The sequence below is a fragment of the Neolamprologus brichardi genome, chromosome 15 (genome assembly GCF_056152115.1).
Source record: "Neolamprologus brichardi isolate AB-2024 chromosome 15, ASM5615211v1, whole genome shotgun sequence".
Classification (NCBI taxonomy): domain Eukaryota; kingdom Metazoa; phylum Chordata; class Actinopteri; order Cichliformes; family Cichlidae; genus Neolamprologus; species Neolamprologus brichardi.
In genome coordinates, this window is record NC_142118.1 from 6925287 (window position 1) to 6996276 (window position 70990).

The 70990-nt window shown below is 40.4% G+C and overlaps 5 protein-coding genes across 7 annotated transcripts; 1 reads left to right on the top strand and 4 right to left on the bottom strand.

Annotated features, from left to right (window-relative positions):
• Positions 1–564: 564 nt before the first annotated feature.
• Positions 565–1763, bottom strand: cenpw (centromere protein W). The gene is made up of 3 exons (XM_006797240.3): positions 1580–1763; positions 1386–1499; positions 565–747 (listed from the first exon to the last, which is right to left on the bottom strand). Exons 1-3 carry the CDS (start codon positions 1664–1666, stop codon positions 721–723), a joined length of 228 nt encoding a protein of 75 aa, XP_006797303.1. The 5' UTR covers positions 1667–1763; the 3' UTR covers positions 565–720.
• A 2825-nt stretch (positions 1764–4588) lies between these two features.
• On the top strand, positions 4589–7862 carry LOC102793290 (E3 ubiquitin-protein ligase rnf146-like). The gene is made up of 2 exons (XM_006797239.3): positions 4589–4773; positions 5345–7862. The coding sequence occupies exon 2, from the start codon at positions 5346–5348 to the stop codon at positions 6414–6416; it is 1071 nt and encodes a 356-aa protein (XP_006797302.2). The 5' UTR covers positions 4589–4773; position 5345; the 3' UTR covers positions 6417–7862.
• An 8752-nt stretch (positions 7863–16614) lies between these two features.
• On the bottom strand, positions 16615–20731 carry LOC102792991 (uncharacterized). Its single transcript, XM_087852385.1, has 5 exons — positions 20588–20731; positions 18940–19269; positions 18458–18537; positions 17466–18366; positions 16615–17365 (listed from the first exon to the last, which is right to left on the bottom strand). The coding sequence occupies exons 1-5, from the start codon at positions 20729–20731 to the stop codon at positions 17108–17110; spliced, it is 1713 nt and encodes a 570-aa protein (XP_087708511.1). The 3' UTR covers positions 16615–17107.
• A 3140-nt stretch (positions 20732–23871) lies between these two features.
• LOC102777256 (microtubule cross-linking factor 3-like) lies at positions 23872–30343 on the bottom strand. 3 transcript variants are annotated; one of them, XM_087852383.1, is made up of 8 exons: positions 29585–30343; positions 28779–29003; positions 28448–28606; positions 28064–28132; positions 27214–27483; positions 26755–27138; positions 24326–24988; positions 23935–24190 (listed from the first exon to the last, which is right to left on the bottom strand). In XM_087852383.1, the coding sequence occupies exons 1-8, from the start codon at positions 30326–30328 to the stop codon at positions 24080–24082; spliced, it is 2625 nt and encodes an 874-aa protein (XP_087708509.1). In that variant the 5' UTR covers positions 30329–30343; the 3' UTR covers positions 23935–24079. The 3 variants fall into 3 exon arrangements, with proteins under 3 accessions (XP_087708510.1, XP_087708509.1, XP_087708508.1); XM_087852384.1 differs by having other exon boundaries at positions 23872–23988; positions 26755–27483; XM_087852382.1 differs by having other exon boundaries at positions 26755–27483.
• Positions 30344–33722: 3379 nt separating this feature from the next.
• On the bottom strand, positions 33723–41869 carry elovl4b (ELOVL fatty acid elongase 4b). Its single transcript, XM_087852386.1, has 7 exons — positions 41607–41869; positions 40206–40297; positions 39418–39605; positions 38166–38246; positions 36900–37071; positions 36649–36776; positions 33723–35130 (listed from the first exon to the last, which is right to left on the bottom strand). The coding sequence occupies exons 2-7, from the start codon at positions 40270–40272 to the stop codon at positions 34834–34836; spliced, it is 933 nt and encodes a 310-aa protein (XP_087708512.1). The 5' UTR covers positions 40273–40297; positions 41607–41869; the 3' UTR covers positions 33723–34833.
• Positions 41870–70990: the final 29121 nt, after the last annotated feature.

The following is a 70990-nucleotide window of genomic DNA, read 5'->3' on the forward strand; positions in this document are numbered from 1 at the left end:
AGGGTGCCGGTTGAGCAAACATGACACTCTTTTCATTAATAACTTAGCAGATACTGTAAAAGAACAATCAGGCACTTTTACGACTTTTGGCTCACTATGAGGAACCCTGTGGTGACCTGGAACCAGCAGGATATCACTTCATCACACTAATACATGTAGTGTGAAGAAGTGAGGAATTTGAAGAGGCTGTGAATCATGGGATATGATGGGAGAACAAAACAGCATCTTAAGAGACTTGAGAGAGCTCATCTGTACACATACAGCTTTTTAAAACCTTATTTTGGGGTCAAGTCAGCAAACTTAATCAGGTCTGATCAGGATTGACTGGTGATTATGTATATGCAGGTTTGATGAATCACTGGCCACTGAAATTTAACTACATTTAAGTAGGGAGTTATTTAATTTGGCTTCCAAATGAATGCCCAAATAACTGCCTGCAGGCATTTCAATGTGGACTTTCTAAAGGAATTTGCTCCCAAATGTTTTCAGACAAGAATAAAAAATTGTGTTCTATATTTTAAGTTGTCATACATAAATTAGGCAGTGTAAAATTCATGAATGTTTAATACAGAACAATTAAAGGACAGTGTTTACTTGCACGGAAATATAATTTAAAAAACTCAAAAAAGGGATTTCAGCTCAAAACAAGACATTAAAAATATGAAAGAATATTGCTACTGCCTTCCAAAATAATGTGTATGATGCTCTTCACCGTCTTCATCATCCTCTCGCCTTTTTCAATACTTTCTGTAAAGAAAGAACGGGAAAATTTTAGAGTGAGCTCAATTTGACACAACACTGAAATTTCTAACTTCTGTACAGTACGTTTAAAATATCTTTAATAACATGAAGAAGTGCCAGCATACTGAGGGAATAAAATTATGGCTGTTTTATGTAGTTTCAATTACAATGATTAAAAGAAAAACTTCATAATGTAACAAGATGATAGCTGTTATTATTTTACAGTAACAGAAACTACCTAGCGTCGAGCAATTCTTTAAAAGTCTTTGAAATGCTAACATATGATTTGATTGTGTGTGCAGAGAAATAATATGTTTGTTTATTTTAATATTAAATAATATGTATTTTCTGCTGTAAGGGCTGATTTATATATCAGTTATTCAATCAAGACCCCTCCAAAAAGGGGAAAAAAAAACGTAGTTTACTTTTACATTTAGTGCTTTACAGTTATATACAGTGATGGAAATATTTAAAATAATTAGATCTCTAATTTTAAGGTTGTTTCGTTAAACGGAGAGACAGAACCAAACGATTAATCTGGAATCAATAGATTAACTAATGGTTTACTAATGAATAGTAAATCTCTAATCACTGGTTGATTACATGATTGTGTTGTTAATGCAGTGCTGTGAACATAAACCGACCTTGGAGACTGCCCTGACGTGCTGAGCTCTGATCGTCGCAGATTTCTCCTCAAACGCTTTGGCCTTCGCCTCTTCAGCCAGGCTGTTCAGGAACAGCAGTGTCAGCAGTTCGATCTGAGCACACAGGAGCAAAAACCAGCTGTTATTTAGCGTCGCTCATCTACCGGTCAGCTGCGGACAAAGCGATAGCCTACCATCGCCTCTGACGCCGGCCTCACGTTTATGTTGCCCTTCGCCTTCGTCTTAATTGTACTTTTCAGTCTGGGCGCTTTGTTCAACATGTCGATGAAGTTTCTCTGTGAAACAAAAAAGACACACCCCACGAAAAACGTTTGTTTACGTTTTCTAATCTCCCGCTTTGTTAACTTCCGGTTTAGATTCTTCTTCGTGGTCTTATAAGCCGTTTGCCTCCTTGTTTGTTACATCCGCGCCATCTAGAGTTTCATATTCATTACTGTGCAAAGCAGTAAATGCTTTCTCACCTTGTATTTTAACATACCAACACATAAATAAATAGATAAATAAATAAAAAGGGTAGAAGATTTAAGGCAAACATGACAAAATACTAGGGTTGAGACTTTGACTGTTTAGATAGATAAAAGTAAAAGTAACATGCCCATGGTGGAGATCTTATAATTTGATGTAGAGAAATTTATAAATTCAACAATAATAAAATAACATAATAAAAGCGAAGTTAAATAATTTTTAAGTAAGTGAAAATATTGGCATAAAAATAATATGTACAGTACAGGAAACAGCAGCAAGAAGATATAATACATACATTTGTAAATGTATGTAGAAAAGTATGTCCTGATAGGTGTGTTCACCTGTCACAAAAAAATCTGTTTGGTTTGTTTGTTTTTTTATATTACAGTTTTTCTGTTTTTCTATTAATTTTAACTTTTTTTTTTCTTTTTACCTCTACAAATGAGGCATCTTCTGTGTAAAAATGCACAAATGTGCATACATTTCCAATAAAGAAGTAAGCAAGCAAGTAAACAAACAATTACAAGATACCATAAGAAATGAATCACTTTTCCACCATTTTGGGATAGAAATGTTCTATTAATCAGCCCTTAAAGTATAAATAACACAAATAACACACAGTAAATAAGCAAACAAACAAAAGCTGGAAAGGGTAGAGAAAAACAAACTAAGTGATAGCACCATGAAAGTTCATCAATGTATTTCCTTTTTAAATGTTCTGCATAGATTTGCACATGGGGCAGATCTGGTGTGGCTGCACACCGTACACAAACAAAAGAGTGTTTCACAGAAAAAGAGGGCTTCATTGAACCTGTATATTATTTTGGTTTGGTATGTTGTACACAATTTTACAAGCAAAATGTTCAAAAAATGCCTGTATATGGTAACCCCTGCTCACACTTGTCAGAGATCAGGAAGTGCGCCATCAGAAAGAGACTCAGGAGCAGCCTGTAATGAGTTAAAAGAAGCCTCTTCTAAACCATTTGATCTCATCCTTCTTTTGGCTGCCTTTCAGGGGTCACCACAGTGGATCAACTCACCTCTTTTTTAGCATCCTCCTCTATCATACCAGCCCTCTGAATGTCAATTCAATTTTATTTTATTTATATAGTGCCAAATCACAACAACAGTCGCCTCAAGCTGCTTGAAGGTCCTCCTTCACTACATCGTTGAATCTCCCGTGTCTTCCTTTTTTTCCCCTCCTGCCTTGCAGCTCCATCTTTAGCATCCGTTGTTGAATTTATGCACTAATGTGCTCTTTCATCTAAAAGAAGCCAGATTTTTCTATACAGTCCACAGTTATGACTGAAGTGGATGGATATGACTAACTTTATTAAAGTGCTTGTGTACATCTTCATCTGGACATGCTTGTATGTTAGCTATTAATTTCCAAGGTTCATCTGTGCTTCAGTTTATGCCTCACTAGAACACTACTCTTTTGGGGACTAAAATCAGCACAAGAGCCTGGGGCAAGTATGGGGCAAATTATACTTTCACATTTAATGATGAAAACTTTGCGTTTGTGCTTGTTAGAAGCTCAAAATGGCTGAGAAACGCAAAATGTTTAATGCATACAAAAGATGCACCAGTGCTGTGGATTCCCTAAACACTTCAAAGTTCTCCATGCACTGAGATAAGCCACAAAACCGACACCAACTCCCACCCACCATGGATCTCCCTGAAAACAAAAGTGCCTCAAACATGACCCTAAGGATCTTCTATTATGCCAGTGGTTTTAATCCTAACGTTGCTGCTGATTGGTTTATATTTACAGTTTGTAATTTTGTCATCCTGTGTGTCTATCTCTCATTCGTGTGCAATAATTTCACCGTTTTCCTACTGAACTGTTAACACAGATAATAAAGTTCAGATAATTTGATTATATTTGCAATATTATTTAGCAAATACAATCACCAGATGTAGCAACTGCATGAAAATGTTATAGAATCACTGCCATTCTACGGCTGCAGGACATTTTCTGTGCCACTGATGAATGTGAAACTAATCCCTGCACAAAATATTAAAACATGCATTTGTTGTATAAATGACATTTGACCTCAGACAAAATGTGAACCATGTTAAACTTTTTTCTAAACATATTTTAATCCCTTGATGCCAAGCTAGTGCATTATATTTGAGACATGACTTTTTGAGGCTTCATTAGTGTGATTTTTTTTCTTTGCCTGGTAAACCTAAATAAAGACATTTTTAAGACAAAAGCTAGATGTCGCAAATATTATGCAAATTTAAAGGCATATATGCAAATTACTTTTTGATTATTTCTTTAAAAATGTGTTTGAGCTGGGTGTTAACACCATAGGGAATGAGTATTCAGTATGTATATCTTTGACTTGATGAGTAAGAATTTATCAAACAATAGTTTTTTAACTCTGGGTTCAGTTTTTTAGAGTTCTGGTAACAGGGTTGCGCCAAGCACAACACACAGTAACTACAATGTCTAATTAAAAGTGAAAATCTTATACCTGAGTAGGACAAATGGTTTTTTTTAGGTTTATTATTTGTTTTTCTTAAGTAAATCGCAGTTATTTAAAAAAAAAAAATTAAATAAAGTTAGTTCTTTTTTAAGGTGTACAACATACTAAACCATAACTCTTTACAGGTTTAATGAAGCCCTCTTTTACTGTGAAATACACTCCTTTTTTTACCTACTTTGTGCAGCCACACACACCAGATCTACACAACATATGTATCACCGCTGGAAAGTGTTTGCAGCACATCCAGCAGTACTGAAGTTAGCTGGGCAGGGCACAGAGCTCAACTAACGTAGCAACACAGTCATTTCCTGTCATACATAACTTCATAACCAAATATAAATGCAGCTGTGGAAATATCTCAACCTGGCCTTCAGCTGAGGACGCTTCTCGAGGTATCCCAAGTTCAGGTGAGTATATTTATAGGCAACTTTAGCAGCCCGGAGACACACTGACAGCTAGCAGGCTAGCTACATGCACTGCTGGAGCTAGCAGGCTAACTTTGGCTGAATGAATGATTTAACTTATCCGACTGTAAATTGGTTACAGTCACAAAAGCAATGCCAGAGTTTAACATTATGACAAGTAGTTTTATATCTGTTTATGCAACTTGGGGCTGAAAAGCTGACGTTAGCACAACAGTAGCCTAGCTGGGTGGCTACATTAGCTCTGCCAAACAGAGAGGCCTTTGTTGTTCGATTTGCAGACCGATAAAGTCACGAGAAGTATGCTGGCCTGTCTGTTGTTTGTAATATTTAGGCTTTCAAAGCTACAGTTATTTGGGAAGTAATGTTCAAAGGGGGATATTTGCCCTGAAAACAGTCTTGTGCTATATGCGAACGAGGGCGTTCCCAGAAGTGTCAGCAGAGCAGCGCATGCTAACTTGGGCTGCATTCCCATGTTTTTGTCAGTGAGTCACTAAATCTGTTTAGCTTGCAGCATGCATGTCCCATCAGCTGTGCTGTGACTCTCTCCCTGCAGCATGGCAGGCTGTGGAGAAGTGGACCTCTCAGCAAACGCCCTGCGACCTTCCAAGCTCATTGAGGAAGTGGGAGATGCTGCCTCCACCAGCACCAGCACTACCCCAGAGTGTGCCATCTGCCTGCAGAGCTGCGTCCATCCTGTACGCCTCCCCTGCTGCCATGTCTTCTGCTTCCTGTGCGTGAAAGGTGCCTCCTGGCATAGCAAGCGCTGTGCTCTCTGCCGACAGGAAATCCCTGAGGACTTCCTGGAGCGGCCCGTTCTCCTGTCACCTGAAGAACTGAAGGCAGCGGCTTCTGGGTTGAGCCGAAGCGGGGGAGTAGGAGGTGAATCCTGCGGAGACTATGCATGGTACTATGAAGGACGCAACGGTTGGTGGCAGTACGATGAGAGGACAAGCCGAGAGCTAGAGGAGGCCTTCGCCAAGGGCAGAAAGAGCACAGAGATGCTGATTGCGGGGTTTCTTTATGTGGCTGATCTGGAAAACATGGTCCAGTACCGCAGAAATGAGCATGGTCGCAGGCGCAAGATAAAGAGGGACATTCTAGATATTCCTAAAAAGGGGGTGGCGGGATTAAGGTTAGACCCTGAACCTACCCCTGTTCCTGCTTTACCTGTCATTGCTCCGGCAGCAACAGAGCGTGTCAGCTCAGCTGATGGATCGGACTCTGCTGGCCAATCGCCGTCTTCCTTTCCTGTTATTGTGTCTTGCCCCCCTGTTAGACCTCAAACACTCCTGGGGCGTCATCATCTCACCAGTCCTATGTCTCTGTCACCTTCGACCCTGGAGGCATCTTTTTCTCAGCTTCTAATCAGCCAGCCTGAGGGTGAAGAGGTGGAAGGCGATGACGAGCTTCAGATGTATGAATCTGCATCTGGCAACAGTGAGAGTGAGGACGAGAAGGAGTGCGAGAGAGATCGAGAAGAATCAGTGGCACGAAGAAGACATAGGCAGAGGCCGCTAAGAGAGATCCAGCCAACCAGAGTCCCTCCAAGGGGCAGGCCTTCTAGCTCTACACTCAGTCTCCGCTCACGTAGTCCTGATGGGCAGTGCACTGTGACAGAAGTGTGACTGGGACATTTGAAAAGTTCTCAAACTCTCCTCAGTTCAGCAAAAAAGTTTAAAAACCAGTATGCATCTTTAAAAGATCCCATGGATGGAGCAATACCTTTTGAATGTGCTGTTACCTGTGTCACTGGGTGATTAACCTGTTGACTGATGTGCCAAACATTATCCTGAAATTATTGTTGGAATAATTAAAATTCTCCCTCCACTTTAATGTAAACTTCATTCTGTCGGTGGCCCTGTGTCTGTTGAGCTGTGTTCAGACCAAATTCATGAAAATATAGAGAGTAGTAAAAGCGAGAAGAAGGATGCAGGCAGTAGCTGGAATCAGGTCCTCCAGTTTTGAGAGAGTTTAGAGAATCCATTTTATGACTCTTAGCAAAATTTCCACTGAAGTTGTAATGCAAGTAATTCAGCTTGCAGACTTGCATACTTTCCCCAGTTCATGTCACCTGAAGCAAATTAACATTTTTACATAGATATTATATGAAATTGCTACGTGTGGGATAATGTAATAGCTAACATCATCATAACACCTCTGATATGGGTTGATCTCTCATGTTACCTTTGTTGTAGTCCTCTCTCATGAGCAGAAACAACTAAAACCTTAGAAAGGAATATAATTTTTTTTTATGGTCGTTGTTATAGTCGTACACAGTTTGCAGTTCATGGCTCGGTGGTTATGCAACAGCAGGCTTGTTCCTAAAACAAAAAAGTGAGGTGCTTTAGAAAGCTATCCAGTCTATAATCTACCATAAGCTCACTGCCTTATCATAAGATGTGACAGCGTAATACAGCCCTTTTGAAATTCAATGATTCTCTATTTAGCAATTTTGAGCTCATTGTTAATGTGGCTGATTTATGTATATCTAAATGTTTTTTCCTCTTTTCTCCATTTTTAGAGTGATGGTTTAAAAAATCAAGCCTAAAATGTAGCAAAAGTTACAGAGGATTGAAACTGCTTACTTGCTGTGATGATTAGGTTTTTTTTTAAGCTTAATCGGGATCTAATTATTAGCTATTTAAATTTGAGTTTCTGTGTGTGTGCGTGCACGTGTGTGTATTAGAGGAGGGAGGCCATGTTTCCCCCTGGTTTAGTGTGATAGTCTTATTTGATAATGATGTGTTTTTTCTTTTGTTGTGAGCACTGTTGGGTGTTGAAAAGCTATTGGCAGAACCACTGGAAAGTGTTGGGTTATATATGTAGAGAGACACATTTGGATTTCTATTTCTTGTCACAGGGCTACTATCAAAGCTTTGGCATTGACGTGTACTTGAATGAGCTCACACTGTCCTCACAAGCTCTGTCACCCTCACGACGCCTTCCCTCCCCATGTTCTTACTTCAGCTTTTACGTTTTTGCTGTACCTGTCTTACTGAAGTCTGAATGTTTCCCTTGTGGTGTTTTTGTCAAGTTATTAAAATTGTTTATCTGTGATTTAAAGTCACATGATGGGGTGTTCGTTTTCTTTTATGATGGATGAATATGTAATTCAGTGCATTAGAGGATTGTGGGATGACTGGAAGCTCTGATCCATGGACTTGTTTGTAAGGAGTGTCCTGAATTTAATCTGTTTCAAGTGTCCACAAGATGGAGGTGTTGCTCAGATTTCTGAAACCTTTAAGCAGCTCCATACCCATACCCACCCATACAGACTGGGTGGTTGAAACCTTGCCCGTGATGCAACTAAGAGTATTTTTGTGCCTATTGTGAATAATAACATTTTTAACATTGGAATTACTAACTCAAGCATACATTGTACTGGAAAGTTCCTGAATTCAGCTGCAGTTTGCGTCAAAAGTAAATACTTGAGTTTTTATTTAACATTTATTTGTTCTTAAATGATTAAGAATCTTAAGTGGACAGAAATATTCATTTGTGTGTTTAAAATCATTACTGCCTTTTCTATAATCCATGAGCAACATGTAAATTTATTTGTATAAATTCTGGGTTCCCTGCACATTTTTCAGTAAAATTGAGCTGATCCAATCCAAAACATCAACTTATTCACAGCCTTTAAAAGGTACAAACAGACTAACGGTTAACACCACTGCACTCCCACTGTATCTCCATCAAAGTCTTGCTCACATTTGCTTTGATGCATTAGTCTGTATGCATCACTAAAGGCTGTGACTTAAACACTGGGCTCCGGACCCTTCTGCCCTTTGGATTTATTTATATGATGCTCTGAAACCCCACCAAAGCCGCTGAGCTGCAGCATTTGCCAAGTGAAGAAAACCGCAGGCTTGATGCGTGCAGTTGGACTGTGACTTGAATTAGAAACATGGCTCTGTGGGCCAGACTTTGTCTGTGTCTTTTCAGAGCTTTCTCAGAGATGTGTGCACTTTTTAGTCAGTGGCGATGGTGGCCAGATGTCGTGTTTCTGTTCCTGGGTAAAATCATTTTCATCTGCAGCCTGGAAAATAAGTGAATGCATTTTTTTTTTTTTTTTTTTTTGAAAAAAAGCACATCTTCATTCTTTCAGCCGTTTTGGAAAGCATTCAAACACAATTTTGTATACTTTATCAAGTTGTAAATGGGTAAAAACTTAACACTCAGTTTGTAGTTTTTAGTCATGTTAACAGTTAAACAAAAAAAACTTCTGACCATGATAAGTGACTATGTAAGGTGTGTTATGTTTCAGGAGTTGAGCAAGAACTAGCTGTCACTCTAAAAGGGCTTCAGGAGTCCTCTGCAGAGACAGGAAAACCTGCTCATAGATACCCACCATCATACAGGCCTTTATGGCAAATAAGCCAGATAGAGGATACCCTGATTGGAATACAAATGACTTGCTATTCATATGTGTTGGCAGGCTCCATTCTGTTTCTGGCAATGGTTAGCACTAAAGAAATACAAGGAAAATATGGAATCACCACACTTAGAGGATGCTCATTTAGCTGTTTGACTTTATGAAATACACAAAGTCAATATGACAAAAACATTTTTGTATTCAAATGCTGGACATTCTGACTTCATGAAACATCAGCGTTTTGACAGAACTGTAAGAAATGTGATCAAATGAAAACCAGAAAACAATGAAAATGAAGCATGGCCTGTGAATGTTCAGAAGTTAATCATAAATTCGTATTGGCTGAAGAGTTTAATCTGATAAAAAAAAAAAAAAAACATCCATTCTGGCTCCAAGTTTATCCATCAACTGCTCTTTGAGAAAGTTGGACTCAGTTTGATTGAGAAAATTGCTTTTATTAGTAAAGTCCATACATTAATCAGGGGTGTCAGGCTTTGATGTTTTTCTGTTTTTGTTGATAATGGTTTAACTTTGGATCTGGACAGAAATATTCCATTAATTAAAAATAATTATATATAATAGTTGTTCACAGATCATCTACCTCCATGTCACGCCATTCCTAGCTTCCTATTCTGTCACACCGACCTTCTGCGTGTCCTCCTTCACTGCATCCATGAATCTTTTCATCATTCTTTGCCCAGTATATCCAGCTAAAGTACTCATTTTTAATATCGCTATCTTGACTGAACATCCTCCAAGTGTGGTGACTGCAAATCTTTGCCAGGAGTTGCATCACCAAGCATCTTCAAGCTGTGGAGGTGCAGTTCAGCAAAATGCGCAGGGATCCAGCTAAAGAGTTTCTGAAAGAAATGACCTGAGTGCAACAGTGCAGTTATCAATATAGCAGTGAGCCTCACTACAACACTACAGTTGAGTGCATATCAAGAAAGTGTGCCTGAATCCTGTGGTGCCAAGAGATGTACCCCCGCAAAATTAAAGCTTTAAATACTGCGTAACACTGACAGATTGATGGGTAGACTGGGCCTTACCACCTTCTGAGGTCAGTATATTTCCTTTTCTTTTCCCTTTTATGTGTATTGCAAAAAATAATATTCACCAAAGTATCACGTGTTGCTGAGAAGGTAGTTTATGGTGAGTTTTATGATTTTCTTGTTCTCTAAAAATACCTTCCAGCTGTAGCCGACAACCAAACCAATACAGTAAATCAGTTTTCCACATAACTGAAACACAACGCCTGCTTGGAACCGAGAGGCTCCGCAAGCTCAGGAGTATATCTATGGGTGCTTGTCACCACAACCAGTTGCATTTACATTACATGCAATTTGATCTATTGTTTCTATGAAAATATTGATTCCAGTAGCTTTAAATTTTTTGGAGACCTATACCTGAACACAGCTGATACTAGTCTTGTGTGTGTTCCATTCATTTACACATGAAGGCTAAACTCTGTCAAGTACTTAAAAAAATTCGCATTACCTCACCACTGTAGCAGTGTATTCTTTTCTGACTGATATATTTTTGTGCAACAGTCAAAACATCATAAATATAATCTCTGAACAACTAATGTGATGCACATGAATAATAACGTATATCTTACATTGTGCTCTTTTGCTTTTGCACAGAAACAGAGACTGTGTTTAGATTGAACATATATTGAGGAACATCTGCTGGGGCGGAAGATGAGATGTGACATTAGCGTGAAAATAGCATGAAGGACAAATGAAGAAGAGCAGACATGATGTTGACATAGAAACAAAGATGTCTTTCTGAATTCATCTTTTTTAAAACCTGACTGAGTCTCATTGCATCCATGATGAGAGGTCATGGCTACTTCTGGTCTGGGCATGCACTATATGATATGGCTATTGCTGAGTGCAGGCAGACAGACGGGAGACAAGCCTGCTATATGTTTTCAGACACGTAGCTGCCCTCTAACGATCTCATGTGAACCTCATATACTGGTCAAATGCCTTCTGTAGCCTAACTTTTCACACTACATAAAATACATACCCTGTCTCCAATACATCCACAAATAGTCTCGTCATACAACTCTCGCCACCCTGAGGCCCAAAGTGGAGCATTGTTATTGTGGGGATTGTTTCTAACCTTATTTTGTTGAACATGGTGGATTGGTTGAGTCCATTAAATACAAGCTCAGGTTTTCTTATACAAATTCTATTGAATATTAAAATGTTTATTTTGTAAGAGAATAAAAGATGTTAGTACACTGTTTAGACTGTTACAAGAACCATTAGCATGTGGCCTCTGTCTTGCAGCTGTGCATGATGTGTCTATGCATATATGCACAGTAGGTCATCAGTATTTCTAACCATAATGCAGAGATTCACAGACAAGGTACCTCACTCATGCAGGAGCCAAGAATGACTTCACTTCTACTGTAACGCTCATCGACCTAACACCATTAGCCTATCAAGTAACATGCCTCACTAAGCCCAGTGCTACTGAACCATTTATAACAGTGACGTATCACATTATTACTATGAAGATCGTAAAGTTTATATTATGAGTCTTCTCCATTTCTCAAAACAGTTTAATGTGATTGCACACTGTATTTTCCGCTTGGTGTCTACATGCTACCAAATGAAGGCTAAAGGGAGAACTAGACAGGTTAGTACTGAGCTGACAGTTTAAGGTACTGATATTAGCTTTTGCACAGGAAGAAATGTTCTTTAGAGATCTAGCTGCTCTCTAGTTTATACAGTGGGGGAAATAATTATGTGGTCATCCAATGAATTTGTAAGTTTGCCCTCTTCTAAATAAATTAAATGAAAAATGAAAGTTTCATTTCAATGGAGAGAAACACAATATCAACCAAAAATCCACATTAACAAAGTTACATAAAAGATTGTTCCTTCTGGGGTGAGAATGATCACGAGAAAGGTGGTAGAACACTCTAAAACTCCCCTGTAGCTTGTTAATGATCTAATGACATTCGGGATCACAGTGACCAAGAATGCCATTAATAATACACTAGACTGCAATAGACTGAATCTTCCAGTGGCTGCAAGGTCACTCTGCTTTTAGGTGAACAAATAAATGATTCAGAAAGAGCTTGAAAGAAAGTGCTGTGGTCAGATGAAATCAAAATTGGGCTCTTTGGTTTTAGAAATGCTGAGTATGACCCAAAGAACACCATCCCCACAGTCAAGCAAGGGTTGGAAACATGCTTTGGTGTCGTTTTCCACTAATGGTACAGAACGATTTTACCAAAATCAGGGGCCAATGGACGGAGCCATGTAGCATAAAATCTTGGTTGAGAATCTTTCTTCAGGGGAAAAAGTCCATGACAACATTGTACCAATGCATTACTGCAGTCAACAGCAGCAGCCAGGTGCATGTACCTGCAAAACAGACGACATTCTTTGGTGATGTGTATGTCCAGGAACCTTCATCTGACGCGAACATGAGCACATGAATGGGCCACAGGCCAGTCCTGCAGCCATGTTGCCGCTCCCACTGACCACCAAATTAAAATTGGTCATTCGTCACACAATAAATGGACCACTATAGTCACCTCTGCCAAGCAACACCAGCTAATCCCACGAGAGCGCCCCGCTCTTGTTTTGAAAGACGACCCTCGTGGGTCGTCTTTCAAAGGGGAGATATTTGGGCCCCATTCTATTTTAATGAAGGGTTCTGGAATTTTCAAGAACACTTTAGGCTCCCCCCTGGCTGTCCTTAATGGTCCAACCTCTTGTACTGCTGCACTCATCATCTGGCATTTGAGACGGCTGGTTCAATGGACAGATGCAGGCACACTGACAGTTTGGACAGGTGGACGAAGATAGAGCAGAACAAACTGTGACACCACCTCCAGTCTAACGGGACATTTTGTGCCATATGGTTAAAAGGAGCACAAAATGGAAGCGTGGAGCAGTGGAATTTGAAATTACACCTCTGGCCTAACAGAGTTGACCCTCAAATTCATAATTTAGGCTGTCAACACTCCTGGGAGATGTACAGCAGCTTTGAAATCCATTTTTTGCGTGTTATCGATACAGGGATTCGAGAGGAGCAGGCTCAGCAGCTGCTGAAAATGTGTGAATTCTTATCACCCAATATCTTTGAGAGACAAGAAGATAACTTCATTTACATATGTGTGACAGGAAATTTCAGGTTCGCATAGATCTCTGAAAGAGCATTTAGCAAAAGGTCTGAAAAGACTGAACAAAACAGGTGTCAGTCGAACCCTGCTTGTTTCTGCAGCTGCGCGCTCACGTGTGCAGTGGCAGGTGGATGCCAATGAGAGGACAGAGACATGCCTGTTGTTTGAGACATGCAAACATTTCTTGTCTCTTAAATTTTAACACGAGAAATCCAGCTATATAATGCAATGAGAGAGCGTGTGAAAACGGCTGTAAAACGGCTCAGTTTCAGCTGATCTGTCCTCCTTTACGCTTATTTTGGCCCGGCTGCTCTCCTGTTCACAATTTTGTGAGATGAACTCAAAATTAATGACTGTCAACTATTTTGAGTCTGTAGCAGGAGCAACTGACACGTGCTGGGGATTTCATTGAAGACTCCCCAAGCCCAGCTTTAGAGAGGCGGGACAGGGGTGGAGAGCAGAGGACAGAGGACAGGACAGGCTAAGAAGTGACAGGAAGGAATGTGAGATTCTCACATTCTTAAGACATCTAAGAAAACATTATGCCATCAACCAGGGACTCAGTGAGATATATTTAACACTTGTAATAGGCATTTTTCCACAGCGGAAATCCTGGCATGCGTTCTGTGGAAAGGTAACATTAAAAACAACCACATTCCTTTTATGTGACCCAGTTTCTTGGTCTTCTTGTTGTGGATGCTGAAAAATTACTGGAAATAAGAACTAAAACTGGCACATGTGCACATAGAACATCATCAGTCCTCACACAGAGGGATGGAAGACCTTTTCTTCTAGATAATCCCTGTTTTAGATGAGCTCTGGCATTAAAAGTCATCACATGTACAGCAAAAATAGTTGTGTGTGCAAATTATGCATATCATAGATCATTTTAACCACTTTCTGATTGGAGACTGCAAGATAAACAAAGGTGTTTTAAAAATATTGATGCCTCAGTTCCATCAGGAAGACATCTGTAATTTTATTAATTACACCTTCGCCATCAACTGGTAGTGGCAGATGTCTGGTGCTACGGGAGGTTTCTTCCTGTTAAAAGGGAGTTTTTTGTTCCCACTGTCACCAAGCATTTACTCATATGGGGTCATCTGATTGTTGGTGTTTTCTCTCTATTGTATGGTCTTCACCTTGCAGTAAAGAGCATCATGACATGACCGTGGCTGACTGTGATATGCTGTAAAAACGATGCCTAAGAGTGATGCTTCTAGCAAGCAGGATTTATTTTTGAATAAAGCTAATATTAACTAGTTTTCCAGACATTGATTTAGACCAGTTGTAAATTGGTCTGTAAAACTTTTTTTCTTTTACCTTTTCTTTTTAGTCCAAGATTACGCTCAGTCCAAGTCTGGATAAATATCTGAAAGACTGATACACGTGTTTTCTCTTAACAGAGGTGAGGATAGATGTAAATGTTGGCAATCACTGCCACAGGTTCGATTCTCTAAGGGGGTACAAGTGCTGCCTTGTCTGGGCTGCTCCCAGGATCTCAACACACACGCATATACACAATATCAAACCATTGAAAAAGGGCAGTTCAGCACTGTACATGTGTCATGAATGAATGTGTTTGGCATTTTTATAGCATATAATAAAAGTTGCATAACTCGTAAAGTAGTTGCGTAAAGTAGAGGCTGTCCAAGGTGTGATGATGTAAAACTAAAAGTATCTTTTAGTGGGCGTAACCCCCTTGGGTGTGTTAACTTGGTTGCTGACGTCAAGTAAGCCAAGGCGACACTTCAGCTGTCTGCTCCTGTGTTCTCTTCCTTTCTCCCCATGGGCATGTGTCTGCTTCTGCTCACATGAATAGCCTTTCCAGTGGAGAGCATGTTGTGCCAGGCTCTGCCATGCTGTGCCGGTCTGATAGCAGTGTCTTTCATTCAGGGAGGCAGGGATAAAGGGGGAGCAGGCTGGACTAGGAGGGTGAAGAAGGAGAAGACGTACATGGCAAAGAACACTGCTTTTTCACGCTTTCTACTGCGGATTTCCTGTTTAAAAGCTCGCCTATGCAGGTGGGAGGTCGAGTTAGTAGCGGGCCTGATGAGGGTAGCGGAGATGGCCAGCTGTCATGCAACATGTGGAGGTGCCAACCTGTAAGACGGGCTGTCATTTACTCACACAAAGAACCTGGAAGCAGAGGCGGGAAGACCAATGAGTAATGCTGTAACAGGGATACAGGAAGAGAGATGTCATTTTGAAACCAGACAGAGGAATGATAAGGGGAACTATTCTAATGTGCCTAAAAAAGCAAAACACACACAGACACACACAAATGAACCCAAAAACCACAAAATAAAATTACTTTAAAAAAAGAAAATGAGTGAGGGGCAAAATTATGTCCCAGATGACGAGTTGAATCTATAGGCATTTCTACCTGAGGAGGCAGAAAAGGAGATAAATAAGATAAAAGATAAAGAGCTAAGGAGACAGAGTGAGGAGCCAAAACTCCCTTCCTACTTTTTATTTATACTCCTAAAGACAGCAGGATAAGATTTCTGGCACCAAAACACACGTCACGCTTGCTATTTCTGTCTGAGGTGCCACATAGCACTGAGAGGTTGGGTGACAGGCATGAAATGAAACACAGGCCCAAGAGTCTTCCACGCACCCATGCAGCTTTTTAAATGACATTTCACACTTCAAATACCCTGTAAAATGGGGCAAAAGGCGTAGCAGGGCACGGACATATGTGCATACGTCTAAAAATGATATTGGTTGGTGCAGAAACTGTGTGATATGAATGCTTTTTTTTATGTAATGCAAATGTTCTTTCAGCGCCAGTGTGTAAACTTGTGAGTGTGTCAATGTGTTTCCTTCCTCTGCCCCAAAGCAGGTGTCAGGTGCCCCAGAGGTTGTTGATGAGAGAATGATGAGGTGAGAAACACAAAGCATGCGACGTCATCTCTGGCCGTGCCGCACGCTGAATATCCCGACAATGGCAGGTAACGTAACTGCCCTTGATCGGACGCTGCACGGTGTTTATGTGCTTAACAGCATCATTTCACGTTTTTTTTTTAAGAACATGATTAAACCCAACAAATCAAAACTGTGTCATATGCCAATCTGGAAGCTGTAAAATGCAATCACATAGCTTGTTTCAACTAGCTTATGTCACATTGAAGATGGCGGGCAATTAGCTCATTTGCAAAGCCGCCTAGCTCTGGACGAGCTGCCATCTCACTGGCATGCTGTGATTGGATATCAGCGGGCATCAGCGGGCAACGTCCTGCAATATAAGCCAATATTAATGGAGTGAGACAATGCAATCCTTCAACGCAGAGAGAGACGAGTCTTTATGTCAAAGCACTGTCATATTTATTACCAAGAAAAAAATACATTAAAGGCATATTATAGTCATTTGTCACAGCTGTTATTTCAACATCTTAAATATATTTTGACAATATGATACAGTACAACACACTGTTGTTGTTAGAGGAGCGGCCGCTGGGAGAACGGTCGATAATACAGCAGCCGTAAGGATCAAACACGCGGGCATGCACCCTCAAAACAGGGCTGCATGCTTCGTCACATTACACAGAAAACACCTGAAATTCAATACAAAAAAAAAGAAAATAAAGAAGTTTATAGATACGATGCAGGATTACAACAAAGCCGATATGGTGATGTGTTGGCAAAGTTTAGGCACAGAAGGATTTAAAAGCCACAGCAGCACTGGAGAATGTAGTGGATGTGTTTTATCTCACAACAAAAATGAAGCGCTCTTGTTTGATAGAAATTATTTACAAAAAAAGAGGAAGGGAACAAGCTCAGTTCGAATGGAACTATTACATAATGACGGTCTCAGTAGGAAGAGAGTAAGAAATAAGAAGCCGGTGCTTCATGGCAGGGCTTGGGGTTCTGGTCATGGGGCTAGGGGGGCGAGTGAGTGGGCTTGGTGGGCGGTAGATTGGGCCTGAGGGGGCGGTGATTCTGGCAGGAGGGGTGCGGCTGGCCCATCTGGAAGGAGGTCGCTGGTTGGCCGGCCGTGCAGGGCGAGAGAAGCTCTTCTTAGGCGTGGCTGGTGACAACTCAGCTTGGTTTGTCTGGTTACAAACACAGTGGTACGCGTGTTAGGGTGTACTACAGTTTTTTTTACAGGTTTATCGAATTTATAGTAAAAAAAAGAAGCAGAAATTTACCTACCTGTTGTGGCTCCTGTCTGTAGGGTTTGTATCCTGTTCTGGGATTGGAGCTGTACTCGTGTTGGATCTCCAGCATGTCCAGCAGTTCAATGAGTCCTTCATCCCTCAACTGGCCATAACGAGTCGACTCCTGTCCTGATAACATTCCCCTATGGATTACAGAGGGAGCACTTGAACCCCTGTGCTCCATTTTGGGCTCCGCTTGCTCCACTGTAGCCTTTCTTGATTTCTCTCGAGCCAGTCCTCCATCTCTGTCTGCCCCACTGTGAGCTCTGGGTCTAATCTTTGGGCTCCCTGCCACCTGTGATCTCCTCTGAGACTGCTGGGGACCAGACTGGGATCCTTTGGAACTGCTGTACCCTCCTCTTTGATCCTTGTAGTTCTGCCTTCCAGGGTCTAATGCTAACCCCCGATCTTGGCTGGGCTCTATCTCTGCTGTCAGCATGTCAGAATCCGTTTGGCACTTCTGGGTAGGTACGCGGGTGGGCAACCTGCCGGCGACTGCAGCGGCTCCCAGGGTTCTGCGCTGACAGCTGGGAGTGGTGCACTTTGCTTCTGGAGCTGGTCCCCGATGGGTAACCACTCCAGATTCTGTCAGCATTTTACCTTCGTTCTCCTGCAGCATGGCTCCAAACTTCCTGAGAACAGAGGGGCTGCTGCATTTCCTGTCACCCATGACACCTGCACTGAAGGACTTCCTGTCCAGAGCGGGAGATTCTGCAGTCCCTTGGAGTTGCGAGCGTGCTTGCGCAGAAGGAGCATCCCTTTGTCCAAGAGGGGGCTTGGCTGAGTTTTCTTTGTTGGGGGAACTCTCTCTGCAGGGGGAGTTTCTCATGTGGGACACTCTGTTCTTTCTGTTTTCAGTCTCCTCGAAACTGCCGAAAAACTGTTCTTTACCGAGCCTGGTTCGGCACAGAGAAAATAACTCAAAACAAGGCTCAAAAATCATCTCAGATTATAAAGAGTTGATGAAAAACACATACAGCCTCTTACCTTTTATCTCCAGATCCTCTTTCAATCTCACCCTGGCATGCTGCGATGTCTTGGCTCACTTTGATTGTGTCACTGAAGCGCTGAAAGAGATCAGAAGTGACATAAAAATAACCCTGTATCAACATGCTGCTGTTATATTTGCTGGAAGATCATTGGCAAGGTACCCTTGGTACATCTTTACCAAAACTGAACCCAACCACTCGATATAGCATAGCTCAATCTATTCTTATCTACTGTACTTTCCTGTTGCACTTGGCAAGTTGGCTTTCTTCTCCACTGCTGTCAGGTACAGGGACAGAATGTGAAACTAGCTCCTATCTGGCAGCTTGTCTGTGTAAGCAGACTTGCAGGGAACTGTAATCAATATGCTCCTGACCAAAGCCCTACTTATACTTTTACTGATCGGGTTCCTTCGGGCGTGCAAATGCCAACGACATGAGGCACATGGAAGGGAAATAAGAGAATTTCTTTCCTCTACTTACCACGTGGCGAGCTCCATTGTTCTTCCGGCCCATTTGTTTCCCTGCCCCCAAATAATCCTGCAGCAGGTCGCCAATCTCTGAGACGCTGTTGGCGTGGCAGAACCCGTAGCCGTTCTGATGAGTCACAGGGTAGCTGTACCCACTGGAGCTGCAGCCGTTACTATAGTGATGTGGCACAGTTATAGCTGTAGTGTGGCTCTCTCTGTGATGGTCAGGCACAAAAAGGCCATTGCCATGGTGACCCAGGCCACACTCCAACGGGGTGCCATTTTTCTGGTTGTCAGCGGCGATATCGTTTGCTCCTCTGCGGGCCTGAACTTCATTGTACAGCTGGAAAGCAGCGATATTAATGATTACAAAACTACTTTAAAATCTAACTTAGATTTCTGACAAGCTCGCAATTCCATTACACACATGCACCTGTTTCAATTTGCATCTTTGTAATGTGCAATACTTTGGTATCCATTTTCAGACAGTGTGTGTCCAGCATATCTGTCAGCACATCACAGTTTAATCAGCTTGTTAACATTTGTCTGCATCACTGCTCCAACAAGGCCAAGAGGTTGTGTGAGTTTGTGTGCTGCCAACAGTTTATTATGGAGCACAAACAAACATGTTACTCCAATTAACACACACTCTAGGGGCCACAAAAGCTCCTCACTGAAAACACAACATGTACCACACGTGGTCATGTTGAGAGATAACTGATACATCTTACTGGGAAGAAAAAACAACAACAAAAACAAAAATAACTCCACTTTAAATTAAACATTGGGACCATCATTTATCTTAAAAATTTATTTAAAAAAAAAAAAATCTACTGAATTTCACTTTTGCACTTCAACACCGGTAGGTTGTAGTATTAGTAAGTACAATTTACACCCACTGACCCAGAGTCTGTAGAAATCTGCACGTATCTATTCAGTTAATACTGCGTAGATACATTGACTGTTTGTGCTGATGCAATGTGTGATTACGGATCAGTTTTGGCTAAGTTTAACCTGAGATTGGTGCAGTTCCTCAAATGACCACTTGAGGCTGCGACCAAAAGTTAATCCCCATAGACTACAGGTATCGAACTCCAGGCCTCGAGGGCTGGTGTCCTGCAGGTTTTAGATGTGTCCTTGATCCAAGACAGCTGATTTAAATGGATAAATTACCTCCTCAACATGTCTTGAAGTTCTCCAGAAGCCTGTTAAAGAACTAATCATTTGATTCAGGTGTGTTGACCCTGGGTGAGATCTAAAACCTGCAGGACACTGGCCCTCGAGGCCTGGAGTTTGACACCCCTGCCATAGACCCATGTTAAACTGCACAACTGTAGAGCAAAAATAAATATGTTTTATCAAAAGCTGATATGCACCTTCAAGAAAACTGCACACGATCCCAGTACAACCCATCAGTTACATGAAATGTCCAAATTAGCCTTTCATTATTCATTAATGCACCTTGGTAATGCTAGCAAGCATGGTTAGTGACGCCAAAGGTCAGTTTGGCTCCACAACAATACAGTGATGATCACAATATTAAAGCTGAGGCTTCAAAATGCATGTCCACAAGCTAACGGGTGACATCACAGTGGCCTCTGCCATATTTTATATACAGTCTGTACATTTAAAAGTCCTGTATTGTTTATGTAACGTCTCACCTCTTCAATTTTCCTCTGGATGTCCTGCAGCTGGTCCTCCCACTCCTGCATCTCCGAGTCGAAGTTGTCCATCAGCTCTGGTCTCTCTTGCCCCCAGCCACAACCACTGTGCTCAAGCCCTCGCTCCAGATCTAAAGCTGCCATGACAGGCTGCTTAATAGCCAGACACTCTTTCAAATGACTTTCCCCCTTTCTCCTGTTTCACTTTTCAGTCAGAGGTCACCAAAGGGTTGCAAGCAAGGGGCAGAAGGATTAATGGCCTGGAAACACTAAAAAGTCAAAGAAATAGAAGACAGACAACAAGTGTTGTTGATTAATTTCAATGTGTTTCAATGTATTTCTATATAAAGTAGCCCAAAATCTGGTTTTGTTATGGAGTTTCTGACACTGAAATCAAAAGGCTGATCAACCCATTTCTACTTTTTCAGTCAAGGCTTTTTCATCTGGGTTTGGCTTGAATACTTAGATATTTACAGCTGCTTTTGGAATTCTTCACCAATAATTACAGGCATGTTAGAACTACCAACGCAGCACGTGTAGACAAAACTATTACACGACAGTGCCACAGCCATCTGTTTCAATTCTTGGTCAGTTTGACCTCCAGCCTGACCCAGCATGTCAAAGAAAAAACATTTCACTCATGAATCAGAGTGCCCATGTGCACACATGATGTCACCTGTTATGCATTTTGCTATATCCACCCTATATCCTACACCCACCTATCATGTTTATACTGATAATCATTACAATAAGATTTGCTCATTTAAAAAACATAAGTGTACAAAAATCGCAAAACTGTGACAGAGTCTATTAGTAAGAAGGTTAAAAAAAATCATTATCGCTTCTGCATCTGACCTTTAAAGAACCACTTAAAATCCTACTTGAGCTCAGTGCTTCTTAAGTGGGGCTCAACATTAAAAACGACCTCCTGGAGATTAAACTGCGTAACACCTCAGATGCATCCAAGACGGCGAGCCAGTTCCCTAAAACCAGCCAAGAGCAAGAGCCTAACTGCTGTGGTAAACTGAGACAGCAAGGCTTCTCTGATGTTGTTGTTGTTGGTGATGCCGCCACTCAATATTACAAGTATCCTGGTGGAAAATACCCGAATTTACCAGCCACTTCCCTCCCATCTGTGATGTGAGAGTAGAGATATTAATAATCTTGTAACTATGCATAGTAAAGTGACTGCACGTCCTGTGGACAGGGGAGAGGCACAGGGGAACAGAAAGTATGCCCGACACTAAGCCAAAAGAAAAATGATCAAACTGAACATGACTCAGAATAAATCTTTAAAGAAAACAAAAAATTATTTTTTCAATTTTCATTTTGTATATGTTGATAATTAAAACTAAATAAAATAAAATAAAAAAGTTTCCCACTTTAGTAATTTACAGCTTTTCTTACCTACCTCTACGTAAAAGTTCTATCTGCTCTCGGGTGTAACTCTTCAGTCTAGTCCCTGGTCTCTTCGGTCCTTTCAACCGTTCCTGCTCGCCAATTATTTTCAACTGCCCTCTCTCCGCTGTGTCCCCCTCGCTTTTGCCTCCACTGTGTTACGTAAAAAAAAAAAAACAACCTCGGGGGTTGAATTTAAAGGATCCCCTTGTCCTCCTCCTCGGGGAGCGTTGAGCTAAAGGGTAAACAACTTCTGTTCCAGCCGGGGTACCCACACTTTATACCGCTCCCGGGTGTTTACGTGGGGCGGAGGTCAAATATCATAATGTCAAATTTATTCCAGCATTTGAAGTCTCGATAGGACAAACTGTCGTCACCAGCATCCCTGCTATAATTACCGGGGCTCGCGGAGAGAGGGGAAAGTGTTTACATAGCTATTTCAGCTGCTGCGGTCTCTCGACCAATCAGCTTCTCTGTTGCTACTCTGCTTTCGGATACTTGGGCAGATTTTGCCTTGTGACCGTGCCCAGCTTGCAAATCATTTTTCCAAGGGATGCCAAATGAGTGCGTGTGACACTGTGAGTAATAATGTGTCACACGGAGTAATATCTTTATTGGAGACAGTCACAAAAACACAACAACAACACACAAACAATAATAAAAATAATAATACAGCATTTACATCTAATTTGTAGAGATTTAATATTTAAAGCTTTAATATATATATAAAAAATACGTCAAACTAACAATCAAGCCACACACTCAGTAGAGGTATCACATTATTTATGCTTCAAATGGTGCAAAGAAGTAAAATATGCACACACTCATCCCATGTCCTGGAGTAACCCAAAGCTGTGACTCATTCTGCTGCGGTGAACATCTGAAGACAGTTGCTACTGTTCATCTGCCACGCCATCAATTACTAATAGCAACCCCTAATCAAGACCCTGTTGGGAATTTTGGGGTCCTTGACCCCTTCTTATGATGATGATCAGAATTCCTTCCAGTGTGAAATCAGCCTTAGTCTTCCACCTGTTGTGTTCCCAAATGAATAATTAAGCCCTTCAGGAATTCAGGGGTGGGACAGAAACAAATTTCCACCTTACTTTACTTTGAGGCAACAACAACAGCAGGGCGGCACAGCAAGTGTTGTTCTGCAAATTAAAGACGATGTCGCTGCCGTCATGACCTGTTACAACAGCTAATGTACTAAGTAGCACTAAGTGGTTCAGATTGCATCCAGTCAGAATAAAACCTATATGACCACACTTTCATTTTGGCTTAAACAACTTCTGCACAAATATGCCAAAATATCTCCGTTGGCTTTAAATCCACAGCTATTACCCGCACAGTGAGGAATGAACTACAAAAAAACTGGACTATTTATTATTATGATTCAAACAGGCACACATCTTAAAATGTCCACACACACAAACACACACACAGGACATATTATATAACTGGACTCTTTGATGATGTCTGTCGTGCTGCAAGTTTGTACTACAATAAGTCTCTGAGGTGGCTGTTTTTAACCCCGTGGACACTTCCAGTGCTTACAAATGAAGCCTACGAGGAGTTGCAGCTCCTCAGATGGCCATCTGAGACTGTTACAAAAACTACATCCCCACTGTCCGCTTTACTAAAATGCTTAATTGCATTTAGCAGAAATAAACATTTTTACAGTCCAGTTGAAAACAATTTTGTTATCTGTAAGACAAATTTTCCCATTTATGACAACTTAGGGGCGTGAATTATTATTATTATTATTATTTTTGCAATTTAACCATTTAAACATCATTAAGGCTTAAAATTAAGCATTATTATGTTAGAGTTCCACTAGCTATCTGCAATGTGTAACCTTTCTGTAACTTACCGTCTCGAGCACCTTATGCAGATGACGATGCGTGATGATAATGCAGATTCCAGTGCTGAAGCTGGCCACACTTCCTCCAATGTGAGTGCAACCTCGGTAAGTGCTGAGCTTTTACTGTGCTGTCGGTTACCTTGGCAACAAATGATGCGGGGATGGAAAGAAAACAAATCAACGGAGGGAAAACAAACCAAAGGATGACGTGTGTTAAAGGGAGGTGTGCATCACAGAACAAAGAAAAGAGTGAAAAGAAAGACGAGCTTGAAGATGGTGGCGTAAGAGAGGGATGAGAATAACACGAGTATGAGGATGAGTAAAATGATTGGCTGGAACATCTGGGAGAGGGAGGAGCGGCAAACCGACAGATGAGAAACACAGGAGTATGGATAAAGAGAGAAAAAGGAAGAAATACAGTTAACTCTCGAGGATATTTTACGTGCTCACATGCGATATTTCAGTTCTATTCTCACCGACAGCGGCTCCTCTGACTCCCTGTCCTCTAGCTTCGGCACTTCCAGTCTGTCTATGAAGGCCTGCAGTTCCTTACGAAAGGCTTTCATCTGGGCGTTAATGCGATATAGCAGCTCATGTTCCCTGATCCTGCTCCCATCATCTTCCCCACCCTCCTCGCCGGACCTCCCGAACATTAAGTCGCCATTTGAAACGTAGACCCTCGCCTCCGAGATGATGGTCGCAGTATCGGCGATGAGCCTATCAATGGTGTGAACGAGCCTCTCTGCTTCCACGCGGATGTCTATCATCTGTTGCCGCTCGCGCAGGGTGCACCGGCCACCAGGCAGGAAGCGGGATAAGGCGGAGGAGGCGGCGCCCTCTGGCCCAGTAGGGGTGTAGAGGCCCCGGGTGGGCGTCAAGCAGCGACTGCTGCCGTTATTGTTTCTCACCTCATCTGAGTCGCTTTCCCCACCAACAGGACCCTCGCGTTTGCGGTGAGGAGGGAGCAGGCGGGATGAGGTGGAGTCCTCGTCGCTCTCGCGGCGACCACTCGTCGTGCCACCGGCATCGCTCTCTGCATCGCTGTCTCGTGGGCTCGGTCGCAGAGAGAGATGAGAAGCCAGATCGTAGCGTTGCATGTTGGAGAGGAGCACTCGGTTCTCATACTGCAGCTGCATAACCTGATGGGAAGAGGCGGCAGAGAGATGAGAACTGTTTTTAGATGTTTTGGCCAAGCAGTGACCTCTGGGGTGGACAGATAAAAATATAAATTGCAGGCTGGTTCCAAAAGCAAGTCAATCCTCATAGGCTGCAATGTTAAAATACTGGGCTTTGCAGCAGGATCGAACATGTTACACCCTGGTACAAAAAATGATTTGGGACTTTATGGGCAATTTTCCCCTCTTGTAAAAACTGTTCAGTTATTTTACCCACTTAAAGTTATGCAGAACTGTGAAAGGTGCATGTAAAACTGTCTTGTCTCTCCCTCGCTCTGTATCTCTCACCCTACATCTCTCTGTATGTCTTGAGTCTCTTGAGTTTTTGTGTTCGTGCTACTTCCTGTTTTATTTTGATAGTCCTTGTCCCCTGTTCATTGTGTCAGCTTTGCTTTCCCTATCTCGTTATGTCTAATTTGTTCCTGCTGTGTTCCCATGTGTTTCCACTTTCCTGATCACCCCTCAGTGTATGTATTGTCTCCGTCCTTTGTCTGAGTGTCTGTCTGTCTTCCCCTGTGTCGCTCAGGTTCTATGGCTGAGTCTCAATTCAGGGGCTGCATCCTTCGGAGGCCGCATTTGAAGGCCAATTACGTCACAGCAATGCAACGAAGGCTGTCCCAATTTGAAGGCTGCTCCAAATGCGGCTGACGAATGCGTCCTTCATTTCCCTGAATTTGAAGGATAGGTCGGGGGTATCCTTCGTGGCCCAACCTATCCCAGAATTCATAGCGCGGTCCAGCCAATTCCAGTTTCCAACAATGGCGACAGCTACTTTGTTGTAATATTATTTTTATTACTCTTTGCAATACTGTATTAATTAAATTAGTATTTCGAATATTTTTATAATAATATAAAAATACTTTTCATACGCGGCAATGGATTAGGAGCGCAGCTGAAGTAGCCCCTAAATTGAGACACAGCTTATGTTTCCCGTGCTTCCCATGTTCTAGTGTTTTTCCCAGATTTCAGTTCAGTTTCCTTATTTTGCACCGTTTTGCCAATCAGCCCAAATAATCTGCTCGCCTTTTGTTATAGTTCTGTTCCTGCTTACATTGTCTGCAAATAGGTCCTCACTCTCTGCTCCACAAAATCTGCTGCTGCTGCAGATCATAACAAAAACCCAACTGATTTACCAAGCAGGCTGATACTATCGATTGATTTTAAATGTTTGCAGATCTATCAGCATCAATATTTATAGTAGCCAATAAATGAAAGCTAAAAAAGAGAGGAAAGAAGAGATGAGAGGGTACTCTTAGGGTACCTTCCCCGATGGCAACACATGTATTTGGAACCACAGACTGTTAGGGAATTGTGTTTATGTTTTTTTGAAAGAAAAAAATATTAATGCTATATCAGAATATTGGTATTTTAAAATATTGGTATCGGTATATTTAAAATATCAGTATTGTTAGCAAATATCTGTGTTGGTAGTGTAAAGCGGTAATGATATCAGTATCAGTCTTAAAAATTCTATACTGGCTGGCCTAATCAGACAAAGATGCTAACACTCTAAACTAAAATGATTAGCAGAGAAAACATCAACCTGGTAAAATTCATGATTCTGTTATTACTGCTACTAAAGAAGAACTAGCATAGCTGGGGACTGTCTGTCTTGGGAATGAGTTACTAATTGATACCTAAATGCATATATTTACACTAATTATAAAAGCATTAAATTAATTACATAGATCAGCATCTTATATTATGTCAGTGTTTAACGCCTTTCTTACCTTGCCACTTAGATCATTAATCTGCAGTCTTGCAGCTTTCAGCTCCTCCTGGAGGGCTTCTGCCTTTGCTCCATCAATGCCTGCTCCTCCTGTAACTCCTCCTCCTCCATGCCTGGCACCTCCTTCATGAGTGCCAGCTTTAAAGCGTAACTTGTTCAGCTCAGCTGTCACCCTCTTGTTCTGTTCCTCAGCATCAGCCAGGTTTCTCCTCAGGAGCTCTGCCTCGTCCTCCACCAGCTGTAGCTGTTGTCTGAGCTCTGTCAGATCATCCCCCAGGCCTCGGCCTGCGCCCGGCCCACCCGTCGCTCCACAACCCGAGCCTCCACCGCTCTCTCCTTCTCCACGGAGGTCATCAAGCTCAGCCCTCAAGCCACGGTTCTCAACCTGTAAGGAAAAAGGGAGACGGGTGCAAAAATCACACGATCTTTCATTCAAATATTTCACACAGTCTGCTCTTACCTCTAACTCAACTATCTTTCTCCCGAGGATGTTGGCTTCCTCCTCCACCAGCCGAAGGCGTAGCTTCAGCTCTGACTCACGCGTGGTGGGTGGCCCCCCAGCCTCCCCTTTTGGGTGGGTACTGTCAAGTTCTCCATAGAACGAGCGGTATTTCTGCAGCTCTTGCTCTAGCCGGTCCTTCTCCTTGTCAATCTTGGCAGTTTTCTTCCTCATAAGCACAGCCTCCTCTTTGATGAAAGCTAGCTGGCACTTCAGGTCCTCATTGTCCTCCTAAAACACAAACTGTATACACTCAAGTGCATTGAACTGGTTAAATTGTTAAGAAGGCTGGTTTCTGCATTGAGACCTAAGACTTAAGATTAAAGTGAAGAGCAGATTTTTTTAGCCACAGTCTTTCTGAGCCAGACGGTTATCTCTCATCCGACTCAGCGGATTCTTGGCATGTAATAAGTCTAACAAAATTGCTCCAGCTCTGCAAACCCTCAGCTTTCACTAAAACTTTGTAGCTGGAGGTGAAAAGCCAAACATTTGACACAACAGGATATCACAGAAGCTCATACGCAAAATCTCAGGTGTGGACCCTGAGAGTTTGCAGGTAAAAGCTGTTTATTCTTTGGCCTGACTGCTCAATACATCGGCAGGCTGTCTCCAGGCTGCAGTGCATGTTTAAAAACAGCTGATTCAGGACTAAATATTCACACATCAGTTCACATGAGACTGCACATTTTCCTAAGAGAACTACCTCCTCACGATTATCTGCATCAGTTTAGGCAAGGTAAGCATTTATGCCAAAAATGTATAAATATACACAAAATAAAAATAATTATTTTTAATCATAACAGCATCTCACCTCAGTGGGAGTCTGTGCTGCTTTCTTGTCACTCTTCTGGACGTCCTTGCTTCCTCTTCTCTTTTGAGACTATAAGAGGACATTGCAATTGAAATTAAATTATGACTTCTTAATGTATGCACGAGTATACTTGTATGCGTACACTTACTGGCCACTTTGTTAAGTATACCCACTCAACTGCTGATTAAAGCAAATATCTGTTCAGCCAATCACGTGGGAGTAACTCAGTGAATGATCAATGCGACCTGCTGAAGTTCAACTCAGGTATTACCTAATGAAGCGGCTGGTCGATCATTTAATATTCATATATGTGGACATTTATGACACATTACATTTAACGCTCCTCTGATGTATGGTGATGGATGTGGGGAAGCGTTTACACACCTCTTTGGTTTTTTCTAGTTCATTCTGCAGGGCTTGTTTGGTCACTTCCACTTCTATGAGTTTCTGTCTCAGCTTTTCGTTCTCCTCCTCCGTCTTAGTGCGTTTCTCCTCCACTTTTTCCAGCTCATGGTGGAGCCTCACAGACACATCCTTTGCTACCTGTAATAATCATAACCTGAACCTGCTGTAATAATCTGTTATACTTGATTGTTACTGCTGTAAAATGCATAATAATTGAACTAACGTGATGGTTCGTATTAGCCTACATTAAAACCTCCCATACATAACATATTAGCCTTAACACACAGAGTCATCTCCTCCCCTCCCCTACCTTTAGGTCCTGCTCCAGACTCCTGAGCAACTCTTCATCGATCTCTCCTGTCTGGGCGTAGCGCAGCCTCTTCCTCTCAGCCTTCCGCAGACGATACTGCAGGATTCTGCAGTTTTTATTGGCTCTCTCTAGCTCACGCCTCATTTCCTGGAGCTGGCAAGTGTCTTCTTCATAGAAAGTGTCTCGCATCTCGTCCATCTCGGCCCTCATTTCTTCAATCTCACACTAGCAGAATCATAGCAGACAGAAGATGTGATTGCTACATGTGTCACACTGACAGCAGGAGGTGTATATACTTCGAAAACAGGAGATTTTATCGGTTCAGAGTCTGACTAGTAGCTCCAGATGTATTACAGATTTTCAGTTTCAGGTTAAAATATACAACGTGACTTAAAAAAAAAAATCATTTTCCAGATGTGAGTCTGATAATCTTTATTACTCCACAGTTCATTTCAGGGATATATAAATGCAACATTGCAAACATATGAATTCCAGCTGTGGCATTGTGGGTAGTCCCTTCTAAACACAAGATATAATCGATCCTTATTAATCAATAGCATCAGGATCGACATCCAGTTACAATAGCGAATGTGTTTTCACTGAAGACAGAGAGGCTGTCCTACAAACATAATCGACCCCATTTGCTATCTGTCATTTCATGACAATTAAGACGTTTCTGAATTGTGTCATTCTAATATGATTTCACCTCTTTAGCCTTGGCCTACATTTCAGGTTAGGTGAGATTATGTATTTTAAGTATTTTTTATTTTATTTAAAAAAATGCTTTTTGTTAAAGTCTATCAAACCTTGAGATCTTCGTTTTCCTCCAGCAGCCTGTCCATCTCCTCCTCCAGGGCCTGGTCCTGCTGTGTCACGGACCCCGCCTCTGTCGCCTCTGCAGCCCGCTCCGGCTCTTCCACGGCGGTCTCCGACGTCCCAGTGCTGTCCGCTTTGGCTTGCATCTTGGCTCCCCTCCTCTTGAGTCTCTTCTGCAAGTGGAAGTGAATCAGCTCAGCCTGTAAGCATCGCCCTTTCCACAGACCCAAACCGAGGCCCGCTCCACAGGCCGCGGACACGTCGGTTCTCTTCCCGTGTCCGCTTCTCTCAGCTGGCTTCCTCTCCTTTTCTCTCAGCGAATAAGCTCTACCGGAAAACAAAGGCTGTGTGGAGTCACCTTTGAAGCGGGATAAGGCAGAGCCTAGAGTCGGTACTGGGAAATTTGCCGGATCTTCCTCGACAGCATCCGCCCTGTTTGGTCTGACAAGCTCAGCTTCAGCACCATCCGGGTGAACAGCTGCTCCTCCGCGGCTCTCGGGCTCCCTCTCCCTTCTGTCTGCGGTGCTCAGGCTGTCCCTCAACCCAAGATCCCCGCTTCTCCGTGCACGATCAGGAGGCCTGGAGCTGCCCGGGTGTCTGGGAACAATCTTTAATGCCCCCTCCTGGGCTGTAGCCGGCGAGGGAGCCCGGTGCTGCCTCCTCCTCCTGCCTGCGTTGTTGTCCGCCGGTGCTGTGGAAGAAGGATCTGCAGCGCCGCTCACTGTCGGCTTCATTTTTTACACCTCAAGAAAACTCCACGCACACGCTGCATTTGCGTGCTTTTATAGATGAAAAACGAAGCAGCCCTACAGAAGGATTTTCTAAAAATCTTAACCTGACTGAAACATGAGCAAAACATTCATAAAAACTCTAAAAGTTCAAAGTTGCCTCCAGTGAGCCACTAGATGTCGCTATTGTGCCGCTGCTGTCAGCGCCCCTATCCTCTCATCCCAAACCATATGCATATGACCTGAAAGCTTTACCCACAGCCAGTGAGGGCGGGGAACACATGAGCGGTGCCACGACTCTGTAAAAGTATTAAAAAATAATAATAAAAACAAAATTTTAACATTATTTAGAATTTTACATAGTGGCTGAATCCTTACCGCGGACCTCTGAGAGAGGAGACGCTGACACGGGGTACCACCAGGCACTGCAGGGCAGGGGCACGGGGGCGTAAACGTTAGGGTGGACGTCAGAACAGGAAGTAAAACAGCCTCCCCCGACAGCCTCGTGCTTACAGACATATCCCACTCTCTTCCTCTGTCTCATATTCAGAGCATTATATTGTTGTACTACGATATGTTGCACAATGTTAACAAGAATGTAAGAAAAAGACTACTCTTGGTTGGTTTGAATACAGTCTACTTCACTGATACTGAAACAGGCATCGATTTCCTGGGCTCCAGTTTGCTGATAGGGCTGGTGTAATCCTCCAGTGGGTCCAGCTGCAAAGGTGAACTGTCACATTCCTGACACATCCACTCCTGCTGTTATTTATTACTCCTTTTTACTTGCAGTATTGTGTAAAAGTCTCAGTCAACCCATAAATTCCTTTTATTTTGCCTCCAAAAAGCGAAAATTGTATCTTTAGGCACTTATTGCTAGCAGCCTATTGCAAAAACACAGAAGTTGTTCCCATTTGCTTAGTTGAATCTGTGAAAAGTGCCGATGATAACCACATTTAACGGTCATAAAATTATACTTTTGCACCAACAAAGTGATTCCCAAAGAACTATTTGGCAAACACTTGGTATATCTCTTCATGGTGCGCAGTGTGTGCTTGGAAAATTTCAAGAAACTGATCAAAGTCAGGAGTTAAAAAGAAAAAGTGGCAGGCCTAAAAAAACAGCAGAAGATGAACAATATCTGAAGGTCATGTACTTAAGAAATAAGAAACAATCCAGTAAAGACCTGACTGTTCACTTAAGGTTAATCAGAAATGGTCTCAGTGAAAGTGTGACTGTCAAGAAGCCATTTTTAAGGGAAGGAAACAGGGAGAAAATGGTCAAACATGCCTCATTACACAAGAACTGGACTGAAAATCTTTGGCAATGGGTCTTATTGAGTGATGACTATATCAGTTTGTATGAAGGAGGTCAGGAGAGAGGCAGGGAGGGTCTGCATCTATCTGTGAAACAGTTTCAGCAGGTGGTGTTAAAGGTCTTTTAAAAATTGATGGAATTATGAACGCAGAAAACTACAGTCAGAAGATCCACAGTGCAATACCATCTGGAAAGTATCTGATTAACAACGGCTTCATTTTTCAGAATTCTTCAGCATGACAATGAATTCAATCCTTAAACTGTTCAAAATTTGCCTCTGAAAAGCAGTATTATGTAGCTATTAAACTGTTTGCCCTTACACAGACCTTCATCCTATTCCATTTTTTATAATATCCAATTAGGTTCCTGAATTGCTGAAAATTAACCGCACTGGCTGTGCATTTTTCTCTCTCACTGGTTTTAAACTGTTCTGAATTGAAGTTTAACTTCCTTGCACAGCATTTTATTTGGTTTATATTTACATTTTTAACAGGTTTGTATCATTGGGCTCATCCTCTCACCTCTAAGTAATCAAGAAATATAACCGTGGCCCAACAGAGGGTGCTCTACATACACAAAACTGCCTGTGCAGAAGCCCAGAGGGTAATCTGCCTCACAGATAGAGAGAGAGAGCCAGTAAAACGCTGACTGTTTCCACTCTCTGTTCAGCTAGAATGAGCTCCTTAGTAATATAATTGCTAATGAGATGAGTAAGACCCAGGTCAGGTTTGCAAGGATTTAACCCCTCTCCGGAAAACTGACCCTTCACCCACTTGGGTCTCCCAGCTACAACTTCTATTGTCTTTGTGTAAAGGTTTGCGTGTGCCACAAAAGGAAAGAAGACATTCAGGAAGCAGCAGTGTGTTTTATGAATGCATATATTTTAAGTTCCACAACAAACTGTAGAAATAGTGGTCAATTTTATGCATGTGCACACATGTTTTTTCTGCTTCCTGCAGCAACAGCAGCAAGCATGCAGGTTATAGTGTCCTGTGCTAAATGCCTTTGATAGAAAAGCCTTGGCAATTCTGCAATCCTATTAGTCGCTGGCTTAGATCCTTCTGTGTCCCCAAGAAGGACAAATTTACTTCCTCTCACTCATCTCACCCAATCTATCATTCACATCTACAGCCTTCCACCCCCTTCTACCTCCATGCTAACGCCATCGGTGGAAAAAAAAGGATAAAAATAGCCACATGTATACCATTATAAGAAAGTAGGAGTTTAGGAATAGGGCATGTATGCTAGGAAGGAGGGATAGGAATGTGGGAAAATTATGTGAGGAAATAAAGAGAACATGCAAAAATACAACAAAGGATACAAAAGAATTGCAATTGACTTTCCAGACATGCAGCCACAAATGACGGCCTGAGAATGAGCCGAGGCTGCGGGACACAGGAAAAGGCATGGACGAGGAAAATGATAGGGGCTAAATAATTGAATAGATGCCATTAGTGACTCATGGTGTGGCGAAAGAAGAGTGGGTTGTAGTTTGCTTGTTACAGGATGATAAAAAAAAAAATGAATGTGAGTGTATGAAAGGTTATGCAGTGTCACAAGAATGGCAGAATCATAATTCAGGATGATGAATTTACTATTTCTTTTCAAATATCTTGAAGTTGTTAAATACACATGCTTCACATTGTAAATCAACTATTTTCAAGGCCAAATATGAACTAATCCACACAGTTTGAGAGTTGCAGTAGCAACCTGGTGGCAGATTAGTGAAGGCTTCTCTTTCAGTGACCTGCTTTCCTGAGTAACCTATGGAGTGACGTGGAAATAAGCTCTTTTGGAGCTAAAGCCAATTTGCCCCCAAAGATTAGGGCAGATCTGTCTGAGCAGGCCAAACACACATCCTACCTCTGCCTATCTCTCTCTCTGTCACACACACGCACACCTATAAGAGCTCTTTCCATTGTACAGATGGAAATAGGAGAGATGAAGTAAGTAGGACAAAGGGAGAAAGTTGGAGGATGGAGGATGGGAAGACTAGCTTCTGGTAGTTTAGCAGATGATTTGCAGCTGAATGCACAGACGCTCAAGCCAAAACTAGCACAAAGACACACAAACACAACCTATGGGGTGCTGACATTGTCTTTATTTCAGTTATATGTGCAGCCAGGGAAAGCTGTGTCTCTTCTGTTTTAATAAGACAATCCTTTTCCTTAAAAAAAAAAAAAGACGAAGCTCTTCTCAAGACGACTTTCCCCGTCCGTTCTACGTGGCAGTGAGACAATACTGAGCTGTACATTAATCTCTTATTCTTGCACCTCAGCTACATTGCACAGCAAAAAGAAAGAACGACCCACAGAAATGTGTATTATAACAAAGATAATCATAAATTAGCGTTGACTCTATAAAAAAAACCTACAAGTTCACCGCCCCCCTCAAAAGTATTTAAAACCAGGTTTTTAATCCACAAAGCACATAAAGAAAATAGTGTATCACTCTGTAAATGCAGCACAGGTAAATAAAGTCAGAGAAGACAGTGAGATTTGAAGTCTGGTAGATGGTGCAGGTGACTGCAAAGAGTTGATGGCAGATAATGAAGAGACATGTTTTTTTGTTTCTTTGATAGCCATGTTAAGGTAAACTAAGTATTTGTAAACAATGATAACCCCCCAAACCAAAAAAGGAAAAAAAAAGAAAGATCAGAGTTTTTCATGTTTTCTCCCCTTGTTAACAGTTTAAATGAATTGATACTCATTGAAAGCACTAGAAAATAAATTAATTTAGCTTATTTAACGCTATTAAGCTTTTAAACAGTACTGGAATTGAGAGTACAAAAGTTGGAGGTGGATTCCGGTTGAAAGTAAGTGGATGCTGAGCAGGATGCGGTTCCTTTATTATTTTTGTCCTACTATGGTCCAAAACAGAGCTGGACAGAGGAACGGGGGGTGGGCCTACACGAACAGCAATTTTCTTTTCTTATCTGGATTTAATTACAAAAGAAAACTGTCGTGGAGACAACCGACACTCTCGTTCCCTCAAAACCAGAACCATTTACAGACACACCCAGTGAACACACACTGCTAACCATTCACTTCATCAAGTTGGTCCCTAATCACATCCATCCACTTTATTTGCAGGGATGATCGTCTGGTTTGAACTCTGTTTATCCCTCCCCTCCCTCTTTCTCTGGCCCATAAAATAACTGTCTGCTTTTCACAAAGCAAGCCCAGTTTCCTGCTTTACTCCCTTTTCGCTCTTCCTTTCTTTTGCCTCTTTCCGTTGTCCTCCTCATCGTCCTCCTCCTCTTCCTCCACTTTGCTATGACCATTAGCCACCACAGAGGAGCCGTTTGTTATGGGCTTCCCTCCTTTCCGAGAAAAGGCAGGCTTGCGTCGATATGCGTGGTAGTAGAAGTTGGCGAAGAGGATGATAAAGGTGACAGCGTAGCCAATCAGAGCCCACTGCATCCAGCAGGGGAACGGACAGCCGGTGTAGAGGGAGTGGCCGGCGTGGCCGATGGTTACGTGGAACTGGATCTGGTGAGTATGTAAGAAAAAAAGATTAAAAAGACACAGAAGAAGCAGTCTGAATTTTTGAATATACAACTACCAATTAAAATCGGAGCTATCACTGAAACAGGCAGAAATCAGTAACAAACGAAGATCTGTCAGATTAACTGCTTAACACTAAAGCCTACATATTTGCGTATTTTCTCATGCATACAGCTGTTTCAGAGGGCTGACTTCACTCCTGTTCCCAAGTTTAATCCCAGTGGTTCACCACGGTGGATGAATCAGCAAATCTGATTTGGCACAAATTCTACATCGGATGCTTTTCCTGATGCAACCCTCCAATTTATCCAGTCTTGGGACCAGGGACTAGCCTGTGATCCCCTGAGATTGCATCTCTTCCCAGTATCAAACCAGGGATCCACCTTGTGCTAGACTAATGTGTTAGCTACTACACCATGGAACCTCTAGAATCAGTGCTAATAATATTTATTTTCTAAAAGCCTATTATCACTATATTAGAAGTTTATAACAATTAAATAATGCTTCATACCGATATGATACCCAATTGTATTAATCTTTAAAATGTGAAGATCTAAGAGGAAAATATAGTTACAGATTTAAAAGTTGATTTTTTAATATAACATTATATTAAAACTTGGCTGCGGCACCCACGACGTGGGACGGAGAGATTTCGCAGGTCTTTCCTCCCTACTGCTGTCAGACTTCAACTGATCAAACACACACATCCACACATGTGCAATAGCAATAACACTAAGTGCAATACTCTTTTCTGTCATCGTTGTATTATACTCAATTGTATATAGCATTTGTATTCTATTTTATTCGATTGTATATAGTATTTTATTTTTATTTTATTTTATTCTATTCTATTGTGTACAGTATCTCATAGATATATTATTCCAGTGTTTTTTCTCTAATTTTTCTATGCAACTTTGCACTGTCCACTGCTGTAACAAAACAAATTTCCCACACGTGAGACTAATAAAGGTTATGTTGTCTTATCTTATCTTATTAATATTCCCTATGTGTGGAATAAAGAATACACTGTCAACCAATTTTCAGTCATGAATGTGGCAGACTTCAAAAGACTCATTGCTGATGGAAAGGTCTAATTAAGTCTGCAAGAGTTCAACAAATTCAGATATAGTTAATTAAATACAAGCAAAAAATTAATTAAGCGCTCATTTGTAGCACATTTATAGCAATTCATTATTAGCTTCGTAAGCTCTGCGTTTCTGCGTAAACTTTATTATAACTGGATGAAGATGCAAACTATATCTAGGGGCTTCACATATTAGCAGATCAGTGGATCTTTAGATGATAACCATTGTCACTAATAATCACTCTGAGGTAAGTGAAACCCAAAGTGTGTTTCATTGTCCTCACAATCAGCTCAGGTAATTCAGAGAGGCAAAAAACACCAATCACACCATGTTAGCATAAAAAACTGTTGGCTAAACTTTCACAATCAATAACGTCAAGTTATTTGATATATGATGCATCCCTAAAGGTGCCACTTACCATCTGGATAATGGTGAGGTATTTCTTCCACCAGAGGTACTTCTGCATCTGAGGTCCCAAGGCAGCCAAGCCATAGTACCCGTACATGAGGACGTGAATGGAAGAGTTGATGGTTGCACCAAAAAATGCTGTGGAAACAGTTACATTTATATCAGAGGTGATGGTGGCTGTGTTATTACTAAACAGCTGTAATGTGCCTATTTTCCAGCTCCAAGTACAACGACAAGCTCTAGTCTGATTCTTTGACTCACATTGTCCACCGGGAACCCATTTGATTCCAATCCACCAGAGGATGAACATAGTGCAGTGATGGTAGACGTGGAGGAAGCTGACTTGGTTGAACTTCTTCCTCAGTATGAAAAAGACAGTGTCCAGGAACTCCACTCCTTTGGAGATGTAGTACCACCAAAGAGCTGAGGCTATCTAAAGATATAAAATGTGGCAAGGTGAATTATCACAGCACACTGAGGTGAATCTGTCACATAAGTCAATAAACCTTTTGAGACCATGCATGGGGACATTACATTTGACTTCTCTGACTTTTTTGCATCTTATATTTCACTCTTCTCAACACAGACCTGTTGCATCCCTTGCATGCTAAATAAGACCTCAGCTCTCAGGAGGTTAAGGTCCTATGTAGGTCATATTTAACTATTTACAGCCTGTTTCTGATTCCTTTTCTGAAGGTTTCTTCAGTGAAATATTGGTAACAAATGTTCTGCAAATAATGATTACATGGAGTTAAGATCACTGTAAACAAAGCCAGTAGACAACATCAGAATCCCACATAAAATAACATATGTAATTATATATTTACATAGTTATTGGTACAATATATATTAATATTTCTTTAGTGGTGAGCTCTAGCTTATTGGTATTTTTCCTAGTACACAAATAATGAAGCAGATTCCTTGCCTGAGTTTCCTTTGTACTAATAGAAAATCTTTAGATGACAGAAAAATGTAGCAACTGAGGATCTTTGGAGAGATCAGCAAATCAAATATTTTTAGTAACCCCTTTATACTAACACAGCATGTCAAAATCTCTCTTTCTGTTATCCTATTTAACTCTGTCGCAGTACAAATTACTCCCCTTGTGACACACAGCACACAAGGTCGCTCTATAAGCCATCTTGCTCTGACATCTGTGAGGCCTAAAGGTGGAGATGGGGCGGAGCTTAAGAGTGGTGAGACTGACTGGCCCCGCCCCTCTGAATGTTGAGCCAAACCCTCTTTGTGCTGAAATCATTAGAAATATACAGTATCTCTCAGCCCTCGCTCTCCTTCATGCTTATAGTGATATATGTACAGTCAAGAAATGTGGCTCTTCTTTCCTGTGTCAATACTGCAGCACCACTGCTTTACAAAAGATTAGTAAAATTAGTAAAAAAATTGTCATACTAAAAAGTGTCATATTAATGTTATTTTACCCTAACTATGTCCAGTGCAGAGGTAAACTGTGTGCAAAGGATGTTCACAGATTGCTCTTTGGATGTCTGTGCGTGTGAGGGAACCTACCCTGACTTCATTGACATCATTCGAGTAGTTTACAGGCTGACAGAGGTAGCTGTACCCGGCTGCTCTGGAGGCTAGTAGGAGCTGATGAGAGGACACAAAGTCAGAACAAGGATGAGAGCAGAACACCAGATCCTGCCTGTGATCTGGAGAGACCGACAACTACTGCAAGTCACTCCTGTTCGATTACCCTTTTTCATGTAAGCACTGCTAAAACATTAACAATACACAGAGAGCAGGACTGAACATGATATTCTGTGCAGATAGGACCTTCAGTTTATCCAAAAATACATGAAGAATGTAAGCAGACACACATTTGACTCAAAAAGATCAAATTAGTGAAAGAGACTATGTGCTCGTATAATTCACATGAATCTCCCCACTTTCTTTTCTTGTAGAATTGAACATGTTTTGCAGATGCATTGCCATGTATACAATACAAGACTTTGGTAATGTAAATTACTAAATATGATGCCTACTCATTTAAAGTCACATAGAAAGTTAAAAAATATGTATATCCAAAAATCTAATTTCTCCTACGTTTTATGCTTCTAGTTGACGCACCAAATAAAATATGTCTTTATTTATTCAATACAAAGGTTTCCACACTAATCTTACTGGCTGCCCTCCGGGTTCTTCTAGTAGGGAGTAAAGGCAGTTCAATCCACGTGATGGAGTTACAAGAGAAAATGGGTGATCAAGGAAGCTACATTAAACCCCCTCAGGTAAGAGTTTTGAAAACTCTGAGCGGACTGAAATGCTGTTATTTGGTGCATTCAGTGACAGATGTTCATGCTGTGGGCTTCACTGCAAACATGTTATATGAGCATTATTGCTAACATCAAAAAAGGTAGCCACAAAATACTGCAGCCGCTTCTGACTTGTGCAAATAATGGTTATTTGACAGTAAGATTAAGTTGAAATATTTTCTCTTTATTAGGGAAAGAAATAAAATGTTCATTTGATTAGATCCACAATCTTTAAAGCTGGAAACTGAATTCACAGACCTGCAGAATCTGTGTCATACATCCATTTCCTTTAACAAGCTCTAAGGTATATTTCATGTATATACAAAATATATAGTGCTTTGTAAAGTATTTTTTTATGTTTGTTTGTAAGTTTGATGGATAAAAAATGTATTTTCAATTTAGATTCTGCCCAGAATCTGCCAAGCCCCATATCGTGGCTCTTTTAAGCATCTAGTATCTCCACTTTAAGCTATGATCTGTCCTTCAAAGGCTACAATGGCACTCACCTCTTTGGCGATGTAGAAGTTGAGGACCACCATGCTGAAGTTGTAGACTATGAGGGTCTTCCTGAGTGTGTAGGGCTGGCGATCTTGCATGTATTTAGGTCCTGCCCACAGGAAGATCAAGTACAGGCAGCTGATAGCCAGAGTAGGGAAGGGAGAGGACATCATGGGCCAGTGCTGAACCCTCTTGTCTGATGGTAAAGGGGTTACAGTTAATTTTAAGGGTGGGGAAGAAAAACACAAGTTACAGCTGTAAATATCAGGATGGATTCAACTGAAACATTAATAAACGTATGTTGTAAAGTTGATCCACAAACCCTCATAATCTTTATTAATCGCTTGATATTTTTGTGTGGACCAAGTTTTTTTTTACTAAGAACACAGGCTACAGAAGTTATAGTTTGGCATTCATTTATTGGCTCTATAAAAACAGTACAGAGGATGTAAGTTGAAGGTGAAAATACTCTTCCCGGCTCAAAAATAAGCTGACAAGTTTAGTTATGCAGTTCCTCTTTCACTTGATACACGCACGTAGCTGTAAACACACTTGCAAAGCATCAAGTATGTTTACTTTTGCAGTTTTCTGTGCACTCCATATACCATCAGCAAGCACATCTATACATACACACAACTGCATGATAATGAAAACAAGAGACATCGATCACTTTTGGTGAAGTTATAATAATCCATTATTATGATTATGCAGCCACTGTTGAACAAACCCCACAGATGTGCATATGTAGTGAAAGCTCCTATTGCGTGTTGTTTCCAAGCAAGAGATCCCAGCTTACCTGCTATAGTAAGGCTCCATTTGTAAAACTCTACAGTGTCATTCACAAGATGCGTTACAACCTCCATGGCTCTGCCTTTGGTCTAGATTACACTGTGGTGGAGAGAGAGAGAGAAGAGCAGAATGTCAAAATCAGCCAGAGTTACACTGTATTGGTAAATGATGTCTGGACTAAAGTCAAACATTTCAACAGCACAAATAATATGTTAAATGCATGTTATGATAAATGCATGGTGAAGTTTTTTCTTTTCACTCTTTTCTCCATTGAAAGTGCACATTAGTCACCTATTCACCACAAACCTCCACAGGAAGTTGATTATTATGATTGCTGGGCACTCCCATCAGTTACAGATAACTACAGGAAAATGGATGGAGGATACTGAGTAATAATGAGCACACAAATAAAAAAAACGCACACATATGAGACAGTAATAATGCAGAGGGCGATTTGCACCCCATTGATAAGGCAGCATTACATAACGAACCCTTTTTATCCACTTGAGAGCTGGGAGCAGGTGTCTCTATATTAATCTATAATTAATCCTATGCGTCAGATCAGCTGCCCTTTAAATAATTAATTGCCAAGTGTACAGTAACTACTGCCCACCAGTGAGCGCTCAGTGGAAGGAAAGTGTTGAGTGTTGAGCACAGAGTTGCTCATAGCTTTATCAGGATAACTTTATTTGCAGGATGAATCACATCCAATCCAGGGTCCAGGGTTTAGTTGAGCAGCAGAGGGCCGCGGAGGGAGATCAGATAAGAGAGGGTTAACCGGGTCTGTGCAAGAACAAAAAGACTGGGGCGCATGTGTCAGCAGGTTTCGCCCTGACCGCTCAAGAGGCTTACATTCAATTGATCAACGAGCTTAGATGTAGGCCTAAGAACAAATGCCCAACCATTTGACAGCCTGCCGGATGGTTATCTGCCTACATGTGCTATGACATACGCAAAAAATAAAAATAAAGAAAGAAAGGAAAACAGACAATACAACCTGCACACTGCACAGCAGTGATATTGTCATTTTTGCAATGATGGGGATTTAAAAGAATAAACAGATTGCCCTTTTTATTTTAAAAGGGGTCCACAACAAGTGATTTACTCCAGTCAGCTTTATTCGGATGGTGGTAACAGGTGGTAGCTGAAAGGCACTGAGGGCTGATATTATAGTTCTTTGTAGCTTGCAAGCCATAGAAATGTGACTAAAAGATTCTTCATCCGCCAGCGTTAAATACATTATTTCTGGTGTACAAAAGGCTCGACCCCTCTCTAAGTAACTCCAAAATTAAAGCTCAAATGTTTAATTTTCATGTATAATAAACTCACAGGAACAAAGTATACTCAAAACCGCATTACAATAACACTTAAAACTAATGCAGTAGTTTTTAAAGATGCATTTACTTACGTCCTCGATATATAAAAGCGTATAATGACATCCGGTGGCAATATGATGCCCAACTCCTGTCAGCAACTGTTTCGCTCCCCCTCTTCTTCTTCTGCCCTTACAGCTTATCAGTTCATTCGCTGCTCCTGTTCAAATTCGACATCAAGCAGCAAATTTGGCAAGAAACTAAAAAAAGAAAAGGCAAGTGGAAACCTATGACTAAGGTTTGCTCGTTAAGCAGTCGGTTCGTGCCGGCCGCTCAGCCGCATCTTCTTCTCCCAATCTCCTGGAAGTAGGGAAGCCAGAGCGCATTGCGCATGCGGGAATCGGCTCTACTGTCTCACGCGCATCAGGCGATGGCAGCTCACCTCGTGGCCGTGCTCGCGTTGTCTCACTTGTGATAAACCTCGGCATTTACTAACCGTACCTATAAACAGTTAGATAATTAAGAAGCAAACTAGCTTCGTTGCTATTCATATATCTTAATAAAAATAGATAAAATGATAATAACTTTCTATTCACAGCCTAAAACATCTATATACATCCTAGAGGTTTGGCTCTGCAGGTTGCCTTACTCGTAAAAACGTCCCTGTCGGATTTCTCCACTAGATGGTGCTGTTAGGCCATCTTTAAGTTTTCAATTCACCGTCCGCTTCAAGACACCGGCTCGAGACTCCTTTACCGCTCGACAAGGAGAGTTTCCTCAGAAGGAAAGCTGGTTTCTGTATTTTGGCGGAGCGAAATTTCCCATTTCCCTTACCAAAAATGTATTGCCAAGGCACAACATTAGTCACCGAATTAGTATGGCTATATGTCACTGTCTGAGTTTGTTAGATTAGTTGTCACAGCCTAACCTACAAGTGAAAATTAGTTTTGACGAGTGTGTCAAGCTGTGCTGTTTTGGAGAATCCAGTACATTTGAAAAGGCTCTATTGCTGTGCCAGAGCCATTTATAGGCTTTTCTGTGAGGAAGGGTGACAGATCCAGCTGGACTGCACTAACCTGGCGCAACCACCGAAAGGCTGTAGGCATCCAGAACAGTGAAGGATGTGAACGTATCCTGTGTCTGTTTGTGTTTGAACCAAGCTACAAGGAACAGGTGTAATGGCTCAGATTAATGCCTTTCTGTCCAAATACAACTTGTAAACTGACGTCCTCTGTCCATTTGTTTTGATATTGCTGCAGTACAGTTAAGTCCTGTATGATACCCTGTAAATAAAAACTGCATATACATTCACAGGTCTGTGAAGGTAATCATGTCTACATCTGCAAGATGCTGTGTCACTAATAGACACCTTAATATTTAAATAGTTTTGACTGCTGTCTGAATTTGGCATTGATCGATTGAACTATATACAAAATAAACTGAACAGTAGATTATGTCTAAACAATGCATGAAACAGTGTGCTTCCTCTGGTGCAATTTATTCAAATTTGCCTTGATGGTTTATTTGCATGGCTCCAGTTGCACTGTAATTACGGTGCTTGCAGTTATTTGCTTCGTTAACAGGAGATCTATCATTTCTAAAATTGACATTCTTTGCAGGCCTGCCTTCCCCCACGCTCCCTCGGATGAGATGAATAACTGTTTTTGTGTGCTTTCTAATAGTTTCAGTGTGTTTTTGTGATTGCATAAAGGACAAAGTTGCCCCCCACCTTTTTTTTTTGCATACTTATTCTTTGAGTGTTGCAAGAAAGAAATATAGGAAGTTGCTCATATTCTTCCTTCCTTTAGACATTTTAGCATTTGCAATCGATAGTGCATCTGCAGCCAAACTGCTGTTTTTTTCTTCTTTTTCATCTTTTAGGTGGTGCAACATGTTGGACGCTAATTGTATGTGTTACAATGCAGTTCGTATGAAGTGTTTCATACGATATTAAAACGCAAGATTCAGGAAGCAGTTTGTGAAATTCAGAGGTCAGGATGTTTACCGTGGGTTTAACCTCAGTTGTGAAAACGCACACAGATACCATCCTGCACACACATTTGCATTCCAGTTTGGTTGACACTGACATTTTCTGTGCACATGCACAACGTGAAGGAGGCATTTGGGCTCGACTGTAATCAGAAATGACTACCGGTGTGGAGGCACATCAGGGCAACTTGGAAGTTAGGCTTTTAATAATGCAAGCTAATGCTTTTAACATTATCATTTGACATTCCCAAATGTCCTGCTTAGTCTAACTAAACTGTGGTTGCTTTGCTTTGTGGGGTTTAAAAATGTACATTTTATACTCCATAAATATATACCATAATTACAATCTAATGTTATAATCATACAGAGGAGCATATCCTGTTGCAGACTTCATATTCAGAAAGCGTGAATGTGAAGTGAAGTGCTCTGAGGTTCTGAGTGCGTGACGTAGTAGGGGTTAAAGAGAATATATGCTGACTAGACTTCCTGTTTTCACTCTTCCTATTTTCTATACTGTCATGTTTGCTCTGCCTGTCATCTCACTTCACGCATGGCCAGCTGTATATCATATTATGCTTTCGCAGCTTGTAAAGTTACCATCTGTTGATCTCACACGCTTTTATCGCACTTTATGGGCTTCATATTTCATGCAACATCTGGCAGTGCCATTTTCAAAAGGGTAAATATTCCACCGTTTCCAAACTGAGCAAATGCCAGAGCACAGCCATCTCTCTCAGAGATATATTAGTCTATGATTTATGCTGGAACACACTGTGCACAAACCACCGAACTCTCTGGAAGGGAAATTTCCTTCTGTAGGGCACATTCACAGCCAGCGACCTGGGATAAACTATTTTCCACATACCTCTGGAGCGGCTTTTAAAAAACAGTCTTTTGGGAATACTGCTTTTCCAAAGCGTTCTCTGAACACAGGGAGAGTTTCACATCCTTGAGGCTCTTGTAACTGGGATAGGTTGATGTCAAACCTGCCAGCATGAAGTAGCTGTTTGCGTTTATTTGCTGGGCAAAAAGTAAATACTGGAAGACCCTAACTGTAAGCACATTGTCATCCTCACGTTGACAGAGTTAATTATGATAACGTGTGAGACGAGGAGGGCAGATAGGAATAAGACTGTAACTCAGTCAAGATGTATTTTTGAGTCTCTTTTTCAGCACGTGCGACCAGGAAATTACAGGCCTAGGGAGATTTAGCTCATAGAATGTGCATATTACTTTTCTCAGTGGTTTCTGTGTGTGTTCTTTCTGTAGGTGTGCGGTCACTGCATCCTTAAGCAGGATTAAATCACCACATTTCATATAGGCCAGTGCTTTTGTTTCAGGTTAAACACGTGCAGCAGCTTTTCACATGGCGCAAAGTGCAACAGTTTCCCATAAACAACGCAGGTTCGTGCTCCTTTAATTAGCTCTCCTGCCCTAGCTCCAGTTTCTCAAATTACATCTAATTGCATTGAATCGTTTTCTTCCACTGTTTCTGTATAATCTGGATCGGGATAATCTTCCATCAGAGTCTTTCATATGGTTTTAATTTAGGACGGCATATCCATCAAGCTGAGATTTAAATGGCTTCGTTCAGTAGCTGAGCCCTCTCTGTGTGTAGTGGCTCACTAGATGTGGCATTAGGTCACAGCTTGTGCCACTTTGGGGATAACAGGGCTTTTTTACTGCTTCCCATAAAAACAGGAATTGAGCTGCACACTTATATATGTTCTCTACAGCTGCGTGCACACACACACATACACACACATACACACACACTTGTCCTCATTTGGCCTTTAAGGGAACCCCTCCCCCATTGCAGTGTGTGGCCACAAGTGCCCACATGCAGAAACATATCGATGACGATGATAGAACAACATTTCTCCTGTTTTTCTTTCTTTCTTTCTTTCTTTCTTTCTTTCTTTCTCAGTTTCCCTTCTCTGAAACCCAAGCCATTTTCATTCATCATCATCTTTCAAAGACAGAGTTTCTCTTCTGTTTTTCTTCATGTTGACTTGCGCAGCACTCGGCCATTACACAAAGTTATTCTTAGAGGCTAAAGACGCAGTTAACATTGTAAAGAGACACAAGCAGCACTCAATAATTAAAAAGAGAAAATATTTTTATTATTAGAGTGACAAGTGGGGTCATTTAGAATGTATAATAACCTCTATTAAATTACTTTCATTAAGGAAAGTTAAATGTCATTTATACTTACACTATAGAATGTGTAAGACGTGGTTTTTCCGAGTTACTTAGAATTAAAAAAAAGAAAAGAAAAACTTCAAATATCACACGTCTCATTTAGAGAGGACCAACCCCATATAATTTAAAATGCCAAGTATTGTAATTATCTCCAGCACTGATTCTAAGACCAGACCAGTTTAAGTATAGAGGTAGAACTGACTGCTTCAGCAATCCTCTTACAGGATAAGACCCAGAGAGTTAATGAAATCACATTCGGTTCTTACTTTTGTGGAGCAGAACGTAAAGTTCACGTTAAAAACATAAAGCTTAAATGTTGCATTAAAAGTGACTTGTTAAAAATGTGTCTCAGTAACTGCAAAACCCTGAGAAACTTCCACACGCTCGGAGGCAGGAGACATGCAGAAAATGCTCGGTTCTTATTGAAAGACAGATATCAGTGGGCTGTTGCTGCTATCACATCTAGGAAACTGGCAGCCAGATAAATTAAACAGATTCCCTGCAAGCAATGTGAGCAGCTTGTAAGATCATTGCTCCTGATAGCATTGTGAAAACACACTATATGGTCTGCTATAATATTTTCATTACCTATACTACAGCCTGTCAGTCACTGCTGAGTGAGAAACCACAGACATAATACAGGAGTTGTCTCAAGGTGCTCTGTGGGAGGGGGCCAGGCTGGTTGGCTTGCTCCCTTCATTTTTGCCTTTGATGAAAACTTGGCTCTGAGCTGCAACTTCTTCTAATAATGAACACCTGTGCAGTGATCTTAAAAGAAACGTTCTATTTCATTTACTTAATGAAATCTAGACCTGTTCTTTTGATTAAAGAACTGCTGGAAGTTTCAGTAGTATACAGCAAGAAACCCCACTTATTGCTTCAGCCATACCCCACTGCCTTATTGAAGCCTTTACATTATACTGACAGCGCGATTCCATCCTGTGAAAGCTACTACACTTACTTTGTATGCATATATATACAGTCACATTTCATGAATGTGTGTTCACAAAGTGAACAGTATTCTTCTCTACAGCTGTAACACATGATAATATTTTGAGGAAAAATATTTTCTCTGTAGACTAAAGCTAGCTGGAAGCAGTTACACATGGTTCACTGACTTGGCCTTACTACAGGAAATCTGATTCCCAGGATTTTGCCTCATTGCCACCAAGTCTACCCATATGTTGACTGGGCAGAGCGAAATGTGTCATAGTGCATGGTGGCTGGTGTGATGTAAATCCATAAAAACAAGTATTGCCACTCAAAACAGGAGTTATTGGATCAGTTTTAAGAAGCAAAGCCAGCAGAGAGAGAGCCTGCAACTGTGGGGTGGAAAGCAAGAGTCAACACGAGGCACTTCCAGCACAGTATGGTCACTAATTATATTTACAGCTGGTTCAGGACCAGCTCTGCCAATAAGCCCATAATGGGGATGTGGTTAATGGGCAGGCAGGCTAACAGGCTTTAAGTTTGTTTGAGATCTGCTGTCTACTCTGAGTTTTCTTTCCAGCAAACCTACCACTAAATCATTGAACAAATAAGAAGTACCATATATGCTATATTCTTCTTCCACACAGTTTTAAAGCAACTAATTAATGTGCATATTTAACTATGTTTAGGGGTGAAATGACACAAAAACATGCACTAAAGCTGTGAATCATGCTGTGATTCGCTTTACAGACTGCATCAAACTAAACTTGCCATAAGCTGTACGTGACAGATGAACACCATGATGGCACTGGTTAGTTTAAATCATATTCGGACGAGAGGGTTGCGCTGCTATCAGCTAAATTGAGCCCTGGCTAGCTAGCTCAGTTAGCAGAGTGCATCTATAGTATGATTCACTGTGATATTTAATGGAATGATAGTTTTATCTGTTCAAAAAAAACCCTTCAAAACCCAGACTGGCTTAGATAGCTTAAAATATCACACACATAGTACTGAAATATGTGAAAATCTATTATTTTGTTAGACGTGCAAGATCCTTATTCCAAAACAGCAACTTTCTCTAAGCAAATGTTTACTTTTTCTATCAGTGTGGTGCACAATCAGCATCAAATACATAATGTATTTCACTGATGTAAATTACAAACAGTCAAGAGAAAGCTTTTTAATATTGTTATTTATTCTTACAATAATACCCCTTCTTCATGCATGTTAATTCAGTTGCTAAAGTCTAGCTTGTTTCCATGTTAGCTAATGTTAGCTTTGTTTCACAGCTCCAGAGGTTATATAATGTTTAATAGACCACAGAAGGTACAGAAGACTTCATGCAACAGCTTTCATTGATTAACACTCATTCTTAAGTAAGCTGACCTGAAATGGGTTTAGATTACCACTGTCAGAAATTGCAATTTGGAGCTGTGACTTACAAATCTATTAGTATACCTTTAGTAACTCTTCCAGTGTGAATGCATTACATATTTTAGCCCTGCTTATGTTAGTACGTAGTATGGAATTGGGACGCACTAGCTCTAGGTAGGCACTGCAGGTATAGAGGTAGTTAATCCTCTGCCCGACCGAGCTCAAAGTCTCTCAGCGCTGTCACGTTCTCTTAATGTTAATCTGAAGTGGATCCACTGCCAAGGGGCTGACCCACTGCCTGCAGCCTTACTGAGGTCAGTGTCTTACGTCACTAGGAGAGGCTGGAGTGCCCTTTGATAATTACTGCCAATAGCCTGGATTTAACATGCCCATGACCTTTGATAACATTTAGAAACCACAACCACCATCACACTTTGTACCAACTTGTTCAAGACTGTGTTCAAGTCAACAACTTACTCAGACTCAGTCACTCAGACATGTCTAAGCTAAATAATTACCTTGTATTTCAGCAGAATAAGTCAGATATGTGGGTTTGTTTTTCGTGATGTGCTGCTAAAAGGTAATGGCTCCTATATTTATCAGACCACACTTTTCTTTAGCATGATTAGTGTGGCTTTAAGGAAGATTGTGTGGACTGTTGTAAGGTTGATCCGTGAATTGGGTATCTATTCAAGGAGTTGATTCTTGGTGAATTTTTAATTCCAAGCTATGGTTTTTTCTTAAATAACTACTGGATTTCTTTAAAAACTGGTGTACACAATTTACAGATTTATAGATGGTGTATGTTAATAATTTTGTCACATCCTGTTTCTCTTATGAGATCCGCTTAATTTTTTTTGTAAAATCACTCAGTAGCTACTGGATGGATGCATAGAAATCAAAAACATGAATATTTTCTTCACGTTAGAAAGTAATAACATTTGTAAATCTCTGACTTTTTAAAAAAACCTGTTGCTCTCTCTACATGTTTGAATCTGCTCAGTAAATTTTGCACAACGTAAACTGTATTAAATGTTTGTTTTTGTTTGTTTGTGTTAAAAAATGACAAAAAGTTTCATCAGCAATTTAGTGAGTCAGTTGCTGAGATAGATGTTTGTGTGTTTACTGTTCTGGCTTGATAAGAGTGCCAGAGTAATGTTAAATCTCTAATTATGTTGAACTCTACTTTCCTCTAAAGGGAGAGAGAGAGTTTGGTTTAAAAGAGGAGAAGAACAGAAGAAAGAAATCTCCAAATTTCTCAAGAATTGAACTTTATATTTGAGGAACTATAATTCACTGTATCTAGGGCTACAGTTAGATCCATAACCATGTCTGTGTGTTGGACATAGACCTGTACTTTTGCATTTGTACACTAACACAGTGGATTTTAAATCATACAATGATGCAAAGTCCTCTGCAGTCAATTACTGCCTGAAGTCCATGGATATCATCAAATGATGTGTTTCCTCCTTTGAATTGCCACTGGGGCTGTGGGTCTCTCTGCATTTATGATTGACTGACTGTTTTATTTCAAATATGTAAATACTACTAATAAAGTAACAACAAACTATATTGTCAACAGAAAGTAAACACATGTAACCCCCATCAAGTTGTGGTATATAACTCTATATAAGGGTGTTAATGCTATTTAAATTCTTAAACAGAATTAACAACTTTAATGTTATGTTGTCATGAAACGGCTGTGTGCGGCAGGCAGGAAAGGACCCAAATGTAGACTTGTGGAGACGGGACTTAGAACTCATAAAACTCATAGTTTTATTAGCTAGAAGGAAAATAACACAAAACTATACTGGAAAATTATAAGAGCAAAACACACGGGGAAACACACAATAAACACACAACCATGAGGGAGATCACGACACAGGACCAAGGGAAACACGGACATAAATACACAGAAGGATAACGAGGGAAGTCAGAACATGCAGGGAACACAGCTGACATGAATTAACATGACGCCACAGGGGAAGCACATTGAACATGGAAACACGAGACTTTCACAATAAAACAGGAAAGGGTGGAATGTGACACAGGAGTGGGGGAAAGGCAGAGGAGAGGGAAATAAGGCACAAGGACTAACACACCTAAACAAATACACACAGAGGGGGACACAAAAGGCAAAGACACAAGTGGAGCCTAAATGTACAAAAGCTAACATAGAATAAACTCAGGACGACCCAGTGAACCTAAAAATCATAAACCATAATACAAAATGTCCCCAAAACCCAAAAATACTGGGTAGAAAAGGACCCAGAACCTCTAAATCCCTGTACTTTGTGAAAATAATCTCTTTATATTTTGTTTTTTAATTGAGTTAAAACAAAATGACAAAGTTTTATCCTCAGTCTTAACATGCTCTGTTGTGTTAAAATCATGTGACTGACATGGTCATTGAAGAACAATCCAATATTTTTTTTCTCTTGCCTTGAGAAACTCTTGGGTTGGTTTTGTAGTTTGCTTTGGATTATTATCAATTTGCATTGAGAAGTGCTGTGTGATCAGTTTTGCAACATTCGGCTAAATCTGAAGAGAGAAAGTAGCCCTGTACTCATCCTGCTACTTCTGTCAGCAGTCACATTATCAATAAATATTAGGAACTCAGTTCCACTAGCCGTCATACATACCCATGCCAAAACATTGCCTCTGCCATGTTTGACAGATAATGTAGTATGTTTCTGATTATGAGCTGTCTCTCTCCTCCTCCATACTTTTTCCCCCACATCATTCTGCTACAAGTTCATCTTGATTTCTCCGAAGATTTATTTATTTCTCAATTTCAGAACAGTGCAGCCTATTTTAGACGTTTTCTGGAAAAGTCTAATCTGACTTTCTTTTTCTTGAGCGTAACCAGCAGTTCGTATCATATTGTAAACCTTCTCTATTTCCATTCATGAAAGCATCTCTTGATTTAGATTTCAACAGTGATACGCTTCTGTCCTCCAGAGTGTTCTTGACTTGGTGTGAAGTTGTTTTTCTTAACCATGGCAATAATTTTCCCATTAGGCACTTTATGACAGTTGTCTTCTGTGGTCTTTCAGGTCTGCCAGTCAATTAGTCCAGTTGATTTTGATCTTGAGGAAGTTGGGTAATATGTGCAAAAATGCCTGTAATTCCTAAACAGTTAAAGCATTTCTTTTGTAAAAACCCCTGAAATAAAGCTTAAAGCTTACATTACAATCAACCATTTATTGTTTCATGTAAAATCTACTGTGGTGGTGTAAGCAAAACTTTGAAAAGTGTGTCTTTGTCCAACCAATTATTTACCTAGTATCATGGTGCTGGGTTTTTTGACCTGGAGTTATCAGTTTCAGTTTTTGGTCCTAGTTTCAAGTTTTCTTGTTAACTATAGCACTAGTTATCTATAGCATCCATGGTTGGGTTTTTGGTTTACATCCTATTCTTAGATTTCATTTTGCTATCTACCTTTGTCTTTCTACAGTTTTTCTATTTATTCAATGCAACTGAGAAATACTTACCTCTTTAACATTTATGGAGCCTCATTTAGGAGCAGGGATAGCTCAGTAGGTAGAGTAGTGGCCCTATGATTGGAAGGTCTGGGGTTCGAATCCACTGAATGGGTACCCCTGAGCAAGGTACCGTCCCTACACACTGCTTCCTGGGTGGGGATGGGTTAAATGCAGAAAGGCATTTCTTTTGGGGATCAATAAAGTATACATTAAGTTATTCATTATTATTTCTTCAAAGGGACAGAAAAGGTGATAGAGGGAAGTAATACAATAAGTCAGACAAGATAGGAGAGAGCAAAGAGGAGAGCCGTAAGGGGGGCGCCTGATCTGGCTTTCCACACCTCCCCACTGGATTGGCCTGCATGCTCTACCTCCCCATTGCCTCCCAGAAAAGGGGAGAAGAGCGGAACATTTTTCTTTCCTATTCTTTCATTCCTCCTTTTAGTTTCACTACCATGAGGTTAACTGCACAGTCCCCAGGAGGCCCTGAGACAGCTGTATCAGTCAACCAGCAAAACTTCTAATGTTATGTTTTACCCTTTGATGCCCCCTGTTGAGGCAGGCCCACTACGGGTCGATCAATCCTTGGCATGTGTATCGCGGTTAGCTGACTGCCTTAGCTGCCCAAATGATGTCAGCCCTTTTTAGCCATAGCCAGTGACTGGTCCTCTCAGCAGTGTTAGCCAGTTCTCTTATAGCCTGCCGTTGTGCCTGTCCTCTGATCCCAATCTCTCTAAGCAGTTTGGCTGTTGTCTTGGCAACAAAGCCCCTGCACCCCACTTCCACCGGGCGCACCTTGATCTTCCAGCCTCTGTCCTCTGCCTCAGCTGCCAAGTTGTCATACCGCAGCTTCTTACGCTCAAATGGCTCTTCAATTGCTTCCTCCCATGGTACCGTCAGCTCAATGACATACGCAAGTTTTTGGGAGTTAGACCAAAGGACAAGGTCTGGTTGCAGAGTAGCTGTTACGATCTCTGTGGAAAAAATTAGCCTCTGATCCAAGTCCACTTGCATCTGCCAATCCCTGGCAACCTTCAGCGGGCCCAGGTCCAGGGTTGAGGGGCTCATCCTCGGCTTGTCTCCCTCCTGGACAAATACTAATGAAAACTGACGCTCCTCTTGGTTCGCGGAAAGTTGAGTGTTGATGGATTTTCTTTTGCGCTCAACTTTCTCGGCTAGACACCTGAGAACCTAGTTGTGTCTCCATGTGTATCTGCCCTGAGTAAAGCTAGTCCTACAACCAACCAAGACGTGCTTGAGTGTGGCTGGGTCCTTACCGAACCACATCTGCAGATTTATTGTTATATTGTTCTCTGTGTTAGGTGTTCTCATGTTTTAGTTCATTCCAGTTTTACTTTGGCAGTCTTTGTCTCTTGTGCCTTATTTTCAGTTTTATTTCCTTTTTTTGTTTAATTAGTTCAGCTTTGTTTCGTCACGCTCTGGTATCCACTTCCCTTGTTTACATCATGTGTTTATTTAAGGCCCCAGTTTGTCTCAGTTTCTTGTTGCGTCATACTCTTTGCCTGAGTGGTTTCCCTGGCAGGATTTTTGGATCCATTTTTGTTTACCCTTTGGATTTTCAGCTTTATCTAAATAAAGATTTGTCTTTTGTTTATTCACTCAGTGTTTAAGTCTGCATTTTTACATCCACATTATCCACTCATATGACACCTCTAGCTCTATAAACTACAAAACCAGCCTACACCAAAGTGAGATTGATGTGAGAGTCTAATAAAAAAAACTGAGTAGACTGTTGAAAAAATACAAAGGAGCAATGGAGTCAATAAAGAGTTGTCATATATAATTTTGATATAATGGTGTCTGCACAGTCATTAAGTGTATTAGTATATTTCACTATTAAGTCTGACTCAGAAACTATGTTTTAACAGACATTTAAAAAGAAGTGGGCTTTTATACAAAAATGCATCTCCCTTTTAGATCAGCATAAGCTGGCTTCTTTTGTGAGTCACTCTAAAGAAAGTCTTTGTTGTCTGTGGTCGTGATGTAATTTAAAAGTTTGAGCAAACATCATTAGAGTTTTTGTCTTTGTCTTTAAAAAAGTGACTTTAATTTGTTTATCCACCAACCACGCTTTGTAGTTTTTGGTTGTCTAGTTATTTTCCAGTTGTCCTAAAGACTATTTAGATGTCCCACAAACACATTTACATTGTAAATTTGATGACTGCCATTATGTTGTTCTTGCAGTTACAGTTTAAGAAGAAAGGAATAAAGTGCAAACACACACAAGGAATGTTTGCATGCTTATTTGTGCATGCCTTTTATTTGTGCGTGCTCATATTTTCAAGCTCATTGCCAGCTGCTTGACTAACCATACACTTTACCTACATACAGTAAATCTGTCTCATAATATTTAATGAGAGACTATGTACCACTAATAGCTCATTTTAATTACACTAGATATGTTGATCCTTTCCTGACCAGCAACCAAAACTTCTGTTATGGTTGAGTGATTGTGGCTGGGAAAGATATGATTAGCATCCTTTTGAATCCCATGTGTTTTATTCAGCAAAAAATTAGTATCTACATGAGAGAGTTGGGCCTAAAAAGCAACATAAAAGGGCTAGTCACTTAGTGAAAAGCACCTATTGGGTTTATTGTCTTAATTAAAAGAGAAGAGAAGACATTATTACATCTCGGTGTCTTCATTTTAGCCAGCTACAACTAGCAGTATAGCTTGGCATAGCACAATAGTTAACAAATAACACTCACTGGTCACTTTGTACAACTGTTCAGCTGCTTTTTAAAGGAAAACATCAACAATCTTTTTAAATTTACCAAGACTAAGAGTCCAGGGACTGATGACATATGTGGTCGGGTGCTAAATACGTGTGCTGAGCAATTATGCAGCATCTTTTCTTACACCTTTCTCTAATCACTTCAGCAACAGAAGGTTCCACAGGTGTGGAAAAAGTCAGTTTTTGCTCCAGTTGCAAAGACCACAAAACCTACATCACTAAATGATTTAAGGCCTGTTTCTTTAATGTCTCTAGCGATGAAATCCTTTGAAAAGCTCATCAAGAAGAAGATTCTGGAGCAAGTAGAAAAGCTTGATCCAGTGCAATTTGCATACAGGCTGTGGTGACCAGTGTTGGTCAAGTTACTTGAAATGATTTACACCCTGAATAGGTAATAAAGTGATAGATCTTTCCGCCCAATTCTACTTTTTCTGCATAATCCATCATATAAAATGTAATCAAATGAAAAAGTCTCTTTTTAAAACTTGTTTTATTAGTTTTAACCTTTTAACTTTATGCATCAAGCAAACATTAAATTATATGCAACATTCTCTGACTGGAAGAAATTTGTTTAACATTTAAACCTATTTTCTGCACATTCCTGCACATAAAATAAAATAGGTTTTTGTGTTTACACTCACACTTTCGAATAGATGCACGTAAAACAGCAGAAAATAAATAAAATCAAAGACTCAGCAGTCCTGTTGCTCTATTTTCACCTGTATAGCAGGAGTGGGGCAGGCGAAGGTTGCTTGTAATGCGTTACTGCCCATCTCTGGTGGTGACTTTATTAAATTTCCTATATTGCCATCTGGATGGGGATAAAGCCCAAGCTCAGCTCCTATTTACTGACTTTTCTTCAGCTTTTAATACTATCCAGAGACATCTCTTAGCTGATGAATGTCTTAACAAGTTTAAACTTGATTTCAATCTTGTTGGTAGAATTTGAGTCATTTTAACTGACAGATCTCAGTGTGTGAGAAACAACAAGTATTTTTTCAATAACCTGAATTCTTCTACTGGTTCACAACAGGGATGTTGTCTCTCTCCCCTATTATATATTTTGTATACTAATGACTGTAGTACCTGGGATTATAGACATTTCAAATACGGGGATGACACAGTCATTGTAAGCCCCCTTCATGGTGAAGGCCTGCTGTGGATGAATTTGTTTCTTGGTGTGATCAGTCATTTTTAAAGATCAGCAACCTGAAAACTAAGGACATAGTAACTGACTTCATGAAACCATCCCCCCATCCTGGACTAACAGTAGTAAATGGTGCATCCATTGAACTGGTGGATAGTTTTAAGTTTTGGGGGGTTGTTCTTGATAATGTTCTGTCTTTTGACTCATATTTTGTTGTTACAATTAAAAAGGTCCAACAATGCCTGTACTTTGTAAGGACATTGAGAATTTTTGACGTTTCATCTGAAATGATGATCCTTTCATAAAAGTTTTATTGAATCTGTTTTAGTGTTTTTTTTCCATTGCTTGGTACTATAATGTGTCTTTGACCAGTAAGACCAGACTTGGTAACCTGGGTAAAGGAGGACTCAGGTCCAGCTTGTGGACCTTTGTAACAGGCAGGTGTTGAGGAAGGCAACCTCTGTCATATTATGTTCAGACCATCCTCTCTTTCAACTGCTTCCCTCTGGTCATTGGTATAAAGTGCCTGCAGTGAAGACCAAGCGACAGAGTGTCTTTTACACCTGCTGCTATTATCATGCTTAATAACACATTATTGGACATTACTGATGAAACTTGGGCTGTTCTTGTTTGTTTGTTTTTTTAGATTTATGTGTGTGTTGTTTCATGTGTGGACATGCTGCAAATCAATAAAGTTACCATTGACCACTGACCACCACTAACCATTGACCATCTCTTAGTTACACTGCAACATGTCAAGGCTGGTACGGTTTCCCATGGTGCACTGAGTGTTTCCCCTTCAGTAACCTTTTATTTACATGTTTATTGTAAACATGTTTACATGTATTTATATACCTCTCTGCATTTAATAATTATTTATTATTAATCTTTGGGTCTCTTCCACAGCGTGTCTTTATTCTGCCTTCCTCCCCTCACCACCCAAACAGTCATGGCTGTGCTGGAGGATCCTTCTTGTTATAAGGGAATTTTTCCTTCCCACTGTCGCCCAAGCGCTCGCACAAACTCAGATAATCTCAAACTGTTTTCTTAAACATTACAGTGAGTTCACCATCCTCAAATTGCCCTCACAGTCATCAGCTCTCAGTCCAGTGGAGCACCTTTGGGATGTGGTGGAACAGGAGATTCATATCATGGATGTGCAGCTGACAAATCTCATGCCAATGTGGATGAGAATCTCTGAGATATATTTTAAGCCCCTTGTTGAATCGATGCCACGAAGAATTGAGGCAGTTCTGAAGACAAAAGGGGGTCCAAGCTAGTACTAGAAAGCTTTACCTAAAAAAAAAAATGGTAGGAAACCAAAAGCTTATCAGTATGATTTGGAAAAAAAAACATGTTTTTTTATTTAGTAGATGTTGCTAATGTAAAAGTGACATTGTTTTTAATCTGCTGCTGTTGGTTTACAAAGCACTGAAGGGTTTATGCTGAAAATCTTTCTGATCTGTGGATATGTTATGACCTTTCTGGGACAGGTTTTCTTTCTACTCCCTGAATCAAAACTAAATATGGGAAAGCAGCATTTAGTACCACATGTCTGGAACAAACACCAAGAAAACTTGTGTTTCCCCCAACTCTTTAAAAATAATCAATTCTTAAAGCTTCACTTTTCCAAGTTTCTTGTTTTCTTTTTGTTGTTCTTTAGCTTTTATATATGCCGTATATTCTCTTAAAATGAGTTTTTCCAGTTAAGTAAAGTAATGAATTGCTTTGCCGTTGAATAATGCAAAAAAAACCAACTTTACTTTTCTTGGAGACTCCAGGAAGTTAATACACACAACCAAGGAATAGTGCCATACATAACCCACGATTATAGACTGTATAGTTTGACATTTTAAAACATTTATCATTGAGGAATTTAGCACATTGAATTAGTCTTTAAAGTAATTAGTGAGCTTCAGAGGTGCTGAAAGTCAAATGTATTATGGTCAGAGTAGGCTGGTCCCCAGTGTTTAGTGCTGCTCACGCTCAGTGTGCTGATGTGAGAATGATGAAACATGTTTTAAAAAGCCACATGAATGCAGCAGTGTCACTGTGAGTGTACTACAGGAAAACACAAAGTACTTGCTAGGCTCTCACTGAGAAGAAAGTAATGCTTCCTTGGGAAAAGGGCTGACTTCAATTTGCCTGCTAAGATCTTTTTTCCCCCCCAGAATGACACACAATAGTTTATGTATAACATCCCAGATTTTCACAGCAGAAACAGTCCTTTCATTCAAAAGTGTTTCATTTTCTTCCGGAGTTTTACAAAACCGCACTAAATAATATATATATATAGTACTAAAAGAGATGATATCATTAGTAGCATTTTAGCATAACAAACATGTAAATAAACTGCTGACAGTCTGAATTGGAAACATGTGCATGCTGATATTCAAGCATTCTTTATTAAAAACGCTCAGTCAGGTCATTACAACATCAGCCAGAACAGTTCCTCGAGAATTATTGGATAATTACGAGACCTCTGGCAGAAACAGCAGGTTCGTTAGAGAGGCCGGTGTTGTTGAGAAACAAACAGGGTTGCTTTCACAGATACGCCAGTGGCTCGAAGACCTGGCTGCTTTTTTGAATTAATTTTCTCACCTTAGCCCCCTAAAGCATTCTCTCTTACGAAGTTTTAAAGGTGAGAAATACTGAGTTTCTTTGTTTTCTAATTGGATGTATAAAAGGTCAGAACAACCTTTACAAAAACATAGCCAGACACACAAAATGCTAATCAATTCTTCAGTCAAAATGACAAGAACACAGAGCTTTCCATTGCAAATGTGGTTACAGAAACCACATCCCCACATGCCTACACACACGCAGACGCACATGCAACCCATCCAGACACCCCTTTAAGCTTCTTCACAGATGATTCATCTGCGGTCTGATGTGGTTAACAATGACCAGTGTTTCTGTGTTTGTTCAGATTCCACCCTCACAGCCACATGGGACGATCAGCAAGTTTTCTTCATTCCCACGATTTTTCCTGATGTTGCTGACTAAATGAATGAAGCAATGTTTCTCTGCGGGAACAATAGTTACAAATCTTTGTATCACATGTAAATTTAGAATAGGTTTCCAGTTACAGCCATTTACTAGGTAAATATCATATGGAAGTACTCCACTGATTCAGAATTGTATTCTAGTAGCTATTATTGTAATGTCAAACTGCTAGCCTAAAAGGTGAAGCTAACGCACCTTGATAGTGGATTCCATCTATCGTCCAGCAGGGGGAGACTCCAAAGAAGTCTGGGTAACACTTTCTAATATGTGACTAAGGGCCAGTGTTGGGGAGTAACGGAATACATGTACCACTGTTACGTATTTAAAATACAAAATATGAGTAACTGTATTCCGTTACAGTTACCGTTTAAAAAGGTGGTATTTAGAATACAGTTACCTTGTTGAAATAAATGGATTACACGGCGGTACTTCCCTGTTTCATATTGTGGCGGGTCAGGACTGTTTGGGTTTTGTTTGACAGCTACGTTCTGTTGTTCCAGGTGGCAGCGTTACGGTTGCCATGGTTACAGGGTGACGTTCTCTCTCTCTGCGTGTTTCCTGGGTGAGAGAGGCGTTTTTGTTGTTGTTGTGCTAAGCTAATAAGCAGAATGCTACAGGTATAGCGCTAAAGAATGTAGCATCATGGGCAGTGTAGTCCGTGCTGCAGGGAGAATGGACTGCCATACACGTTATGTGTCTGTGAGCGAGGGAGGGAGAAAAGGGAAACGTACGAGCTGTCATCGAGCAAAAACGGGAGCTGGAAGCATGTAAATATAATAATAACCACTGCAGCCAAGAAGAGTGCCTGACGAGCCCAGTTGTAAGTAAGCTATTAAGACTCGACTGTACACCGTGTTCGTGTTTTCCCCCAAAAACAATAAGTTCCGTTGGAGCAGCCTTTTAACGCCTCTCTCTGTCTCTCACTAGCAAAGTTGACCCAGACAGCAAAGTAAAGCTAGTTTTCAGCTACGAGCCCGACACAGAACCCACCGTATTAGCCAGAGGTCCCTTTACTACAGTTCAGAGCTTCAGTAACAGTAATAAATCACAGCAATAGTACATTCATGTAGTTGTAAACAGCATGATAACATATTAAGTAATCCAAAGTATTCAGAATACGTTACTCTCATTGAGTAACGTAACGGAATACGTTACAGAATACATTTTGGGACATGTATTCTGTAATGGAATACATTTTAAAAGTAACCTTCCCAACACTGCTAAGGGCATAGTCCCATGTCATGAAATGGATGGATTTTATTTGACATTGTACATGTAGAGATGTAAAAATATTTACCTACAAATACTGAAAAAGAGGTAGAACAGAATAAAGGGGTAACAAGTCATATTTTTTTTTGTTACAGAAAACAAAGAAGTAATTATGATGACAGTAAATTTAAGTAGTAATTTTAAATGATGTGCAAATAATTTATGCAATGCATGAGTAATTTTAAGTACAATGGTCCCTCGTTTATCGCAGGAGTTACGTTCTAAAAATAACCCGCAATAGGTGAAATCCGCGAAGTACCCAACTTTATTTTTTTACTATTATTATAGATGTTTTAAGGCTGTAAAACCCCTCACTACACATTTTATACATTTTTCTTAGACAGGCACGAACATTTTCACACTTTTCTCTCTTGTTTAAACCTAAAGTTCAAGCCTTCGTAGAAAAATAAGTCCAGTATTAGATTGGTAATTTGACTGTTGCCAAAATGTGACTATGTTTGGATGAGAGGGTAGAGCTAGAGAAGAGCAAAGGGGAGTGGGGGTGAGGAGCTTAGCCTCTTTTATTTTCCATTTAACTCTAAATAGGACCATAATTTACAAAATTACTATCATGTTGTGCTTTAAACTGTGATCCAAGGCAAAAAAAACTTCAAGGTCGTCTAATTATCAGCTTTAATGCAATCAGACTTGGATAACATTTTTTAATACAGCTAAAGCTGCAATTCCTCTGTAATTAAAAGGAATTTCAGTATATTATATTTGAAATTACAATGTAGTTATATTTACCTACAAATATTTAAAGGTAGGCACACTAAAATACGGTGGTAAAATACCTGAAGTTATGCAATACAGTGGTCTCTCGCTTTATCACGGTTCACCTTTCATGTTCAAAATGTTTTATCGACATTGTTGTGTTTGTTGGGGAGAAAACTTACAAACATCAGCACTTCAGAGTCACACTGCACACTTTATGTAAATTTGACAAGCTGAACGCATTTTGTACTGTACAGGAGACACTGCACAAGATTGATTTACAATGGTCTACAGCCAATCAGGACACAGAACACAATGCACTGTAAAAAAAAAATAAAAGCATGCAAAAATGTACAAAAAATAAATAAAAAATCCGCAAAATTGGCCATGAAAGGTGAACCGTGATAAAGCGAGAGACCACTGTATTGCATAACTTCAGGTATTTTATCACCTTATTTTAGTGTGCCTACCTTTAAATATTTGTAGGTAAATATAACTACGTTGTAATTTCAAATATAATATACTGAAATTCCTTTTAATTACAGAGGAATTGCAGCTTTAGCTGTATTAAAAAATGTTATCCAAGTCTGATTACATTAAAGCTGATAATTAGACAACCTTGAAGTTTTTTGCCTTGGATCACAGTTTAAAGCACAACATGATAGTAATTTTGTAAATTATGGTCCTATTTAGAGTTAAATGGAAAATAAAAGAGGCTAAGCTCCTCACCCCCACTCCCCTTTGCTCTTCTCTAGCTCTACCCTCTCATCCAAACATAGTCACATTTTGGCAACAGTCAAATTACCAAACTTGAGGTTACAAAATAATTTACTTCTTTGAGAAGGTCTGTGTGAAGCAGGATCATTGTTTTCAGCAATGGAAAATAGCTAAATGATGATCTCTATGATCAAAATCATAGAGTATAAAAGATGGCGCTAGCTACTGTGACGTAAGTCGCTGGTTTCTGAAGTTCCATTTTGATGTCTCAAGATGAGCAAAAAGCCTGTGAAATCAGAGGGTGGGCCTGACTGTGAAACTGCACGTTCATTGGCTAAAGACTTACCAGTTAGACGTTGTTTTGAAACAAAGCATGACCAAGATTTATAAAATGTCTTAATTTTTTTCTTCAGTATGACCCAAATTGACTGACCGGCATTCAGATAGAATGCAGGTTTATGCATTTTTATGACCCAGAAGCTATGACCACATTTTAGACTGTCTACACTCACAAATGTTGCAAATGTCTCCAAATATTGCACTTTGCTATTGTATGTTCATCGCGTAATTCAGACACATTTACATTCAGTCCAGAGCCAGTCAGTTTGCCATGCTCTTTGTTTCTGTCATGGTGGCCGGGGTCTTGGACCCAGGGGTTTTGAGTTTATGTCTTTTGGTATGATTCATGTTTGCATTTTGTTCCCTTTGGAATATTTTCTAGTGTTCTTATTTGAAAACTCTGTTAAGTTACTGATGACTTTAGGTTTACATTTTTGCTCTGTCCTGTCGTGTTCCCTCCATCAGCCTCATTTCCTTGTCTTTCAGCTTTACCTTGTGTCAGGTTAGTCTTTAGTATCTTGCTTCCTGTTTTATTTTAGTGACTGTTCCCTGTGTCTTTTGTTCAGTTTCACTTTCCCCAACTCATCATTTCGTTTGTCCTCCTCTGTGTCACTAACATACTATTCTCACTACCCCATAACCCTAACCCCCAGTTCATATATTGTCTCATTCTTCCTTTGCCTTTTTGTTAGGTTGCTTTTTCCTACCTCTAGTTTCCCTGCCACTCCTAGTGTCTTCGGTACTTTTACATTCCTTGGTTTTACGTTCCATGTCAGAAACAATGTACTTTTGGACATTGTTTCTGACATCTCTGGACTATTTGGCTTGACTTTGACTTGCTCATCCTATGGTTACTTCTGTTTCTTGTGTTTGCGTCTTCATTAAGGCAGTCCACACTCCAGACAGCAGATCTTGACAGTTTCAGCATCAGATGTAACTTTTATGAAATATATATATATATATATATAAAACCACATGTTCATGCCCACACATGCACTGCTTTGTCTTTATTCTTCCTGATAATTATTCAGACCAGTGGTAAAATCTGTTGCACTTCCTACAAACATCCCTGACAAAGTCAAGAGTGATGCCTTTGAACCTACAAACTAAAGTCTGTGGAGAGAAAAAGAGAAATTTGTGTTACGGTCAAATGTGCATTTTCAAAACCCAGTAATGATCGTAACCAGAGATAAGCCTTTCTATCTGATCAGCCAGCGGAGCATGTGGCCACAGGGTAATTTAGTATCTGTTTCAAAACAGATCAGTCACAAACAGAAAGGAAGTTTTGCAGTCATCTTCAATGAGCATAACATGAAAATAAATTACAATAAATATATGTTTAAACATTAAGCTCGTCTACATCAAATAGAAATTCCTTTTGACCTCATATCCTCTGCCCCTCACGGGAATGTGGAGTTTTTCAGGTTTCTGCATTTTGCTTTCTGCAGTGATTGCTGGTTACAGTTAATCATTCGATTAAAGCTACTAATGACAATGCTTATCTTTACTTAACAATTACATCCAAACATAATCCCCTCCGCTACAGAGGTTATATTTTGGGTATCATTCATATGCATGTCATTCTGTCTTAAAACACAATGCCACAATAGAAGTTTTGAATAAATTCTGATAAAATGTTATAGAGGTGCAGACTGGGGTCATGCTTACAATCCATTAAAATTTGGCTTAGATCCACCAAGGTTTTCAAGGTTAACCATTTATTGGTCGAAAATCGACCAAAAGCCTTATAATTTAGAAACTATAATTTTTATAAGTGTGGCATGTATTGTCAACATGTAGAAAGCACTATATAGAGATGTAAAATATCATGTCACATTTGACCTCTGACCTCTCCTTCAAGGACAATACATTGTTCTGAAGATCAGAGTTCTATATAATGCTCTATAGAGCTATTTAAAACTAGGTTTCTTACAGCTATTGTTTGTATTGACAACGTGTAGGTATATCAACAATGATATATGGATATTCTAAATATCCTTTCTTCTTTATTACCCTATTTAAAACATTCTTTGGCAAAATAATCAAAATTCAAGCATTTCAAGTTACTTTGGATCATTTAAAATAGCAACATTGTTCATCATGTTAACAGGATAACTTGTGATCTGCAACCTATTCAAAGTAATCTTCTAACACTGGTCAGACTATGCCATAGTACCTTTGTCAGAAGGTCTGTGAAGCTTACTAAATGATCAAACGTCACAAAGTGGCACAACATCGGAACTCATGTTGAGCCACATCAATCATTTAATGGGATCCAGATGAGGCGCTGAATGAGTAAAACATTCTGTAACATCAGATATGTGTTTGTGTTTTTGCACAATGGCTTGCCAAAATAGCCCAAAGTTTTAGAATTGAGGTGGTCCTTTGTGTTTGGTCTACTCATTTTAGGTTCAGTTTACTCAACTGGCAGAATGTAGGACTAGAAAAATGTAGCCCCTGAGCTTCAAAAGTGTAAAACCAGTGGTTAAAGTATGTTTTCCCCCCTCTTTTGCCCTCAGTCTTCTTGTTCACAAATACCTGTCTTCTTTGCCATCAAAGTGAGGAATAAAGGAAGAGACTTCTCCGGAGCAATAAATGATGTGTGTTATACTGACAGATGACAGCACAAATTGTGACCATGTGCTGAAAGAAGGTAGAAGGCTGTAATTTTGGGAGAAGAGGGGAATTACTCTTGTCGTTTTATGACTTTTCACATTAGCTATTATAGTGTAATTTATTATTCTGTCAGTAAGTGCCACATAGGAGAAATTCTTTGGTAAATGATGTATATTTTAACTTTGGAAGCAGAAACGGAATGACCTGTAGTAAATTAAAATGTGGAAATTACTCAGAGGATGTGAACAGGTTTTCATGTAAAGAAAATATCTGCAACCATATTTACTGCAGATGTTGAGCTTTGCTGTCAAAAATACTGCAGTAAATATTAAGGTTAGTTTTATTACTTTTATTCTTATTCTTCGTCTTACTTTTCTTTTGAGAATAATTCTGCTTAATGATTTGAAACAAAAGAAGAGAAATGGGGGATTTAAACAGAAAGCAAGGCTATGCATTCAAAATGTTAGTTGCATCTTTTTGTCCTTTACCTGGCAGTTGGAAGAGGAGGGCATTCTCAGAGTTGTTTATGATTTCCTTCTGTTTCCTGTGATCAGTGGTTACGGTATCACCTCAATGGTCATTTGTTGATGTTTTATATTATCCTCAATGCGGTTTCTCCATTTTTTTCTTTTGCGCCATAGGATCTTGAACGGTCATCGATTTGCATTCATTCAGCACAAGTTACCCAACAATCAAAGTCATTGTATTTGATCTTCAGCAGGTGACTGCTTGTCACATTGCAAGTATACCAGCGGTCCCCAACCTTTTTTGCGCCACGGACCGGTTTGTGCCCAACAATATTTTCACAGACCGGCCTTTAAGGTGTCGCGGATAAATACAACAAAATAAAACTAGTACCGGTACAAAAAAAAAGGAGATTTATTCATAACACACATGAAAAGACCCAGGAAAACCGAGTTAACGAAAAAAACCGATAACAAAATAACGCTAAAAACCCTGAAAAACATACATTTCACACCCGAGTCTCACTCTCGCGGCCCGGTACCAAATGACTCACACGACCGGTACTGGGCCGTGGCCCGGGGGTTGGGGACCGCTGAAGTATACCACCTTATTTCATTATTTCACAGGTGGTTTAGAAAGGACACCCCGAAATTTTTCCGAGGCAACGTTTTTGGATTACCTGCAGTTTGCACATGTAAGTTTTGAGTAAGGTCCATGTCTTGGATCCATAGAGAAGAATCGGCAGGACGAGGGGTGTAAAACAGGCATATTTTAGTGGTGATGCATAAGTGCACAGCCCTAACAGGCTATCTAACAGGCTCTGTATCTGAGACCAGTCTTAGAAGCCATCTGCTAATCTGAGTTACTATCTAGGGGGAAAAAGTTAAACGGATATGGAATACTATGTAACCGATACCTGGTTCAAGACTTCCTTTTAAAATCTGTTCAGCAATTCAGTGTTTTTTTTTTTATTTCAGCCCAAACGGTGATCTTGATCTGTTCCTATGCTTCAAATAATTGTTTTGGTGGCTACCACTGGAAACTCTAAATGATTTAAAGAAAAGTGAAGGTTTGTGCAGGAAAGCCAAACTCTTTTTAAGATGTTCTGAGCTTTGTAACATGGTGCATTATCCTGCAGTTCATGGTCACCAACAACAGTCAGGTAGGCTGTAGCAATACTCAAAGGGTCCAAAGTGTGATAAGAAAATATCCTCCACATCATTACATCACCACCACCAGCCTGAACTGTTGATACAAGGCAGGATCGATTCATGCTTTGAATTTATTTATACCAAGTTTTGACCCTGCCGATCGAATGCTGCAGAAGAAAATGAGACTCATCAGACCAGGCAACGATTTTCCAATTCTCTACTGTCCAATTTTTGTGAGCCTGGTTAAAAGGTAGCCATAGTTTCCTGTTCTTAGCTGACAGGAGTGTCACTAGATGTGGTCTTCTCTCGCTGTAGCCTATCAAGGTTTGACGTGTTATACATTCAGAGATGCTCTTCTACATAACTTAGTTGTAATTAGTGGTTAGTTAGTGGATAGGCTCCTTAAACCCTAAAATTGGGAAGAAAATGGATGGATGCTGGTTTCTGTTTGAAGCACTCTTTGGCAACTGGCATCAACTATGGGATTTTCTCCCACAGAACTGCCGTTCACTGGATGTTTTCTCTTTATTGACCGTTCTCTGTGAACCATCGATATGATTATCTTAGAAAATCCCAGCAGATCAGCATTTTCTGAAATACCAGCCAGTCTTGCACCAACATCGCGCCATGTTCAGAGTGACTTAAATCACCTTTCTTCCCCGTTCTGATGCTTGGTTTAAACTTTGTTAGTTGGTGGTCTTGGCCATGTCGAAACATCTAAATAAATTGAGTTGCTGACATGTGATTGTATGTTAATGAGCATTTGAACACATAAGGCCAATGAGTGTATAAATCTTCAAAGATGACCAAAGTGATATCTCCAAAATGCTTTTTATATTAGAAAACTTTCACTATGTTCTTGTCAGGCAAGGCACCCTTAAATGTATAATACATACTGTATGAAAACTGAGAGCCAGGACGTGCGTTTTTATGTACAGCCATTTTCCATATTTCAGTTGGAAAATGCTTGTTTTTAAAGCACAGGCTTTTATTTTAATAGCTCTAAATCCTGTCAGTGAAACATTAAACCTGCTAAACATGTAAAACATGTAAAAGACTTTAATGACCATTCAGGGAAAACTAAAGCAACAAAACGTGAAAAATTACTTTCCAGAAAAGCTGCACTAAAATAAAAATGTCTTCAAGAATTTATATATTTATCTGAATTTTTGCGGCTGAAGCTGTATGTTTAAGAACCACTGTGGTAGGTTTAAAACTCTCACCAGATAACAGTAAATCACTTTACACAAGATGTACAAAACCCCTCCCCAAAAACAGAAAAACAACAAACATATTGTAGTACTGTAAATTCTAATAACACCATAAATGTCTGCTTTTTTCTGAGGTGTTGTGATGTTTTTCTGTCTTTGTAAGAGAAAAGTGGTTTAGCAACGATTTCAGCACCAGTTTTTTGAGTTGATGAATCATCCCCGAAATTATCTCATTTCTCTGATAAATGCCGCCCTCATCTCTCCTTCATTCCCCCCTCTCCGGTGATCTCATCCTCGTTCCCTCCTGCTTTAGGACCTCATTCATTTAGCCTAAGAGGCAGGAACTCATAATCTCTTTCAAACTTCTTTTTGGTAAATTTTCAACAGCAGTGCCCCCCCCCCCCCCCACCACACACACACACACACACACACACACACACACACACAAAACAGCTGGTTACAGCTGGCAGCACCTCACTTGCTCACTTTTATTTATGTGTGTTTTGTGATGTCATTATGAAATTAATTCCTCATTGGGTTTTTGTTGGACCTTAAAGGAAGTGCTTGCTGTTGGTCAAATCTCTTGCTCTGCAGTATCTTTGAGAACTGTTGTTGAGGGATTAGGCCACAGTCATGTCAGTTACACTCTCTCCTCCAAATAAAATGACATGTGCATAAACAGAGCGAGGGATGGAAAAACACAATATATAAAAAAGCATTATAGTTTTCATGTTGTGTATAAATAGACAACTCTCCAACATCTTCTCCCCCCTGAGGACGAGAAGAACATGTTTTTCTTTAAGCGATAAGGCTAAATGATAAGCACAATGCTAATACAGCTTTCATAAACACTAGACAGGAAGCCGAAGTCTCAAACGCAGCTGTATCCATTTCCAGATGTCACTTGAACCCTGCCTCACGTCTCCTTTTTCTTTCTCTATATAAGTTCAGTCTGTATCACCCTGAATTACCTTTATCCCTGCTGTCAACCCCTCTCTCTCTCCTCTCTGTCCCCACATATCTGCTCACCAGCTGTGCTCAGATGGCCGAGAGGAGCAGGCTGAATGGGTTTTTATAGAGTGCACGCTCTGACGCACATGCATTCGCAGGGTGTTGCAAAGCGACCTGCTAAAGCAGGGATCCAGGTCTTTTGTCCCATTAGCCTAGAAACTCTTTCTTCCTTTTCCCACTTCTTTTCGCCATTTGAGACCATATCAATACTTGCAAGTGGCTGCTGACAAACTTAGGTTTTGGTCAGAGAAGGTCAGGAATTTGGCTGTTTCTCTGCTGCTAATCGGATTAGTGTTTCTTTTTTTTTTTTTCTCGTTTTGCATGGCTAATATGAAAGTGATTAGACAGTCTATTCTCAGTACAAATCCTTTAAAGTTTAACATCGACTTCATTCAGAACTCTCATGACAAAAAGGCCATGTTTCCTTTTTCTATGTCGTGTTCACTGCAGTTTTGGCCTTTTCTCTAGCAGAGGAAGAGGCCAGCTTTTAGGATACAAAAACTGTCAGCAGTGTCAGCTAATCTTGGCTCAACCACAGCAAGTATTTATGATCTAATATTTAAAAAGAGGTCTTTTAACCGAGCAACAATAATCACTTTAACAAAGAAGAAATAAATGAGGTCATGGGTGCTTACTGCACAGAAATTGCTGCGTGCTGACACAAACCCATACTGTTTGAATTTCTTCAGTCTTAACTAGCCAAGTGTAATAGATTTTCTTTTTATCTGCTGAAATGACAGCAAAATATTTGATCAGCACGGATGGAAAAAGTATAGAACAGAAATACAGACACTTGTGTTAAAAAACAACGATGGTTTCAAATTCTTTACTCAAGTAAAAGTGAATAAGCACAGGCTCTGACATGCATTCATAGAAGCAACAAAGCAGAGGACAGTTCTACCCGCTAACTGCAGCTCATGCCATATTCATATCCTAATGAAATAATATTTATATATGGGAATAAAAACTTTATTTTAACCTAAATTGTAAGTCCAGTGAAGGTGTTAACCTTGAACATCTTTTGTGTAGAACATAAACAGCTCTATTTGCAGTTGCCTAAGTCTTAGATAGGTGATTTTGCCTCCGTATCTAAACAGAAAAAGTGTAAGCAAGAATTAAAGTGGGATTTGGCAGATGTGGGAACCCTAAGATTGGCTGTAGCAGTGCAGCACGAGTAAAAAAGTCTGAACTCCAATAGATTCCTGGTGTGGATGATGTGATAAGCTGAGCTTTGTTGCTGCAAATTGCAAAGGAAATCCCATTCCAGTGTTAAATTTAGTGCTTATATTTAAAATGATGTTAGTTTCTTTAAGGCAGCGCGGTGGCGCAGTGGTTAGCACTTGCAACCTCACTGGAAGAGCTTCCCAAGTTTGATCTTTGTGTGGAGTCTACATGGGTTCTCTCCGGGTACTCCAGCTTCCTCTCACTGTTCACACACATGCAGTTAGAGGTTTTAGGTTAAATGGTGATCCCAAATTGTCTGTAGATGTGAATTTGAATGCAAATAATTGTCTGTCTCTCTGTGTTAGTGACCTGTCAAGGGTTTACCCCGCCTCTCAATTTATGGTAGCTGGGATAGGCTCCAGCCCTCCTTTGACCCAAATAAGGACGAGTGGAATAGAATGAATGGATGGAAGGATAGTTTGTCCAAATGGCTTTAAATTCCTTCACAATCACGGCAAAACTTTTTGTAAACCGCCCTAAATTAAAGCTGAAAATGTGAACTTCAATTGCATATTGACAATTTGATTCAAACTCCACTGTGGCAGAGGCAAAGCTTTAAAAAAACTTGTCATTTCCTAAAAACGTATGGACAAGATTCTTCGACAAGTTTGCCTGCACAATCAGGACCTCGAGTACTTTCCTAACTGTCTGTGACTGGACAAAAAATCTTATTTGAGGCAGGGGTGTCAACAAATGTTGACTGGCTTCATTTTTCTACATGTAAACACAAAAACTACAGTCTGAGTCTCCAAACTGTGATGTTGCCATGGTGACAAGCGAGTAAAACCATGAGCTGCCCTGCTGCAGAGTTCTGTCGCTGTCTTTTAACATAACAGGATGGGTCATGTGAAAACCACACAGCTGACAGGTGGGTGTCTCTATGCGTAAAAATGCTAGTCAGTCAGGAAGGGGTACATTAAGTGATAAAATGGGGGGAAGGAAGGTGAAAGTGAGGTCACGGGGTGGAAAGACTGAGAAGGTTGGAGGATGTTAAGATTATGGGCCTCGTGTGTAAACATAGCTCTAGTGTTGCATGCGAGAATACGTCTGCATGTATGCACACGAGGATAGCTCTTCCACAACTCGCCCCTCTTGAATCAACCTGAATTTCACAACTTTATGATGATGAATAATCGGCTCAGCCAGTCAGTCAAGACATGAGAAAGCTGACACACTTTTCTCTCAGCAGTATGTCCCCTTTTGTTGTACCCTCACCTTTAACCTTAGACCTTAAACTTTGCCGAGGTCAGTTAAGAACCGACAGTCAAAGGGCATAAATCTGGTATTACACAAGCAGTTCAGTGAGCTAAAATGCCGGACTTCCCCTTCACTAGCATGGGACTTTTAAAAGATCACATCCATCAGCTGGTGGGAACCAGCTTATCTAACAAAAAAGAATAAACAAATAAAAAAGGTCATATTATGAATGAGGTAATTTTATCTGAGCGTGGCCTATGTAAAGTTTACATAGAGTTTACTTTTCCTCTCATTCTGTATTCAGAGAAATAAATTCCCTCGTTTTCTTTTTACTTTTGATTTACTTATAAAAAAAAAACCTCCTCATCTGTTATTCAGGCAGGGATGAGGTGTTTGAGAGCATTATTTTGCCAATTATTGCATAAACGGTCTCAGATCGGACCCGGTCGGAAGCAGCAGGCTCACAAAGCATAAATAAATAAATAATTTAAAAGTCAGGATCAGTGGGAGATCTTAAACACAATCCAGATGCACCCTGGTAGAATCATGGTTTGACTGAAATGATTATTAAAGATGTTTATCTACAATAAAACTCAAGAGGTCCTCCATCCAAACAGTCACAGTGGTCAGTTGACCCTCCCATTGGAAATGACATGTGCCCGGTAAGAACCTCTCC

Coding starts and splice junctions, on each gene's coding strand:
- cenpw (XM_006797240.3), bottom strand. CDS start 1,666: ATGTTGAACAAAGCGCCCAGACTGAAAAGTACAATTAAGACGAAGGCG. Junction 1,500..1,579: donor GGCCGGCGTCAGAGGCGATG/GTAGGCTATCGC, acceptor CTGTGTGCTCAG/ATCGAACTGCTGACACTGCT. Junction 748..1,385: donor ACGTCAGGGCAGTCTCCAAG/GTCGGTTTATGT, acceptor CTTTCTTTACAG/AAAGTATTGAAAAAGGCGAG.
- LOC102793290 (XM_006797239.3), top strand. CDS start 5,346: ATGGCAGGCTGTGGAGAAGTGGACCTCTCAGCAAACGCCCTGCGACCT.
- LOC102792991 (XM_087852385.1), bottom strand. CDS start 20,731: ATGGCAGCTTTAGATCTGGAGCGAGGGCTTGAGCACAGTGGTTGTGGC. Junction 18,538..18,939: donor ACAATGGAGCTCGCCACGTG/GTAAGTAGAGGA, acceptor GATCTCTTTCAG/CGCTTCAGTGACACAATCAA. Junction 17,366..17,465: donor ACAGACAGGAGCCACAACAG/GTAGGTAAATTT, acceptor GTTTGTAACCAG/ACAAACCAAGCTGAGTTGTC.
- LOC102777256 (XM_087852384.1), bottom strand. CDS start 30,328: ATGAAGCCGACAGTGAGCGGCGCTGCAGATCCTTCTTCCACAGCACCG. Junction 28,607..28,778: donor GTCTGGAGCAGGACCTAAAG/GTAGGGGAGGGG, acceptor TGATTATTACAG/GTAGCAAAGGATGTGTCTGT. Junction 28,133..28,447: donor AACTAGAAAAAACCAAAGAG/GTGTGTAAACGC, acceptor GTCCTCTTATAG/TCTCAAAAGAGAAGAGGAAG.
- elovl4b (XM_087852386.1), bottom strand. CDS start 40,272: ATGGAGGTTGTAACGCATCTTGTGAATGACACTGTAGAGTTTTACAAA. Junction 37,072..38,165: donor ATGATGTCAATGAAGTCAGG/GTAGGTTCCCTC, acceptor TTATATCTTTAG/ATAGCCTCAGCTCTTTGGTG. Junction 35,131..36,648: donor ACCTCACCATTATCCAGATG/GTAAGTGGCACC, acceptor CATACTCACCAG/ATCCAGTTCCACGTAACCAT.